The sequence below is a fragment of the Neoarius graeffei genome, chromosome 2, assembly GCF_027579695.1.
Source record: "Neoarius graeffei isolate fNeoGra1 chromosome 2, fNeoGra1.pri, whole genome shotgun sequence".
Classification (NCBI taxonomy): domain Eukaryota; kingdom Metazoa; phylum Chordata; class Actinopteri; order Siluriformes; family Ariidae; genus Neoarius; species Neoarius graeffei.
In genome coordinates this window covers 120419327-120491415 of record NC_083570.1, presented here as the reverse complement: position 1 = coordinate 120491415, position 72089 = coordinate 120419327, and the positions used below count along the sequence as shown (strand labels likewise).

General features: G+C 43.2%; 1 long non-coding RNA gene and 3 gene segments (V, D, J or C); 1 reads left to right on the top strand and 3 right to left on the bottom strand.

Annotated features, from left to right (window-relative positions):
• Positions 1 to 22351: 22351 nt before the first annotated feature.
• Positions 22352 to 24658, bottom strand: LOC132882197 (immunoglobulin kappa variable 3-15-like). The segment is given in 2 exon segments: positions 22352 to 24259; positions 24387 to 24658. Coding segments are annotated over 2 exon segments (429 nt in total).
• A 4737-nt stretch (positions 24659 to 29395) lies between these two features.
• On the bottom strand, positions 29396 to 30170 carry LOC132882195 (immunoglobulin kappa variable 3-15-like). The segment is given in 2 exon segments: positions 29396 to 29867; positions 29974 to 30170. Coding segments are annotated over 2 exon segments (408 nt in total).
• On the top strand, positions 29546 to 31682 carry LOC132882196 (uncharacterized). The gene is made up of 2 exons (XR_009654130.1): positions 29546 to 30320; positions 31207 to 31682. It is a non-coding gene; the product is annotated as an uncharacterized LOC132882196 (long non-coding RNA).
• Positions 31683 to 46262: 14580 nt separating this feature from the next.
• Positions 46263 to 47068, bottom strand: LOC132882194 (immunoglobulin kappa variable 3-15-like). The segment is given in 2 exon segments: positions 46263 to 46774; positions 46881 to 47068. Coding segments are annotated over 2 exon segments (408 nt in total).
• Between the last annotated feature and the right edge of the window lie 25021 nt (positions 47069 to 72089).

Genomic DNA, 72089 nt, shown 5'->3' with positions numbered 1-72089 from the left:
ACCAGAGAAAGGTCAAACAGGATTCAGGATTAAACTCATGAACTCTTAACATTAGAATCATAAGGTCTTAACAACCCTAAATTATATTCTGTAATTATAAAACTAACTTAAAACTATAAAACTAACTTAAATCAGTGAATGCATCTTAGATCTAACAATTAAATTTAAATCACTGCCATAGTATATGCAATAATCCAAAAATATAAAGTCTTAACTCTTTGTTCAGCAATAAGGCTACCATTACATCCAACATTAAAGTGTGTGTGGGTCGATCTGACATCAAAACAGACCTTGGCGTCGTTCAGACATCTCTGATCAAAAATACACATTTCATATCAAAATAAACAAAATGTTCCCAAACAATGTCCAGCCGAGACAGAAGGTCATTTTAACTGAACCGAAGTTAATCCTTAATTTTGTCTTACTAACTTACTGCCTTCTTGGTCAAGAATAATACTTATATAAACCTAACAGCGACCAGGACGAAAACCGCATTGTTCCTCCTGGATCCGAGGTTCGACTATTGGTCGAATTCTCCTCTCCAGTACCCTAGAGTAAACTTTCCCCGGGAGGCTGAGAAGTGTGATTCCCCTATAATTGGAGCACACTCTCCGGTCCCCTTTCTTAAAAAGAGGGACCACCACCCCAGTCTGCCACTCCAGAGGCACTGTCCCCGACCGCCATGCGATGTTGCAGAGGCGTGTCAACCAAGACAGCCCCACAACATCCAGAGACTTGAGATACTCAGGGCAGATCTCATCCACCCCCGGTGCCTTGCCACCGAGGAGCTTGCAAACCACCTCAGTGACTTCGGCTTGGGTAATGGATGAGTCCACCTCTGAGTCATCAGCCTCAGTCTCCTCAATGGAAGACATGATGGTGGGATTGAGGAGATCCTCAAAGTATTCCTTCCACCTCCCGACAATGTCCCCAGTCCAGGTCAACAGCTCCCCACCCGCACTGTAAACAGTGTTGGCAGAGTACTGCTTCCCCCTCCTGAGGCGCCGGATGGTTTGCCAGAATTTCTTCGAGGCCGACCGATAGTCCTTCTCCATGGCCTCCCTGAACTCCTCCCAGTTCCGAGTTTTTGCCTCCGCAACTGCCCGAGCTGCAGCACGCCTGGCCTGCCGATACCCGTCAGCTGCCTCAGGGGTCCCGGAGGTCAACATGGCCCGATAGGACTCCTTCTTCAGCTTGACGGCATCCCTTACTTCCGGTGTCCACCACCGGGTTCGGGGATTGCCGCCATGACAGGCACCGGAGACCTTGCGGCCACAGCTCCGAACAGCTGTGTCCACAATGGAGGTAGAGAACATGGTCCACTCAGACTCAATGTCCCCTGCCTCCCTTGGAAGCTGGGAAAAGCTCTCCCGGAGGTGGGAGTTAAAGACCTCCCCAACAGAGTGCTTGGCCAGACATTCCCAGCAGACCCTCACCATACGTTTGGGCCTGCCAGGTCTGTCCAGCTTCCTCCTCTGCCAGCGGATCCAACTCACCACCAGGTGGTGATCAGTTGACAGTTCAGCCCCTCTCTTCACCCGAGTGCCCAAGACATAGGGCCGGAGATCAGATGAAACGACAACAAAGTCTATCATCGTCCTCCGACCTGAGGTGTCCTGGTGCCACATGCACTTATGGACACCCCTATGCTCGAACATGGTGTTCATTATGGACAAACCATGACTAGCACAGAAGTCCAATAACAAAACACCACTCGGGTTCAGATCGGGGAGGCCGTTCCTCCCAACCACGCCCCTCCAGGTGTCACTGTCGTCGCCCACGTGAGCATTGAAGTCCCCCAGTAACACAATGGAGTCCCCAGTCTGAGCACCCCTCAGTACCTCTCCCAGGGACTCCAAGAAGGCCGGATACTCTATACTGCCATTCGGCCCGTAGGCACAAACAACAGCAAGAGCCCTCTCCCCAATCCGAAGGCACAGAGAGGCGACTCTCTCGTTCACTGGGGTAAACTCCAACACATGTCGGCTGAGCTGGGGAGCTATAAGCAAGCCCACACCAGCCCGCCGCCACTCACCATGGGCGACTCCAGAGAAGTGGAGAGTCCAGCCCCTCTCAAGGAGCTGGGTTCCAGAGCCCAAGCTGTGTGTGGAGGTGAGCCCGACTATCTCTAGCCGGTACTTCTCAACCTCCCGCACAAGCTCAGGCTCCTTCCCCCCCAGCAAAGTGACATTCCATGTCCCCACAGCTAGCCGCTGTGTCCGGGGATCAGGTCGTTGAGGACCCTGCCTTCGACTGCCACCCAATCCACACTGCACCAGTCCCCTACTGCTACCTCTGTGGGTGGTGAACCCACAGGAGGTCGGGCCCACGTCACCTCTTCGGGCTGAGCCCGGCCGGGCCCCATGGGCAAAGGCCCGGCCACCAAGCGCTTGCATACGAGCCCCAACCCCAGGCCTGGCTCCAGGGTGGGGCCCCGGCTGCGCCATACCGGGCGACGTCATGGTCCTTGTTGGTTTCTCCATAAGTGTTTTGGTGAACTGCTCTTGGTCTGGCCTGTCACCTAGGACCTGTCTGCCTTGGGAAACCCTAACAGGGGCATAATGCCCCGGACAACATAGCTCCTAGGATCATTCAAGCACACAAACCCCTCCACCACAATAAGGTGGCAGTTCTAGGAGGGGAGCCATGCAATTAGTCACACCTAATCAGGAACACGGATAGAAACGGAGTTTAGCGAGTCACCTTACATTCAATTGTCTCACGTGAGGAGGAAATGCAGGTAGATTAGTTTAGCCTGTAACACAGGCCCATTTTTTTTGTCTGAAACCGACCAGCGCAGTGGTTAGAGCACTGTTGGCGTGCAGCGTTTGCCGGCAGTGATATAACATAGAGCGGGTAAGGGAAACATCTTTTAACACAGTTTATGCTACGTTAATCAACATAGAACGCTGGTTTACTCGTATTTATCTACCTCGCAGTATTTAAGTAAGTCCGGCTGTTTTCCTGGCTTGTGATAGCAGTCCCTAGTAACAACACAGCACCAAAGGTATCAAAACATGTCCATTGCTGCTCATAATACTTGGTGGAGCTCATTTGTTAATCACAAGCATTGTAACTTGTAGTTCCCTGACCCACACGACGTCTAAGTGAAAGGATAGTCGACTGGTATGTGTAGTGGGGATTGTAAGAAGGTAAAGGTTATTTCTTAATAAAGTCTAACTATTTGAATAGAAATGGGAAATGTATGAATGTCACAGTAGTGAACATGCAATTGTTGTTTTGTAGTTAATCGTGCCAAAGACTGTTCCTGCCTGTATGGTATGACGCCAGCGCAACAGTAACAGGTAGCTTAATGTTTATATGGGTTTTATGTATATTAACATGTCTAAATGCATTCTGTGAATGTTGTCCTGATGAACAGGTGATTAATTGAGATCTTTTGTTAATTGCAGGAGCCTATTGTAGCCACTGTTTTTCCCATTGTAAAGTTTACTTTAAAAGCTAATGTGGGCCTGTTTAATGCCCTTTAGGGTAGTGTAATCGCCATCAGCATATGGCCCACAGTGAAATGCCTTGTTATAGTGTGTTGTAAGCGTGTGTAAAACCACCTCCACTTTTGTTTAGTTTATTTGTTTATTTCCTTATTCGTATATTTATCCGGTGAGGTCTATTCCCTTTCCCCACTTTTGTCAGCCGGGGTGGGGAAGCACAAGGGGCGGTGAGGGCTTATTCCTAGCTTATGCCATTCAGGCTTGGCGAGTGTGCTGGTCATACAAGCCTGTGTGGTGTGGTGCTATGAAGTTCTGTGTGTGTGTAGTGGATTCCAACTGACTATAGACCTTTTTCAGTCATGTGACCTTCGTAAACGCGACCACCATTTTGGACATGTAGCGGACTTTGGCTCGAATTGGTTTGAATGTGAGGAAGGCAACAAATGGAGAACATACAAGAAAAAGGAGCGAGATGCAGAAAACACCTTCGCTATCCAGCGACGTAGGGCATTTACAGGGTGAGCAGAGGGAGAAATAACAGTAACGACACATTAGCAACGACATACAGAAATAACGGTTTATGGCACAGACCCTTTCGGTTCTCGCTCATCTAGCTGCTACAATGACTGCTTAGACTGCAACAATAATACCTAACACACATTTAAGTATCCATCGTAAAGACGTGAAACTCGTCGAGTGACGAGTGTGTTCATTGATAAGCTAACACAATCTAAAAGTAGACATACCATCACACTGCCCTGGCGCTGTGTACAGTTTACCTTCTATGGTTTGTGCACTCACTATTTGCCATTACTTTCTCCAACCGTTGTTACAGATTACAGGGAACGGCCTGGATTTAAGAGACAAATACATGTTCCTCTTGTTTTGAACACTTATTTGTAGGCAGTGCTTAATTTGTAAAGTGGGAGGTCCCGGAGCGCAGAGGATGAGCGGCTCCGGTGCGGAAAAAAGAGGGGGCGAGGGGGGCGCGGCACTGCGCTGCACTTCTGGGCATGTTTTGTAATAACACTGCAAATTAAGTTCATCTGCAGATATTTTGTGGATGTCGTTTCATGAGAGAAATCACCAACAAGACAGATATCAAAATCAGACATTAACACTAAATAAACTTGCATTTTTTTATTTAATTATTTGTTTGTTTGTTTTGTTACATAGTCAAAAGAGGTGTCGGATCACCGGATCCAGTGTAAATAGCTGCCGGAGCCAATGCCCGAGGTTCCGGAGCGCGCTCCGGCTTGCTCCCCCTCAAATTAAGCGCTGTTTGTAGGACACTGCCTCTGATCTGTCCTATAGTCTACCAACAGCAAAGGAACACAACGCTAGCTAATGTCTACTACAGAAGAACAAAGAGGTTACAATGAGTTATTTTAGCCTATTTGGTTACACACTCGCCGCCACAGAATGTTAACAGCAATGTAATGCCTTTTCTGGCTAATTTTATTCGTCTTACCTCCAACAAAGTGGTCACTGCACAAGCGCTGGTATGCCGAGGGCTGCCAATCTTTCCTGTTTATGGCCGCTATCCATCTTCTCCGTCGGTCAGCATCTACCGGGATCCGATAAAATGATAACCCTTGCCTTGTTTGTTGATGGTTACTACATCCAGGTGCACAACAATATAGTGGCATGATGGAAGTCTTGCTGAAAATAAACACTTTCTTTGCTGCCGTTCCTCAATGCTGGCTGTGGTAAACTACTGGTAGTACATGTCCAAAATGGCGGCCGCGTTTGTCGTGACGTCACGTGAAAAGGGTCCATAGCATTGAAGTGATATAATATACCTGTTGTCTGAGTGTGGTGCATAGCTGCTTTAGTCATAGTGCTTCCTGGTGTCGTACATTTGCTGCCTGAGTGTGGTGTATTGCTGAGCTGAGTACAGTAGTTTAGCAGTGTAGTGTATGATCTTGCTGCGCCCCTGTGGGCTTTCTTCTCCGGCTGGCTCCTTTTGTCTTTTACCCCCTCGCCCCTTATAGCCTATTGTGTGTGCCCTTGTTAGTGGTGATTCTTTTTGTTTTGGATTTGTGTATTTGAATTTCTTGTTTTTTTTTTAAGGTAATTCACATTAATAGTGGGGCTTTGACCTGTTGCAGTGTTTTTGATAACATCCTGTGGCTCATTGCTTAACTAAAGAAAAGATATTAATCATTAAAGTGTTTTATTTTTGTACACGGCCTCTTGCTTTATTCATTCAGTTGAATAGCCATAGTGGGGGGATAGTGAGTCTTTGTACTCATTGGTTCAATTGATTCTGACCTAGGATAGACGTAAGGTTGTTCAGGTTTCATTTTTATATATTTTTAAAGCATGCAAGTGAAATAGAAACACACTAATAAAAAAATGCAATAAATATAAAAACAAAATATAATGACCAGGCCATGATATACAACAAGGCTGAAGTCGTTCAACATCTCATCTGGACTCACGTCGGTTCACAGCCTCTTTGCCACAGTCATATGCTTCTGGGCAACGTGTTTGTTGGTGTACAGTGGTGCTTGAAAGTTTGTGAACCCTTTAGAATTTTCTATATTTCTGCATAAATATGACCTAAAACATCATCAGATTTTCACACAAGTCCTAAAAGTAGAAAAGAGAACCCAGTTAAACAAATGAGACAAAAATACAACCCTGATTCCAAAAAAGTTGGGACAAAGTACAAATTGTAAATAAAAACGGAATGCAATGATGTGGAAGTTTCAAAATTCCATATTTTATTCAGAATAGAACATAGATGACATATCAAATGTTTAAACTGAGAAAATGTATCATTTAAAGAGAAAAATTAGGTGATTTTAAATTTCATGACAACAACACATCTCAAAAAAGTTGGGACAAGGCCATGTTTACCACTGTGAGACATCCCCTTTTCTCTTTACAACAGTCTGTAAATGTCTGGGGACTGAGGAGACAAGTTGCTCAAGTTTAGGGATAGGAATGTTCACCCATTCTTGTCTAATGTAGGATTCTAGTTGCTCAACTGTCTTGGGTCTTTTTTGTCGTCTCTTCCGTTTTATGATGCGCCAAATGTTTTCTATGGGTGAAAGATCTGGACTGCAGGTTGGACAGTTCAGTACCCGGACCCTTCTTCTACGCAGCCATGATGCTGTAATTGATGCAGTATGTGGTTTGGCATTGTCATGTTGGAAAATGCAAGGTCTTCCCTGAAAGAGATGTCGTCTGGATGGGAGCATATGTTGCTCTAGAACCTGGATATACCTTTCAGCATTGATGGTGTCTTTTCAGATGTGTAGGCTGCCCATGCCACACTCACTAATGCAACCCCATACCATCAGAGATGCAGGCTTCTGAACTGAGTGCTGATAACAACTTGGGTCGTCCTTCTCCTCTTTAGTCCAAACGACACGGCGTCCCTGATTTCCATAAAGAACTTCAAATTTTGATTCGTCTGACCACAGAACAGTTTTCCACTTTGCCACAGTCCATTTTAAATGAGCCTTGGCCCAGAGAAGACGTCTGCGCTTCTGGATCATGTTTAGATACGGCTTCTTCTTTGAACTATAGAGTTTTAGCTGGTAACGGCGGATGGCACGGTGAATTGTGTTCACGGATAATGTTCTCTGGAAATATTCCTGAGCCCATTTTGTGATTTCCAATACAGAAGCATGCCTATATGTGATGCAGTGCCGTCTAAGGGCCCGAAGATCACGGGCACCCAGTATGGTTTTCCGGCCTTGACCCTTACGCACAGAGATTCTTCCAGATTCTCTGAATCTTCTGATGATATTATGCACTGTAGATGATGATATGTTCAAACTCTTTGCAATTTTACACTGTCGAACTCCTTTCTGATATTGCTCCACTATTTGTCGGTGCAGAATTAGGGGGATTGGTGATCCTCTTCCCATCTTTACTTCTGAGAGCCGCTGCCACTCCAAGATGCTCTTTTTATACCCAGTCATGTTAATGACCTATTGCCAATTGACCTAATGAGTTGCAATTTGGTCCTCCAGCTGTTCCATTTTTGTACCTTTAACTTTTCCAGCCTCTTATTGCCCCTGTCCCAACTTTTTTGAGATGTGCTGCTGTCATCAAATTTCAAATGAGCCAATATTTGGCATGAAATTTCAAAATGTCTCACTTTCGACATTTGATATGTTGTCTATGTTCTACTGTGAATACAATATCAGTTTTTGAGATTTGCAAATTATTGCATTCTGTTTTTATTTACAATTTGTACTTTGTCCCAACTTTTTTGGAATCGGGGTTGTATTATACTTGGCCATTTATTTATTGAGGAAAATGAGTTTATCAATTTAGGGTCAAATCCGACATGTAGAAAAGCATATAAGTTAAACTACCATTATTTTGGAGAATATTTAAACTCCACAGAGATTCCTTTGTGTGTGTTTTTGTTTAGGTTGTTGGAAAATCCACATAATTTCCCCCAAAAAACAGCTCACTCACACACAATGCACTCCAATGGGACGGGCACTGCTGAGCCCCTGGGCGATGCCCACATGGCTGTAGATTTTATTGCAGTTACAAAAACACAACTCAAACTTGATTCACAGACAGTGCACAACTCTGACAATCACACACTCAGATAACAACAAGGAATATTCAGGAAACTAGTCTTATCTAGGAGAAAGCAGTCTCTAATATATCAACATACTCAACATTAAAACCATGCGACATAACCAGATCCAGCGTGTGACCTTTATCATGTGTGGGACCCTTAATATGCCAGGCATGCAAACTGGTCAGGGGTGAAAAAGGTGAGAAGGGTGCACGGACACACGGCACGCGCACAAAAGTACATTTCGTAGTCTACGTTACAAAAAAAATTGCAACCAGTGACATCTTGAATTTAATACAGTACAAAATAACTTTCCATAAACATGTCTTTATTGGACAACAATTCAATTCAAGTGGACGCTTTCTTTACAACCATTTTTTTTTTCTTTTTGGCCTGCACCAGGAGTTCACAGGCCCTCTTCCTGTGTTTAGCTGCGTGCCTCAGCCTGGCCTGCTTCTCCTGTGTGTGGATGCAATGATTTCCATCTTCTTCTTATGTATTTCTGTTTGGACGTGAGCCATCAAAGCATGGCTGCCCTTTTTCGCATAGTTTATGTCCTTGTGGCAGAGGACACACCTGGCCAATCCCTGTCTGTCAATTTTCTTAAAGACATCACCTATGTGAAATGACACCTCTTGTCCCTTCACTGATACCTTGCCCTCCAGTTTAAGCCAGGCCCACTTCCAGCTGCATTTTATTTCAGCATCCAGCGTTTTAACAGCTGCAGCGTCCTCCTCCCCTAACACACTCATTCTGCAAGAATAATGTTTGTATTAGTGTAAGTGGTACATCAGTACTATTAACTGTAAACCACTCTACTACAGAGATCACAGAAGCTAAAGCTGTACAACAGCCAAAAGTAACTGACTTTGAATGGTGACGAGCAACAAAAGCTACAGCAACGACTAAACAACAATGGCAACAAAGCAACTTTACACTACAGCTTTAGTAGCTTCTGGTCTAAATACACGACAAGCCTTTCCTGACGTCTCCTCTCACGCTGAAAAAAAATTGCGCCGAGTCAATGGATGAAGGCAGAACAGTGTACAACACGAGACGGGCCAGTTTTCGCTATTTTTAGATGGCTTAGAACCATTACGTTTCAATGAATCAATAAATAACAATCCTGGCGACCAGTGTTTCTGTTACTTAACATTGACAACACAAGTTTGACGCTAATTTCATTAAAATATCTAGCAAACAGGAGCAAATAATTTTCCACCGGAGCTTTACTAGCTCTCGCGGTGTTCAACGCAAGTTGTAGCGAACGGTAACTAAACCCATGTCAAGAGTTCCCCAGTAACTTCGATACTACCAGAAAATATAAAAATAATTGGAACCATTACTTGTGCTTGTACATTGCTTGCGCTCTACAGCCAGAGCAAGCTAGAACAAGCGGTTGTCATGGGGATTTGAAAAGACGCTTGGTGCTTATTTTTAGGAGAAAAACACCCTGTCGGCTTTTTAGCTCTCGAAAAAAACCCTGTATTTGAAAACCATCCATTGTGAAGAGGGAATTTCTCTATACCACGCCACTGAGCTGATCATGTGTTCATTTTCATATCTCTCACATCTGGCGACAGTAAGCTATAGCAGCTGGTATTTACATCTGTAGCCGTCTTATGGAACTAGCTAACGTGTTATGTCTTAAACTTGATTTCAGCCCGTATGTTAAAACATATTAGACATAGTTACATTTATGTACACATTTCTGGCACTGTAAAAGACTTACTTCAACACGTAACAGCAACAAAATCCAACGGCTTTTCCAGTTATTCACCCCCGAGCGCGCTGGAAACTGTTCCATTGGTATGTTCAGACCCCTTCGCATGTTTGTAAACAAACCGACCGTTGCCAGGATGCGCGCGCAGCCTGGACTCAGAAACAATGGCGCTGCCCATAGACCGGCATTATGAGCTGTCAGATTCTCATCTCATCTCATTATCTCTAGCCGCTTTATCCTTCTACAGGGTCGCAGGCAAGCTGGAGCCTATCCCAGCTGACTACGGGCGAAAGGCAGGGTACACCCTGGACAAGTCGCCAGGTCATCACAGGGCAGCTGTCAGATTATGCAAAACAATTGTCGTTACAAGATCGAGAATGCTACATAAATAAGTTAACTCTAACAAGTGGACATCGCCTACCAGATCTGCATTTAATTAAAGAGTGGACGGACAATGTTAGTAAGTTCCCTGGTATACAATGGCCAGATATATACTCGTACCTTATTGACAAGACTTCAGTGTACACCCACGAAAAACTTCGTGCCTACATCATCCAACATATCCACAATGATAGTGTAAAGAGTGCAGCTAAGAGAAATCAGAGCTGCGTAAAAAGCGAGAGGCAGAGAGCAGAAATGAAACTGAACGGGGCGGGAGCTAGGTTAGAGCAGTCAACGCAAGTTGGCATTTAGAGTGAGGGCACACAATTTTACCTTTCCATCCTTGCTTTAAAATTGTGATTTTCGGCATACACAAATAATGATGGCACAAAATCTGGACTGCTTGAGTCAAGTGAGACCTCTCCTACAAACAACACTGCATGCAAAGCTAAGTTAACATGCTAACAATATTCATTACATTGTGTAACTATGACCCAGCTAATCAGACAAACGTTACCAAAGTATTTTGCTACATCAATAAAAGAAGACTAGAAAGAATAAAAAAGAAAGATTTAATAAATAGCCTGATCTTACCTGTGATGAAGTGGGCGCTGCAAACCCGCGCATTTTTGATGGTGCTTTCATCCCAGTCTACACGTTTGATGGCTTGTAGCCATAGACGTCGGCAATTTTTTTGGAATGGGTGAGATCCTGCTGGAATTCTGAACATTTTAACCCCATCACTGCTACGATTCTGACACCCGACAACACAACAACTAGGCATTTCTTCCAAATCTTTCTTCTCATCTCCACCGTCGCCAAAAGTCAGTCTGACCGTCGCTGAGTCTTTTTTGAGTCCAGGCTGCACGCACAATTTCCTCTTACGTATGAATGACGTTTACTGTGAGGGGGTCTGTTCAGATCCAGTCGCGAGATGAGGTTGCCAGATCCCTCTATAAAAAGGTGACTTTGCGGTCTGAATCTGTGGAATATTCGTAAGCGAGGACTGGCAACCAGCAGTGGGTTGCGCACCAGCTGATCAGAACTCCAATGGAAAAGAAGCACGTGTTACTGTTTATCTCGATTGGCTGTAACCTTGTAAGTGAAATGTTTGGCAACAATAGTGTTGTAGCCTGCCTACCCCCCCCCCAAAAAAAAAAACCCCAAACTCTTCGGATCGACACGATTCACACAAGTGACCTATTCTGGGACCAAAATGGTGAATTTCGCCGAAAGGTGAGGAGTTTGCATCTGTGTATGCTGAATAAAATCAAAGGATTCCAGGACATTATTAAATTCATTGACCATAGGCTTATCAGGACAGCAGATGTGTATATTAAAGTCTCCCAGGATCAGAATGCGATCATACTGCACAGTTACTAATGACAGCAGGTCAGCAAACTGCTTTATGAAGTCTTTATTCATTTTGGGTGGCCTGTAGATAAGAATACAGAGCAACGGATCTGTAGACTCAACACGGAAAGCAAGGGATTCGAAACTGTTGTATAGATCGGTTTGAATGACAGACATCCATTTTTGAAAACTACAGCAATCCCTCCACCTCTTCCAGACGTTCGTGGTGAGTTTAAGAAGCTGCAGTTTGTAGGACACAGATCCAAGAACGCGCTCAAGTCATTCACTCGACGCCACGTCTCCAGCAGGAATAAAAAGTCCAGATCTTTTGAAATAAAAAAGTCATTTAAAATAAAGGCCTTATTTGTGACTGACCTTACATTTGCCAAGGCCATTTTTCTCATTGCGACAAAATGTTCAGGTATCCAGTATCGGTGTATAGATGGCTCGGATTGTGATGTCCGATGCCTCTTCTCCTTGGTGTAAACACCCTCCGCCGCTCTGAATAAACAGGAAGATCCGCCGGTGGACCCGGGCAAAGAAACACCAAGTGAGTGTGATTTTGATCGCGACAAAGTCGAAACATCCTCACTTTTACACCAGCTCGCCTTCCCAGCTTTCTCTGGCACTTCTGCGTGGAGCAGCAGGGCAAGACCCAAACACAAGCCAGGTCTCTGGGGAGACGCTGATGGTAGCCTCGGTCGCCACTGGATTTGTGAGCATAATCCACAGCGGCTCGAATAGATAACAGTGCCTCACGATCGTATTGCAGTGCTGATACTGTTAGAAATTCCTGGATAAACAGGCATGCATACACGTACACGCAGAGGACAGGTAAAGACAGGACAGGTAGAAAATGACGGCTCACTGACAGATATACTGGCGCCATCGTGTCAAAAGCTCGACTGAGTTTCTTCTGTCGCTCGTGAAGTGAATAATCTTTTGCATATTTTCTGGGTTTTTTTCTTTTAGTGCATGACTTGTTCTTAATAAAATAATCAAAAACTAAACAATGTTTTGAAGTTTATTATTATTATTATTATTATTATTATTATTATTATTCATGTTGTTTTAAGGGTACCATGCATTACTCTGTAAACCTTGGTTACATCTCCTTGTCCTTCCTCTTCCTCTTCCACCTCCTCTCCTTGTCCTCTTCCTCTACCCTCGACAAGTGAACTGACCCCTGGCCTTTTGATCTGTCGGATTGGTGTGTGAACAATTTTGACTCTTGGTGTTTCCACCTGGGGAATTGTGTGATAACTGAGTTGGAGCTGTGATCACTTGTGTTAATGATACTGAATGCCAGTGCTTTGTAAATGAGCTCATGGTGCAGCCAGTGAGATACGAAGGGATTTGTGTGAAGAGTTTTTCAGAAAAAGTTCAGCAAATCTGAATCATGTGTGAAAACAGGGGAATCGAGTTTATCGCTTTGGGAAATAGCGCTATCTTTTGGTAGCTGGGGTCATGGATTTGGATGTTTAGTTAATAGGCCCAGTTACAGTGTGTCAGCGATCCAGAAAAACTGTAAACACACGTGACATCATGTGAATAATATGTGATAAATCAAACATAATCTGGTCATTTACTGTATATTTGGATTTCTGTTCATCTCCATGATTTATAATAATCCTCTCAGTGTTCTGGAAACCTAAACCTAGAGTTAACTCATTTGAAGGAATTTTTCTGAACATAACAAACACAAAATCATTTCCACTAATTGGTATTTCCAGCCCCCAGCAGGGCAGTGACCCCCAGTGATGATGCAGGGACCCAGTATAGGCAAGGCAAGGCAAGTTTATTTATATAGCACATTTCATACACAGTGGCAGTTCAATGTGCTTTACAGAAGTAAAAGCAAAACAGTAAACAATAGAAAATAAAATTACATTAAATAAATGGGGAAGAAAAATAATAAGAATTAAACAATAGTAGAAATAAAATAATAAAATGAAGTAAAAGTTCAGTAAAAAAAACAGCAGAATAATATAGATAAGAGTTAAGTAAAATTTAAAACATGCAGAGACTGTAAAAGTTAAGAGTTTAAAACATGTAGAGATGACAATCTTATTAATTTAGCAGAAAGCATCTGAGAACAGCTTGGTCTTTAACCTAGATTTGAAGCTGCCAACAGCAGGAGCATTTTTGATGTCCTCTGGCGGTTGGTTCCATAGCTGTACTGCATAGTAGCTAAAAGCTGCTTCACCACACTTTGTTTTAACAACAGGTTTTACCAGTAAATTTTGTTGCTGCGATCTGGTAGATCTGATTGGGTTAGGCCACTGTAACATATCAGAGAGGTAATTGGGCCCTGTACCATTTAGAGATTTGTACACCAGCAGCAATGCTTTAAAGTCAATTCTGTAGCTTACTGGAAGCCAGTGAAGGGACCTTAGAATTGGAGTAATGTGCTCTGTTCTTTTTGTTCGTGTGAGAACCCTCGCCGCTGCATTTTGAACCAGCTGAAGTCGTTTAATGGTCTTTTTTGGCAGGCCTGTGAAAAGGCTATTGCAGTAATCAACCCTATTAGAGATGAAGGCATGTATAAGTTTTTCCAGATCATTTTTTGACATAAGTCCTCTTAGTTTGGAAATGTTTTTTAGGTGATAAAATGCCGTTTTAGTGATTGCTTTCATGTGACTGTCAAAGTTTAGCTCGCTGTCAATGAAAACACCAAGATTTTTAACCATTTCTTTTGTTTTAATCCCCTTTGTGTCAAGAATAGTGGTAATCCTGAGTCTTTCATCTTTTTTCCCAAATAGAGTTACTTCTGTTTTATCTGTGTTCAGCTGAAGAAAATTTTGTGACATCCAGTTGTTGATTTGATCGATACACTGTTAGAGACATTCAAGGGGGGTATAATCATTAGGTGATAGAGCAAAATAAATTTGGGTGTCATCTGCATAGCAGTGATACAAAATTGAGTTGTTCTTGATAATTTGCCCAAGTGGGAGCATATAAAGGTTGAATAGTAATGGTCCAAGACTCGACCCCTGGGGGACACCACAGGTCAAGGACATTGATGTTGAGGTACAATTTCCCATGGTAACAAAGAAGCTTCTATCTTTTAAGTATGATTTTAACCAATTGATAACTTTACCAGTCAACCCAACCCAGTGTTCAAGTCGATATAGCAGTATGTTGTGATCAACAGTATCAAAAGCTGCACTGAGGTCCAGTAACACCAGGACCGATGTTTTGCCTGCATCAGTATTAAGACGTATGTCATTTATAACTTTAATCAGCGCTGTTTCAGTGCTATGATTGGCACGAAATCCTGACTGAAAGTTATCAAAACAGCTGTTTGATATCAAGAAGGCAGTTAATTGATTGAAGACAATTTTTTCAAGGATTTTCCCGATGAATGGTAGATTTGATATTAGCCTGTAGTTGTTTAATACTGAAGCATCCAGATTATTCTTTTTAAGTAGGGGCTTTACAACGGCTTTTTTCAGGGACACAGGAAAAATGCCAGTCTCTAGGGATGTATTTATGATCTGAAGCACATCTGTAATTATGAGGTGAAGAACAGACTTAAAAAAGTTGGTGGGCAGAATGTCCAATTCAGATGTTGAGGAAGTGAGATTTTGTACAGTTTTTTCAAGAGTCTCATAATCAATTAAACAAAATTCTGACATTGTGTTGAAGTTATCTGTCTGTGTCACTGGTGATTGCAGTTTTTCAATTATTTGCAACTGAGATATATTATGAGCAATATTCTGCCATATTTTATCAATTTTACCTTTGAAGAAGGATGCAAACTCATTGCATTTATTAACTGAGAGAAGTTCAGGTGCTAATTGTGGTGGGGGATTAGTTAGCTTCTCTACTGTTGAAAATAGCACACGGGCATTGTTCATATTCCTGTTGATGATGTTGGAGAAGAAAGACTGTCTTGCTTTACGAATTTCATAATTATATTTACAAAGCATCTCTTTATGGATTTGATAATGGATATGAAGTTTAGATTTGCGCCATTTTCTTTCAGTCTTTCTACATTCTCTCTTTAGCAATTTAACAGCTGGGTATTGCTTCCATGGTGCTTTCTGCTTGTCATTGACTCTTTTGATTTTGAATGGAGCAATATCATCCATAATTTGGATCATATTTAAATTAAAAATTTCCAGTAAATCATCTACAGAGTCTGACATTTTGGTTGAGATCCGAGAGAGAGCTTGCTCAAAGAGAACACATGTGTTGTCGTTTATGACTCTCCTACCCATAGTCGTTGAGCTGTTCTGAATGTGAGGAGACATAGAAACATCAGAGAAAACACAAAAATGATCAGATAAGGCCAGGTCAACAACAGTAGTAGAAACAGTAAGACCCTTTGTGATGACGAGGTCAAGGGTATAACCATGAGAGTGGGTCGGCCCCTGTACATGTTGTACTAGGTTGAAGTTGTCAATAAGTGCAAGTAGTTCTCTGGCATAAGTGTTTTCAGAATTATCTACATGCAAGTTAAAATCCCCAGATATAATAAGACAGTCAAACTCTAAGCAAATGACTGACAACAGTTCACCAAACTCTTCCAGAAAAACTTTGGCTGAATGTCTCGGAGGCCTGTAAATAGTTAATAACAATATGTTAGGAGAGCATGTAACAAGTGCACATAAGTGTTCAAAGGATGTAAAATCACCAAGTGAGGATTGTTTACATTGAAAAGAGACTTTGAATATATTTGCGATCCCTCCACCTTTCCCCTGTCGGGTAACATTCATAAAATTAAAATTTGGGGGAGTTGCTTCAATAAGGGTGGTAGCACTATTTGCTTGATCCAGCCAAGTTTCAGTTAGAAGCAAAAAATCAAGATTATATTTGCAGATAAGATCATTAATTAAAAATGACTTGTTTGAAAGTGATCTAACGTTCAGAAGAGCTAGCTTTACAGAAAGTCTAGAAGTAATATCCGCTTGGGCACTCTGATGTTGTTTTGAAACAGGAAGGAGACTAGACTGGTTTACCCCCTGGGTTAAATATGCTCTATGTTTTCTATTTCTTATCAACACAGGAATAGAGAATGGCATAGGCATACTGGGTCCCAGCTTGTTTTCAAAACTACACCCAATGCAGGGACCCACAGCACATCATACAAGACTCTCTGTATGTTCCATTTGGTTTGAGGGTGGAAAGATTGGAGATGTCATGTATCTTTTAGATGGTGAAAAAGATTGGTAGCCAGCTGAAAGTCCTGGGCGAACACAGTTCAGTCTGTTGGTTGATTTTTGATGAACTGGGTACACTGCTTGTTGCGACAGATTTGGGCTGGAAAAAGAGAGTGTAGCCATTGGCAGCAGTCTCTGCATACTATTAGGGAAATCCATGCAGGGGGGAGACGGAGATGGTACAATAAAATCAGAAGAGCGAGACTTTGGTGAGGTCTTTGTAAGTGTTTCCATGACTGTCTCTGTGGTGACTGTCTCCCTGATAGTCTCTGTGATACTTGCATGGGGTCGAGATGTGGGTGATGCAGCCTTGACATGATTATCTTTGGTCAGGTCCTCAATCTGGATGGAATCGCATGATGGAATCGCATGCTCACATTCTCCGTGTGATTGTTGATGTCCTTGGCAGTCTGCCCCAGATGGTTCTTGGCAGTCTGCCCCAGATGGCTGTGTGTCCTTGGTGAAGACTTGCATAGATGATTGTTTTGGCTTTGCAGAGCTATTGTTGATATTTGTAACTAGGTCAGTCTGTGACATCTTATCAACTGTTTTCCTCAATGTTGGCTGAGAGAAAATTGCATGTTGTAGAGCAAGTCTATAATGATCCGCTAAGACTTTGGTCCCAATCCAGCTGAGTTCAGTGCAATTTGGCTTGAAGAATTCTCTGCGATTCCAGAAAAGGTTAAAATTGTCTATGAAGTTCATACCAGATGAAAAACAAGTTTTTCCAAGCCAGGTGTTAAGACTGAAGAGTCAAGTAAATGCAAAGCTTCCCCTTGCAGGGAGTGGGCCACTGATAAAAGATTGTATTCCAGTCTTATAGAGATTAGAAAAAAGCTTTCTGAAATCATCTTGGACAAACAGCTGTTCTCTGAAAACATCATTTGCTCCCACATGCACAACAATACGTTTGATAGTTTTATGCTCAGACATGAGTTTCAAAATGCTGTCTTTGGTGTCAGAGATGGATGCATTTGGAAGGCAGCAAATAATCATCCCATGTCCTTTTAAATGTCTTACAGTGGAATCACCTGTTAGGACTGGGACTGTTTTGGCCTCTAGAGGCCGCTGTTATTTCCTGTTTTTTGTCTATGTTTGTTTTGGCCTCTAGAGGTCACCACTGTGTCCTGTGTTTTGTGTTGGTGTTGATTGCCTGTTTTCATTAGTGTCACCTGTTTCCAATTTATTTTGTGTATTTATACCCCCTGAGTTCAGTCCTCTTGTCACGGAGTCTTTGTGCTGTTATGTTTAGCTCCAGTTACCTCTGTTCTGTGTTCCTTGCCGTTGTCTCTTTGGTTTTGCACTTTGCTTTTCTTTTTGGACTTTTTGGACTTTGTGTTTACTGTTTTTTTGACCTTCTGAGCATTGGTATTTTGCCTTTTCTTTTCTAGTTTTTTGCTTTTGTATTTAACTTTGAACTTTTGGATATTTTATTTTTCCCTTCATCTTCTGAGCGTTTTTTGGATTATATTTTTGTTTGGACTGTAAATATTGTAAATAAACTTTTTGATACTTTTCTACCTCCGCCTCACGCCTCTGCACTTGAGTCATCCCCCTGGTGGCCTAGTGGGGGTTTGCTGGATTATCACACCAATGAACCAGGTTCGAATCCCAGCAAAACCCAAACAGAAAGACTCTGTCATGACCGACTCAGCAGAGGCTGCTTCAACTGTCTACCCGGCCAACCTTCAGGGAATTATGGCAGCTTTGACATGCTTCGGAGTGACCATGGACGAATGCTCACCAGCCAACGTGAGGCCCTTGCTCGCCACGAGGAACTGCTTCAGCAAATTGGGAAAACCCTGGCACAGCTGACACCTCTGCCTGCATCTCCTGATCCAGCTCCTGCTCCAGTGCCTCCCGCCACACTGTCTCCTTCACCTCGTGAACCCAGCCTTCCTGCACCACAGAGGTATGACAGCAAGCACGGTGAGTGCCGGGAGTTCCTTACCCAGTGCCAACTCACCTTTGAGCTCCAGCCTACCATCTACACTACGGATCGCCGCAAGATCGCCTTAGTGATAACCTTGTTAGCTGGTAAGGCACGAGCTTGGGCAACAGCTATCTGGCAGAGACAGGGACCTGAGTGCTCTGATTTTGAACTATTTACTGAAGAGATGCTTCGGTCTTCGACCAGGCGGACATCAGTACCAACGCAGCCAGAAAGCTCATGTCCATCCGGCAAGAAGGAAGCGTCGCAGATTACGCCATCTTGTTCTGGATGCTCGCAGCAGTAAGTGGATGGAATGAGACTGCCCTGGTGTCAGCCTTCCACCATGGTCTGCCTGACCCCATCAAGGACGGCCTGGCCTCTATTGGATGCCCAAGTGACCTCGAAACTCTCATCTCACATTCTACTCGTCTGGACAACAGGATGAGAGAACGCCGCCAAGTCCTGAGCCCCCCCAGCCTCCCTACCTCTACCTGGAGCCCGTCTACCTCCTCCAGTGACTGTCCAGAACCCATGCAAGTGGGTCGTACTCGCCTCTCCGCATCTGAGAGGGAGCGCAGAAGGAGGGACAAGTGCTGCATCTACTGTGACAAGCCTGGTCACTTCCGAGCATCATGTCCCGAACTCTTGGGAAAAGGACCGCCCCGTCCAGCTGAGGGAGGGTTGTGACGGGGCCTACCCTCTCTCTCGGACTCCCTGGCCAAGGAATCTACATCCCGGTCTCCATCTCCTGGGGTGAGTCTGTCCACTCTTGTCAAGCTTTGTTAGACTCAGGGGTGGCTGGGAACTTTATGGATATTCACTTCGCCCAAAGTATCAATGTCCCGACTGCACCTCTTGAAGTCCCACTGTCTGTGTCTGCCCTCGATGGCCAAGTGTTAGGTGATGGAAGAGTCACCCAAGTTACTTCTCCAGTCTTCCTCCAGTCTCAAGGTCACAAGGAAGAAATATCCCTGCACCTGATTCCCTCACCTGAGTTCCCAGTTATTCTAGGCCTTCCTTGGCTTACTCGCCACAACCCTCACACAGGCTGGGTAACTAGCCAGGTTGTGGAATGGGGCCCTGCATGCCATGCCTCTTGTCTGCTCTCTAGCTCTCCTGTGTCTCCTGCCGAGCCCCCTGATCTCACCGAGTTATCTCAAGTTCCCACAGAGTACTGGGATCTCAAGGAGGTATTCAGCAAGAGCAGGGCCGCCGTTCTTCCTCCGCACCGGGCCTACGACTGTGCCATTGACTTGCTCCCTGGGACTACCCGTCCTTGTGGCAGACTGTTTTCCCTCTCTCAGCCAGAACGCAAGGCCATGGAGGAATACCTCAAAGATGCCCTGGTCTCTGGGTTCATTCGACCCTCCACCTCACCTGCTGGTGCCGCCTTCTTCTTTGTCGGCAAGAAGGATGGGGGGCTCTGACCATGTATTGACTACAGGGGCCTGAACAAGATCACTGTGTGCAACCGATATCCCCTTCCGCTGATGTCCACAGCTTTCGACCTGTTCCAAGGCGCCACCATCTTCACCAAGTTGGACCTACAGAACGCATACCACATCCGTATCCGACAGGGAGACGAGTGGAAGACTGCCTTTAACACCCCGTCTGGGCACTACGAATACCAGGTGATGCCCTTCGGACTCACCAACGCACCAGCTGTTTTTCAGGCCCTAATCAACGACTTCTTGAGGGACATGATTAACCTGTACGTTTTTGTCTACCTCGACGACATCCTTATCTTTTCCAAGACCGTGCAGGAGCACCGCCACCATGTACGCCAGGTTCTCCAGAGGCTGCTACAGAACAATCTGTTCGCCAAGGCCCAGAAATGCGAATTTCATGTTCCCGAGGTCTCCTTTCTGGGTTTTATTGTATGGACAGGCCAACTCCAAATGGACCCAGCCAAGACCCTGGCCGTCCGAGACTGGCCCACTCCCAAGTCCGTCAAAGAGGTTCAGCGGTTCTTAGGATTTGCTAACTTCTACCGCAAGTTTATCAGGAACTTTAGTTCTGTAGCAGCACCCATGACGGACCTCACCAAAGGGACAGGTGGATCTTATGTCTGGTCTCCTCAGGCGGAAAAGGCGTTCAAAGACCTCAAGGACCGCTTCTGTATGGCACCCATTCTGGTCCTCCCGGACACCTCCCAACCATTCATCGTGGAGGTGGACACCTCGGACAGTGGTGTCGGCGCGGTGCTCTCTCAACTTTCGGAAGGAAAGCTGCACCCCTGCGCTTACTTCTCCCACCGCCTGAGTCCTGCGGAGTCCCGGTAAGATGTGGGGGATCGAGAACTGCTAGCGGTCAAATTGGCCCTTGAGGAGTGGAGGCACTGGCTGGAGGGAGCGCAACATCCATTCCTGGTTTGGACTGACCACAAGAACCTGGAGTATCTCCAGCAAGCCAAGAGACTGAACCCTCGACAGGCTAGGTGGGCCCTGTTTTTCAGTCGGTTTGACTTCACCCTCTCGTACCGCCCCGGCTCCAAGAACACCAAACCTGACGCACTGTCCAGGCTGTTCTCTGCCACTAACAGGGAGATTGAAGTCGGGCCTATTATCCCTGTGTCCCGGATTGTGGCCCCTGTCTGCTGGGGTATTGAGGAGGCCGTCCAATGAGCCCAACGCCAGGACCCCGGTCCTGGGACGGGGCCACCGGGCCTCTTGTACGTCCCACATCAAGCCCGGGCCAAGGTTCTCCAGTGGGGTCACTCTTCCCCTCTCACCGCCCACCCGGGAGCTCGGAGGACCCTGGACTTCCTGAAAAGACGCTTCTGGTGGCCTAACATGGAGAAGGAAGTAAGGTCATTTGTCCTGTCCTGTGAGGTCTGCACCAGAACCAAGAACCCGCGACAGCGTCCCCAGGGTCTCCTGCATCCTCTGACCATTCCCCGGCGTCCCTGGTCCCACGTGGCAGTCGACTTCATCACAGGTCTCCCTGAGTCTCAAGGTAACACTGTCATTTTGGTTATAGTCGACAGATTCTCGAAGGCCTGTCACTTCATACCACTGTGCAAACTCCCTTCTGCTCTTGAAACAGCCAAACTTATTTTTAATCACGTTTTCCGAGTCTTTGGTCTCCCACAGGACATCGTCTCAGATCGAGGACCCCAGTTCTCCTCCCGAGTGTGGCACGGGTTCTGCAAGGTCATCGGAGCCACTGCCAGCCTCTCCTCTGGGTTTCACCCACAGTCCAATGGTCAGACGGAGAGGCTCAACCAGGACCTGGAAACCACCCTGCGAGGCCTGGCTATGGATAACCCGACATCGTGGAGCACCTGGCTGCCATGGGCAGAGTACACCCACAACACCCTGCAGTCATCGGCCACCAAGCTGTCACCATTCCAGTGCCAATTCGGGTTCCAGCCACCTCTGTTCCCGGACCAGGAGGAGGACGCGGGGGTGCCGTCGGTCAACCAATATGTGAGATGGTGTCGCAAGACCTGGAGCAAGGTCAGGAAGACCCTCATCCAGACCTCCAGAACCAACCAGACTCAGGCCAACCGCCATAGAAGACCTGCCCACGCTTTCCGCCCTGGGCAGCGGGTTTGGCTGTCCACTAAGGACCTTCCGCTGCGGGTGGACAACCGCAAGCTTGCTCCTCACTACATTGGCCCCTTCAAGGTGGTGCGCAGGGTGAACCCTGTCTCCTACCGGCTCCAGTTGCCCCGGACTCTGAGGATCAACCCCACATTCCATGTTTCCCTGTTGCGGCCCCTACTGACGTCCACATATGCCCCTGCCCCTAGGAACCCCCCCCCCGCATCTTCCAGGGTCAGACTGTGTTCACCGTGCATCACCTGCTTGACTCCCGCTGGGTCCGCGGCGGGCTGCAATATCTTGTGGACTGGGAGGGCTATGGTACTGAGGAGCGCTGCTGGGTTCCCGCTCGGGACGTCTTAGATAAAGAACTGTGTCGGGACTTCCATTCGGCCCATCCAGATAGCCCTGGGAATGTCAGGAGATGCTCCTGGGGGGGGGGGGGGTGTCCTGTAAGGACTTGGACTGTTTTGGCCTCTAGAGGCCGCTGTTATTTCCTGATTTTTGTCTATGTTTGTTTTGGCCTCTAGAGGTCGCCACTGTGTCCTGTGTTTTGTGTTGGTGTTGATTGCCTGTTTTCATTAGTGTCACCTGTTTCCAATTTATTTTGTGTATTTATACCCCCTGAGTTCAGTCCTCTTGTCACGGAGTCTTTGTGCTGTTATGTTTAGCTCCAGTTACCTCTGTTCTGTGTTTCTTGCCATTGTCTCTTTGGTTTTGCACTTTGCTTTGCTTTTTGGACTTTGTGTTTACTGTTTTTTGATCTTCTGAGCGTTGGTATTTTGCCTTTTCTTTTCTGGTTTTTTGCTTTTGTATTTAACTTTGACCTTTTGGATATTTTATTTTTCCCTTCATCTTCTGAGCATTTTTTTGGATTATATTTTTGTTTGGACTGTAAATATTGTAAATAAACTTTTTGATACTTTTCTACTTCCGCCTCACGCCTCTGCACTTGTGTCATCCCCCTGGTGGCCTAGTGGGAGTTTGCTGGATTATCACACCAATGAACCAGGTTTGAATCCCAGCAAAACCCTAACGTCACCAAGAACAAGGGTTATGGGATCAGGTGGTGTTGCGAGCTGCTTTTTGCCTCTTCCCACAGCTCTTCGGTTATGGTGCGATCTCTTTCTACGATGTGTTTGTCCGCCTGAAAATTCCGCTTCCACATCCTTGAGGCATTTGTATAGGATGCAAACCAATGAAAACCTGATAGTTAATGATCATGCAGCTGGAATAAAAGGACATGTTGATGAGAGTTAAAGAGCATTATTGTGTAATATTAGCTGCTGTGAGATCAAATCAGTGCAGAACTTTCACTTTTCTAAGCTTTGTGTTGCAACATGAAGATCAGTGAGATTTGGAGCTGATAGAGTTTTGCTCATATTCATGTGAAACGCTTGATAATCACCACCTCATTTTATTTACAATGAGATTGATTCACCCTCTGATCTCACAGAACTCCATAAAGTGACTGAATGTTTGGAGTTAACGTTCCACTCCGTGTTCGATCATGGAGCTCCATTTACAACTAAACTCTTTGTAGTTCAGCAGATAAACTCGGAATCACATCCATGAAATGTCTCAGTCAGTATTTCGGCCTCATCACAGGACTGAGACAGCTCTGTTCTACACACACTGCTTTCTTCCCTGTACATGCGACCTCTGGGGAAAATGATTCATGAACATGCTGTTAGCTTCCACTGCTACACTGTGTGTGTGTGTGTGTGTGTGTGCTGGATCACATCGTCCCCCTCAGCACCTGCAGTAGGTCCCAGCTGCAGCAGTCACACACACCCAGGTTTTTGTACGACGCTCTAACACTGTGTGAACACCTCGCTACTACTGATCTCATGGTAACTCTGACAGTAATAATCTCCAGCATCTTCAGTCTGGACTCCACTGATAGTCAGAGTGAAATCAGATCCAGATCCACTGCCACTGAAACGAGCTGGAATACCTGATTCTCTTTCATCAGCAGAATAGATCAGGAGTTTAGGAGCTTCTCCAGCTTTCTGCTGATACCAGGACAAATAATAATAATCACCACTATTGTAAACAGCAGGACTGGTTTTACAGCTGATGGTGAGTGTGTCTCCTGGAGAAACAGATTTCACTGCAGGACTCTGAGTCACAGTCACCTGACCTCTGGATCCTGAAAAAAATAAGAAGAATAAATCTGTTCCCTTCATTAATAATGATGTTGAGGTTGAAGTTCATCTAGTCGGCTGACTTCCCATGGATTTGTCAGCTGAACAGTAGAAGATAAAGCATTGTGTTACCTCGAGCGCAGAGGGCCAGTGTGCAGATGAAGACGCTGATCAAACTCATGGTTGCTGTGGGTGAAGTCGCTGAGCAGCAGCTCTCAGTCATGAAGTGTTAAAGTCACAGGACTATAAACACTCGCAGAGCGCTGAAGCATGAGCTGATAATGCAAAGTGGATCCTCTCTCGATGGAAACATCTGGTGAAAGTTCTGCTCTATTCTGGGAGAAAGAGAACCACTCAGCCATCTTCATGTAAATCTCTCTCTCATGTCACTGATCTCTCTCTCTCTCTCTCTCTCTCTCTCTCTCTCTCTCTCACTGCTTTAGTGTGCTTTTATTCAGGATGGTGGGTTGAGGGACATTTTACTGCTCGACATAGAAACCTGTCCAACAAAGATATTTTCGCTCTGATCAGAACATCCCTGTGTCCTGCTCTGTAGAAGCAAAGCCTGCTGTGCCCAAAGCTCCAAGACTGAAGGGACAAAATCAGCCCATTATTAGCTGTAACAGATTCCGTCTCTGCTTTGAACTGAACTCCACTGAATTCTGAGGTGAGTGGGTCAGTGGAATGAAAGTCCTTCACCAAGTTTATGAATTGTTTTGATTTGATCGTGGGGTCGTCCTGGTTCTCCACTCTTCACCTTCACAGCAGATACTGGCAGGTATCTATTGGCCTGCTCACATATAACATGGCCGACTGTACATGTGCAATCTTCTCAGAGCCACTTGCTTCAGGAAGGAAGCTGAGCAAGAAGACTCTTCTCTTCTGAGTCCTTAAAATAAAGTCCAGATCTCATTATCTCTAGCCGCTTTATCCTGTTCTACAGGGTATAAAGTCCAGAGTTCAGTCAGAAAATCAGAACAGCAAAATGTTTAAGAAACTGACATTCACAATAACAGTACCAGATTCCTTCCGTCCTCACTGAGGTCATCATATAATTGCCATAGATTACTGCACTTTTATATATGTTGTATACCTCGTACAACATCCAAACACTTCTCAAATCAGTCACTTTCCTACAATCTGATCCTCCTGAACCTACAGACTGAGATCTCCAGTCTCCAGGTTCGAACTGAATTCTTTCACAGGTGCTAAAGATTATGGAGCACATCGCCCACTTTGCAGACTCTGCAGTATACAGTCGGATTTAAGGATTTGCAATGACGTACGGTTGTTTTAAAGGTATGAAATGTTTATGTTGTTTCTACAAATGAGTTAATTAGTGCTGATTTCACTTGATAAAGCTCAGCATGTTTTATTTTCTTCCTCAGTGTATTTATCTTTTATCACCCCAGTGCTCTGACAGGAGCTGATCGTCTGATCTTTTAGCTCAGAATATAATCAGAGTAAAGGAAGCAAGAGCTTCACAGGCACAGATGTTTTAAATTCTTCATGTTTAATATTACACACCTTACCATATTTATCTCCAGGGATGGAGTCCATATCTGCTGGGGTGGAGTGGGTTAGCCACCAGTCTGCCTCTGCTTTGTGAAATGTGCAGAGAGAATGTACTGGCGAATATTGTAATGACTGTGACACCATAAATACAGTCATTACACCATCACGTTGACCTGCATCAAACTGGCTCCACATTTAGCTTCAGTCTGATGAAGATTTGTGTTCAACTGTAGTGATTTTTTCCTTCACCAGGATCTCAGGTCATGAATGTTTAAGGGATTCACTTCCATTCTGTTTTACTGTATTGGCCCGAATATAAGACGACCCCGAATATAAGACGACCCCCCCTTTCCAGGCTCATGTTTTGGGAAAAAAAATGACACCAAATTTCATATAGAAAACTTATTTATTTGAAAATCAATCAGTTTTGTCTGTTTATAATTCATTGAGGTAGAGGATTTATTTTTCACATTTACCACAAGATATTGCACAGTAGCCATAGTATGAACACTTTGCTTAAATGCCAAAAAACACTTTGAGGCTGAACTACAGCAAGCTTTAATTAAAACAGAATATTGCTACCATCTCCTATTCAGTTCATCAGATTTAGGCCTAAATGGATCCCATGCCAATGGAGCAAAACATTGCCCAAGAAAGCAGCAAAAAATACAAAGAAGAATGAACTATTGCTTAAAACAGCAAAACATGAAAACAAACAGCCACTAAGCACAAAGATCTTCTGCATCGCTATCACTCTCACTATCGTCGTCACTTTGATGTTGCTGCACCAGTCCCTCCCAAAGGATGTTGTCATCGGATCCATCTAATACATTCGATATGCAGCACTTCTTGAACCCATGAGCAATGCTCTCTGGCGAAATGGCATGCCATGCCTGCAGGATCCACTCACAAAGCAGGCGCACCGCAGGCTTCTGAATTTTCCCCGTTGGTGTGAGTGCGTGGTTACCTGACAGGAGCCACTCCGTGTACTTCTTGCGTAGATTATCTTTAAAGGGCTTGTTGACGACAACATCCAGCACCTGCAGTTGGCTCGTCATTCCGCCTGGGATGATCACAAGATCCCCGTTCATTTTCTGCACTTGCGCTTTCACTTGCTCCGTTAGGTGGCCACGGAAAGCATCCAGAACGAGCATGTTCCACTTTTTTGAAAGCGCACCAAGTCGCCTACCCCACACAACTTTCAGTCAGTCTACCACCAGCTCAGTGTCCATCCAGCCCCTCTCCTGTGCATGCACAATAATGCCAGCTGGCATGGCCTCCTTAGGGATAGTCTTTCGCTTCAAAATCAGGTAGGGAGGAAGTTTAGTGCCGTCCGCAAGACATGTCAACATGACAGTGACCCTGCTTTTTTCATTTCCCGTCGAGCGCACAAGGACTGATTTGTCACCTTGCTTTGCCACGGTCACTGAAGATGGCATATCAAAAAAATCAGGGGTCTGATCAGCATTGCCATTTTGGTCGAGGGGATAGGAGTGCGTTTTCCTTAATTTAATGATATGCCGCTGAAAACTCAGCAGCTTGTCCTCGAAGTCTGAGGGCAGGCGCTGGGCCAGGCTTGTTCGGCGCCTCAGTGATAGTCCGTTGTGCTTCATCATTCTTTTGACCCACCCCAGGCTCGCCTTGAACTCAGCTATGGGGATATTCAGCTCCTTGGCTATCTCCAAAGCCTTAAGCTGTATTATTGCTCGGGTTATGGGCATTCCGTCTTGACATTTTTCCGTCACATATTGACAGACTCGTCTGTCAATTTCCTCGAAACAACCGCTTTGAGGTCCATGGAAAGCTTTTCTTTGACTGTTAGCATTCCGAAGACGGTCTTTTTGTGCTCGCCACCGACGAACATTGCACTCCGTGACCCCAAATTTTCTGGCAGCCTGACAATTATTGGACGATTCCGCCACATTCACTACCATCATTTTAAAATTGGCGTCATAATTCCATCTAAGCATTTGATTAATTTGTCCTGACTTTGAACCACTTCGTTCAAGACAGTCTCGTGTCTTCTCCATTTTTATTTTTTGTTGTGATAATGAATGAGGGACGGTGGCCGATTCATTGTGTGTTGTTATTACAAGTCAAAACACTCGTTGTAAAATGTTGTTTTCGATGGCATTTTGTCTAGTCCGCGAATGTAAGACGACCCCCCCCCCCCTTTTTAGATCTATTTTTAGAGCAAAAAACCTCGTCTTATATTCGGGCCAATATGTTTAAGGTATTCAATTCCATTCTGTTTTATTTATCTGGGGGAGAAAAGGAGTCTGTTTGGTGGTGAAACTTTACAGATGATGAGAAAATGAAGACTGAAATGTAGAATAATATAGAAATGAATGTTGACTCTTATTGAAAGATCCTGCAGTACAGTGTGTGTTACAGTAGTGTGTAGGAGACACTGCTCCTCTTAGCACAAGGAGGAAATCATCAGACACCATCAGACACATCAGCTGATTTTTCATCACAGGAGGAACAACTGATTAAGAGCGTTCTGATTTTCAGGAATGATTATTTTTTAAACATGTCGACTTTATGGAAGGCATTGATGGATGTTGTAAGAATTTTCTTGGCTTCTACAGAGGACCAAACTCCACTGAGTGCACTTTAACATTCACATCATTCTGCCATTAAACAGAATTCGAGTTAATGTGATTCAATGTGATGGAATTCTCAATTTATTTTCATGTTTCTATGAATTCCTACATGATACAGCAAATCTGAAATTATTTTTCTGCACAAATTGACAGTGTCCATAATAATCTCAAATAATTTTTCACAAAACAACATTTTGAAAACATTTATTGTCGGTGAGTGGATTAGTATTCTCATGAACTCGAGCTGATGAAATGTAAATGTTTGTAATTTTTATGAAAACTTCATCTCCATGTTCATTGTGAATTTTAAAAAATGAAACTGCTTCCTGGATTTTTCTCATCTCATCTCATTATCTCTAGCCGCTTTATCCTGTTCTACAGGGTCGCAGGCAAGCTGGAGCCTATCCCAGCTGACTATGGGCGAAAGGCGGGGTACACCCTGGACAAGTCGCCAGGTCATCACAGGGCTGACACATAGACACAGACAACCATTCACACTCACACCTACGGTCAATTTAGAGTCACTAGTTAATCTAACCTGCATGTCTTTGGACTGTGGGGGAAACCAGAGCACCCGGAGGAAACCCATGTGGACACGGGGAGAACATGCAAACTCCACACAGAAAGGCCCTCGCCGGGCACGGGGCTCGAACCCAGGACCTTCTTGCTGTGAGGCGACAGTGCTAACCACTACACCACCGTGCCGCCCTCCTGGATTTTTATATTTTGAAAATCATTAGTGAATTTTCAGACATTAATAAATAATAAATAAAGGCTAGATGTTCGCTTTATGTGACATTTTCTGGAGAAGACTAAATAATAATAATAATAATAATAATAATAATAATAATAATAATAAATGAGCAGCAAGTCAATATTTTTCCATAATAATTAATATCATTAACCGAGATGATGATAATAACTCTCATGATGCCTTACTTCATGAATATAACATTTATCTTATGATGAAGAAACTATTAGATCATGTTTAATAAATTAACTATTGAATGTAAATTATTAAAGCACTAATAATGATGAAAGTGCTCAGTGCTGTAGTGGGTTTGAGTTGATGATGTTCAGTGGAGTGCAGCTTTAGCAGCTCTGCAGCTGTTCTCAGATCAGTGTGTGTTTCTGAGTCAGAGCACTTCCTCTACAGCTGAGGGAGGTTTTTGTACGGCGCTATAACACTGTGTGTACGGAGTTGTTTCATACTGCTGACAGTAATAATCTCCTGCATCTTCAGACTGAACTCCGGAGATTTTTAGATTAAATTGTGAACCATAACCACTGCCACTGAAACGACCTGGAATCCCAGACTGACGAGTAGTTGCATCATAGATCAGGAGTTTAGGAGCTTCTCCAGGTTTCTGCAGGTACCAGGCGAGGTAACTGTAAACACTCTGACTGGCTGTACAGGTGAGAGTAACAGATTGTCCTGGAGAAACAGACTGAGATCCTGGAGACTGAGTCAGGACGATTTCCCCAAAGGACTCTAAAGAAAAGGATGCAGAGTTAAAAGAATGGAAACAAATGTAGTAGTGAGTGTGAGAGTGATGTGATGATTTGTCTGAATAATAAAAGTAAAGAGAGTGTCTCACGGTGAGCGAGGAGTCCCAGTGTCCCCAGCAGTAGAATCAGTACCATCATCATTGTGCTGCGTGTCAGTGGCTCTGAAAGGACTGAACACACTCTGATCAGCACTACAGCTCTTAAAGTGTGTGCAGCAGTGACACAGCACACACATGCAAACACCACAACTCTGTGTCTCTGTGTGTGTGTGTGTGTGTGTGTGTGTGTGTGTGTGTGTGTGTGTGTGTGTGTGTGTGTGTGCGTGTGTGTGTGTGTGTGTGTGGTCACTGGAGTGTAACAGAGGTTTTTGTACGACGGCTTCATTAGAATGTATCACTGTGGTGGACTTTCGGTGGAGGAACCAAACTCATCATCAGTAAGTTTCTCTTCTTTATTTAAAATTCTGTCATAATTTTAATTTTCATTATTCATCAGAATATTGAATAAAGTTTAGACAAATAGAAAATCACTGACTGATTTTTTTTGTGATGCTGAACTCATTTATTGAGACAGTAAATAATTTAGGAATCATTATTTCTTTATTTGTTTGTTTGTATTTCTACTTTAGAGATAATGAATGTCGTGTATTTTCTGATACTGAAACCCAGTTGCAGTGAAATAAAAATAATCTAAAAGAAAGCAGAAGTCAGGAGTTGAGTGTGAGCTGAATAAGTGCGCAGTGTGTTCCTCAGTAAACAGAGCACTTTTACATTCACAGCTTCTTCAGTTCATATTGTGTGCTGTGAAGGACATGGGATAAAACTTCATCCTGTGCCTGTTAGCCTTCCATCATTGTACTGATGTCCTGATTCTGAATCTCCACCCAAAGATAAACAGTGTGTAGAAAGGTGGATGTGGTGTGATGGGGTTATTTCCATCACTGAACTGATTTCTCAGCCTTTTTGCCAGATGTGTGATTTGTAATCGAGTAAATCTTGTTCTCAGGAAACTCAAAGGGAAGGTGTGATGTTGCATTTTCCAGCCCTGATTCTGTGGAATATCAGTGGATTTACATCAGCAGTGTATTTATTTTTCTGTAGGACTCCATGTAAAAGTAACACAACAGCTTAGTGGGACTGGAACCCACTCCCAGAATAAAGCTGATCAAAGCCCGAGTCGCTCCACAATATAAGGAGTAACGAGTAAATGTTCTCCTGCTGAGTCGTTCTACTGAACTGCAGTAATGTGAAGAAGCAGTAATGAGTAAATGTTGTGTAAGCGTGTGTAAATGTGTGTGTTTATTGTGTGTTTGTGGTCTCCAGCCGGTCCCACGGTGAAGCCCTCCGTGTCTCTGCTCCCTCCCTCCTCTCTGCAGCTGTCTGAGGGATCGGCCTTGCTGCTCTGCCTGCTGTCTGCCTACTCTCCACAGGGGGCGCTGGTGAGCTGGACAGTGGACGGCTCAGAGGTGAAGAACGGGGTTCTGACCAGCGCAGAAGAACACAAGAAGGACGGTTACACACGCAGCAGCACCCTGACCCTCAGCAAAGCACTCTGGGAAAAGGGGGAGGAGTTTGTCTGTACGGTCTCCCATGACGGCGTCAATCATCCGGTCACGTTCAGAAAGAGCCAGTGTGAAGGCTAACAGCTCCAAGATAGAATTTAACACTCAGCTGCTTACACATCCATCTACAATAGAGTTTCAATTCTACACAATGCTGACATTTCTGTCTTTACTCTCTTCACTGTCCTGTTGCTCTTCCTGTAGTTTTGCTCTGCTGAAATAAAGCTTCATTTTGGACATTGTGTGTTCTTTTATTGGAGTTAATAGTCATTATCAGTGTGAGGAGAGAGTGTGTTTAGCTGGAGATTCAGTGCTGTGTGTTGTGCTTCAGTGAGTTTGGCTGAAGGAAGTTGAACATCTGGTGAAAGTGCTGCTCTATTCTGGGAGAAAGAGGATCACTCAGCCGTCTCCATGTAAATCTCTCTCTCACTTCACTCATCTTTCAGTTTTACTGGTTAAAACCGACTCCTTCTCTTTCGCTTTATTGAACTCAATTTGCTATCAGAACTGGACCCAGAACTCGACCTGCTCTGGTTCTAGGTACAACTCTTATTTTGTTTGTTTAAGTACCGATTTTCACAAGTGTTTTAAATCTATGGGACATTCAGGTACAGATTTAAAGTCACCTAAATCGTATCCATGTGACAGTCTCCATCTTGTCTCTCGAGGTCCATTCAGATCACACACTGTCCCAGTTAAACAGGGCGTCCACACGCATCCATTACTGACCCACTTCATTTTAGCAGATGATACACAAATTAATATTTCCACTAAACCACATGTGAATCTGTTCTCTGATTGCAAGAGTTTATCAAATCAGGGTCAAATCCTGCATGAAGGAAAACATGTGAATTAAACTCCTCTTATTTTGGAGAATATTTAAACTCCACAGAGATTCCTGTGTGTATGTTTTTGTTTAGTTTGTTGGAAAATCCACATAATTTCCCCCAAAAAACAGCTCACTCACACACAATGCACTCCAATGGGACGGGCACTGCTGAGCCCCTGGGCGATGCCCACATGGCTGGAGATTTTATTGCAGTTACAAAAACACAACTCAAACTTGATTCACAGACAGTGCACAACTCTGACAATCACACACTCAGATAACAACAAGGAATATTCAGGAAACTAGTCTTATCTAGGAGAAAAGAACACAATGCGCCCAAGATGGTAGCTGTGTACAGTAGATCAGACATGTTTGGTCTAACTCCATCAGGAAAGCTGGAGCTCATGTTGTAATACAGTGGTTCACAAAGTGGGGGGCGCACCCCCCAGGGGGTGCGCAGAGCCATTGCAGGGGGGCGGGTGTGGGGCGCGGATAAAATGAATGAATGAATGAATGAATGAATTCCACTGCTAGCATAACATGGGGAAGTTTTTGGCGGGGGGCGCGGGGCTCCCACGTTAACGCAAATCAGAGGATGAAGCATCGCCAAATGTGCTTCCAAAAGTTCATTCCAAGGCAAAGACAAGAAAATATGACGACACATATCTTGTCTTTGGCTTCACCTGTACAACGGTGGGTAATAAGGAGAGACCGCAGTGTGTTGTCTGTCTTAAAGTGCTAGCTTGTGACAGCTTGAAGCCGAACTAGCTAAGACGCCACTTTGAGACAAAACATCCAGAGCACAAAGACAAGCCAATTGAGTTTTTCAGACAAAAACTCGTAAACTGCTGTGCTCAACAGTCCCTATTTACTAAAGCTGCATCTGTGCCGGCAAATGCTCAACTCTCCTCATATAAAGTTGCCTACCGAGTGGCACAGTGGAAAAAGCCGCAAACAATAGTGGAGGAATTAGTACTTCCCTGTGCTATGGACATGGTATCAACTATGCTTGATGACACTGCAGCCAGGAAACTAAGAGCTATTCCTCTGTCCAACAACACCATCGGCAGGCGCATTTATGACATGTCAAAGGACATAGAGGAGCAGCTTAATGACAAAGTGCGTGACAGCCACTTTTTTCTGTAGATGGATGAAGCCACTGACAGTAACAAAGACTGTTTATTAATTACTTACGTCAGATTCATAGATGGAGATGACATGAGGGAGGAATTGCTTTTCTGCAAAAAAGTTACTGGCAGAGCCACAGCAGAAGAACTGTTTAAAATATTTGACTCTTACTTGAAAGAGGCCAACCTGAAATGGGAGGACTGTGTGGGGATCTGCACTGACGGGGCACAGGCTATGGCTGGGAAACGGGCAGGGCTGCAAGCGCTCATCAAGTGCGTCTCCACCCAATGTGCAGTGGACACACTGCATGATACACCGCGAAGCACTGGCATCTAAACAGCTGAGTCCCGAGCTGAATGATGTAATGACCGACGATATTGCCACCGTCAACTACATCAAAACACGACCTGTCAAAGCCCGGATTTTTTCGGCACTGTGCGAGGAAATGGGCTCCGACCACACAGCTGTTCTGTTTCACAGCGAGTCCCGATGGCTGTCACGTGGGAAGGTGCTGTCCAGGGTCTTTGAACTTCGAGATGAAATCTGCATCTTTTTGAAGGAAGAGGGCAATGATCTTGCCCACAAATTTTACTGTAACAAGTTCCTCATGAAACTTGCATACCTCAGTGACATGTTTCTGAAACTCAATGAAGTGAATTTGCAGTTGCAGGGCACAAATACACACCTCCCACATCTGGCAGATAAAATCACATCATTCACCAGAAAACTTGAGATGTGGCTGCAGCGAGTGAAGGTTGGAAATATGGACTCATTTGAGAGCCTGAAATCATTCATTGAAGACAACAAACTGCAGAACACAGTGATCCCATGCATGAAAGCACACATCTCTGCCCTTCAGAACCATTTCCAGAAATATTTCCTGATGCAGGATCCCAAAGAATATGACTGGATCCGTGACCCCTTCAGTGCAACACCACCTGCCGACTCCAGCACATCAGAGGAGGAACAGTTCATTGATGTCACCTCTGATTCAACAATAAGCCTGCAGTTTCAGTCAAAGACACTGGCTGCATTTTGGATTGGAGTGGAGAAAGATTACCCACTGCTAGGTAAGAGAGCCCTGGCCATACTTCTTCCTTTTGCCACATCCTACCTATGTGAGAGAGGTTTTTCTGCTGTGGCCTCAATCAAGACAAAATACAGATCAAAGCTGGACATTGAAAATGAACTCAGAGTGGCAATCTCAAAACTGCAACCCAGATTTGAGAAGATCTGCAGCATGAAGCAGGCCCACACCAGTCACTGAAAAGATGCGAGGATTAAAGGTGTCATTTTTGCACAACAAATCTTTAGGTTTTTGGTTTTTTTTCTTCTCAGGGAGTTGGTTGTGTTTTAAAACCCATTTTTGCAGAGAGGCAATGTTTGAAAACTGCATTGATAACAATGTTGAATATTAAAAAAAGAAACCTGTTACACAGTAAAGGTGCTTGAAAACAGTTATACTTGTAATTATATTGCAACCTGTAGTTTATGGCAGTTTACTTTTATTTGTTCAAAAAGGTTGAGGTTTGTATTAATAAACTGCAATGGAGTCTGAAAACAAAATGTGTATGTGTGTCCTGTTTATCTTTTTTTTTCTCTTTTTGTCTGGGGGGGGGCACAAAATATTCTTATCTACCAAAGGGGGGCCCAGCAGAGAAAGTTTGGGAACCACTGTAGTAATACAAGCAGCAATCTTAGTTTATTATTGGGGGGGTACTGATGTAGTACTCGAGTCCAGTCTCAGACTCGAGACCGGTCTTGAGACCGATTTCTGCTTTCTCGGACTCATCTCGGACTTGTTCCTTCAAAGACTCGGTCTTGACTTGGTTTCAGACCACAGTGGGAGGAGAAGGACTTGTAATTTCAGACCGAGTCCTCGAGACCAACGCATTTTTTCTGTTCATATAAAAAAAAAAACACATAACAATAATAATAAAATGCAATGCTGACGGGAATTATTTGAAAATGACATCCCATGGTGCAATGGAAAGATTCTGCCGGCGAGTGTCAGTAGGTCAATGTCAGTGACTTCACTTCAGTCGCTGCCTGGTGTGATCACAGAGCAGCGGCAAGATGAGCAACGAGTCTGCCATCATCAAATTCGCCTTTCAGAACCATAAAACGTTTACCGGTAAAGATTTGAAGAAAAAGCACACTGCGCGGTGCAAATTCTGCAACACATCGATAACTGAAACCTATGGCACAACTTCTAACTTCCATCACCATGTTAGAAGAAATCATCCTGACAAGTGCGTGCCGTAATGTATTTGTTGAGCTATGCTATGCTCGCTAACATATTCGTGCTTCACCTAACCTTGCCTGAGTAGAAAGTGTGTTTGACATAAAGCTGTTAGTTTTAGTTTTACATTATAATGGCATAGAATAGATGGTATTTTGAGTTGCTAAAAAAAAAAAACCATGAGCCACCCACCACTGGTGTCTTTTTCTGCCGCCCGGAGCTATCATAGCTACGGTATCTACTTGACCAAATAGTCCAACTTGAGAGCAGAGATGTGAACTGTAAGTTGTCTCATTCACACATTAGTCAGTTAGGAGAAAGGCTTAAGCAGGAGAATACCATCAACAAATTTCTCTTAGATGGTGTCAGGGACATTCTATTTTATCAGTGTGAAGTGTTGAATGTTTAATGTCAAGTGCCCATTTAGCTACTCAATTAGTTCGTTTGTGAATGCTAACCATTAGCATCTATATGGATTGCTCCATAGACATTAGCTTTAGAGGTTACAATATTTTTTGAATATTAATAATAGGCTGTCCTTGGTCATTTTCTTTCACATCAGGAATGTGGAAACGACCTTGCATGTATTAGGCCTAGGCTATTTTGGATTAGAAAAGAAGGTGACCTAGTTCCAACAGACAGTAAGAGAGCTTACGCCTTTAAAACTCATCAATGATCTCAAAGTATATCATTTTGCAATAAATAGTTTATATTAGAGAACATTATGAAGTTTAAAACATACTGATGTATAATAATTTGTGGATGTTCCCTCTCTCTTACAGGTTCCTGGAGTACAAGGCAGCACAAGACCAAACTGACGTTGCACAACCATCAGTGTCTGCGTGCTTCTCCAATGTTTCAGTCTACAGTTCTAAATCCCCTCGGCAGCAAACAATCAATGCATCCATCATTAAGGACTTGGTAATTGGCTGTGCACTGCCTCTGGCTTTGGTGAAGAATTGCTACTTTCGAAAATTTCTGAAAGTCATGGACTCAAAATACACCCCCATCTCGAGAAGTACTATCTCTGAGAAAAGAATCCCAGTAGTGGTGAACCAAGTGAAGCAGACTATTGTTGAAAGATTCCAGGAGTCAACCATCGGTCTCTGTAACCATTGATATCTGGTCTGACCGCAGACTGCGGTCCTTTCTTGGCGTCACTGCGCATGCAGTACACTGCTCTAATGGATCCTGTGTGCTTGAACCGTACCTGCTTGAATGCCGACGGTTTACAGGACGGCACAGTGGTGAGAGGATTTCTGCAGCTTTTGAGGAAATACTTGAAGGACATGGCATCACACAAAAAATTTGTTATATTATAACAGACAATGCTGCCAATATGCACTTTCAAAGTGCAAATGCCCCTGCAGCAAGCCTCTGACACAGAAAGCGAGGATGATCTTGATGATGAGGAGTTATGGGAAGACACTGATGAGGACACAGAACTTGGGCTATCAGGGGAGAGGCTTTCTTGTTTTGCCCATTCTCTTCAGTTAGTTGTCTCACATGGAATGAAAGAGGTTAAATCAATTAGTCTTGCCATTGCTAAAGCATCTCGCTTTTCTACTCTCTTACACACCAGCTCAGCTTTCAAAGACACTTTCAAAGACACTTTCAAAGACACTTTCAAAGGCACTTTCAAAGGCACTACAGGGATCACTGAAAAAATGCTTCCAGGGGATTTTTGAACAGCACATGTGGAACAACAAAAACTGTACCTGCAGCGAACAACACCAGATGAAATAGTACATTTAAACAACTACAAGCACTGACTTCTCTGGATCACAAAACATTCAGTGCGTTTACATGCACATAGAGAGAATCGAATTTCTGCCGTTGCTCGACTGAAATCGAAGTTCAAAATGCCATGTATACACCTTAATTCGGCTGAAATTGAACCGAACTTGATTTCTCGGAATCGAGCTACACGACCTAGATTATGCGATTTCTGCCGAGCTACTTAGTGCATGTAAACCCTATTGAGCTACGTATTCGAGCTACTTACTTCAGCACTGCCCCTTCCGGAAGTGACGAGTGACGAGACCACAAGGGAAACACAACAGCCTCGGTCGGCATGACAACGGCATAAATCTTTTCTTTTTGTGGCATTGTTTGCACTGTTAAAATTTAGCTCACTTACTGTATCACCAAATACATCTGTACAGCTGTTGCATAGCTGTGAATTGTGTACATAAACAAGTCATTGTATTTGTGTGTGTGTGTATATACACACACAAATATATGTCCAACATCTGAAGAATGTCAATAAAAACAAAACAATTGAACTTTTTGTGTGTGTATTAAGACATAAGTTAAATTGTAAGCAAAAAAAAATATTTTTGTAAGCAAAAAATGGACTTTAGAAAAATATTATTGTGCAAAATAAGTTGTCTTACAAAACAGTGGTCTGCGCCAGACAGTTTGTAGCCATACAGTCTGTTACTGCCAGTGTTGCCAGATAAGTGCATTTTAGCGGATTTGAACATGTTTTGGGCTGGAATACGTCAGCAGTATCTGGCAACACTATAGCTCTTCTTCATGACGACAACCGGAAGTGTACCAACACGATGGGGCGTGTAGCGCCACGTGTGGCTCGGGTGCACAATGCACCTTGCACAATAGCCCGATTTCACTTGTGCATGTAGGACTGGATTTCTCTGGCACCCCTGCTGGGACTCTTTGCTCGATTACCGACAGTAGCTCGATTTGGACGTGCATGTAAACATACTGATTGACTGAAATGTGCCTTAACGACTTTTCAGATGTTGTTTTCACGCCACATGAGTGGAACCAACTCAGAGACTTAACCTCAATTCTTACTCCTTTTGCTGAGGCTACTGACTTAACAGAGGGGGAAAAAGTCGTAACTATCAGCATCATTGTGCTGACTGTTCTTGACCTGAATACCCATTTAATAAAATGTGAAACAACTCATATCCTGTGTAGACCCATCGCAAGGGCACTACAGGGATTGCTGAAAAAACGCTTCCAGGGGATTTTTGAACAGTTTGACATGGCTGGGAAAACTGGAAAGGAGGAGCCATTCAACAACAAAATCTACACCCTTGCCACAATGCTGGACCCACAATTTGGCCTAAATTGGGTGGATCTCGATGTGATGTGCAAGCAGGGTGCAGCATACCAGAGGCGATACAGAGAGGACCTGAAAAAAATCACTGAAAGGTTAGTACATAAACTGATGTATGAAAACTTAAATTGGTATCATATTTGCACACCAGAACATATTAAACTGGGTGTGGTACATTTTACCACAGAGTGCAAGGGTAATAACATACAACAGTGATGTTATTCCAGGAAAAACTCCTTTATTACATTTAACATGTTTAACATAACAGAGCGTGATCATAATCTCTAGTCTACATAACATTTTATATGACATGCTCATGAACTCATGTCTCACAGAAACACTGGTTGCAGAGGTTGAGAAATGTGCTGAGAGTGAGAGATACGGAGGAGAACAAGATGACTTGGACGCCACATTGGAAGAGGATGATGACTCCCCACCAAAGAAATGTAGTCGCATGCTGTCTAGGTACAAATCCCTCAAAAAGCACAGCACAGGGCAGCAAACATGTGTTGCCATGCAGGTTGCAAAATACTTTGAGACTATTGAAGACACAGACATTGAGAATGCTCTTCACTTTTGGGCCAAACACCAAGAGCGTTTTCCTCAAATCCACATGCTGGCCATGCAACTGCCGGCATCTTCAGTGCCCGTTGCACTCATTTTTAGCTGAGGTGGATTCATTATGAGACCACATCAGTCCCGTCTCAGGCACAGTTTGCTCTCGTCTCTAGTTGTAACTTGTAACTGCATGCTGTTCATGTGTTAAGAACTGTGTGTTTAAAAAATATATATGTTCATGTGCTGGGGACTTGGGGGGGGGGGGTTAATAGCACATACATAGAACATAGTTGTTAACAGCAGTGTGAGGTAGTGTGATTTACACTGTGTGTGTGTATTTGGGGGTGTGTATTTGTGGAAGGGGAGGGGGGTGTAAAAGAGTCAGTATCTTCGTCATTAACTGCATTACACAGTGCAATTGTGTTTATGTAATGTTTGTGTGTGTTATGGGGGAATAAAGTTTTAAAAGAAACTGAATTCTAGTGTATTGTCAAAATGATTAAAATTGGGAACTATTGGAAAATGTTATTAAGTAGCTAAGCCTAGTAATTTAGACATACCACTAGAAATTTTGAATTTGCTCTGCATGTCCTAACTATGATTCAAAGTCAGGGTGGGCTTAATATGTTGATGACAGAGCAGCACTGTTGAAGCAGTTTAGAAAAAAAGGCAGAAGATGATGCATGTGGTAGGGATTTTTTTTAATGATAGTAAAAGCATAGTCCATATTAAGACGTCAAGACTGCTCCTATAAACAATTGCCAATTTAGCTTAGTCTGTAGGCCTAACTGTTGATTATTAACTGGGGCGATATTAAATCATGAATATGAAAACTGACATGTTTTTATGGTCTTGGTCTCGACTTGGTCTCACCTCCTAAAGGACTCGGTCTCGACTCGGACTTGCTTCCTCAAAGACTCGGTCTTGACTCGGACTCGACTGTATTTGAAAACCAATGGACTTGGTCTCGACTCGGTCTCGACCCTTCAAAGACTCAGTCTTGACTCGGACTCGGCATAGGCGGTCTCATCCCCATCACTGGGGGGGGGACCTCATGACAAAGAAGAAATTGGAAATTGTCTTCTTTCTGTTCTGTCTATGGGCAGAAAGAAGAAAAAACAATCTGTTGCCTCATCTATCCTAAAAGGGCATATTCTGGACCAATTTTGTGTTTTTTTTAGATGAAAGTATGTCCTTTTACGCACTCATCCAGAAGGGTAATTTTGCACAAGGCCATCTGTCTACAGCAGAAAAAAATAAAATAACAAAATGTGTCTGGAAAAATCCCAAGGGAGTCTGGAGCCAGATTTGTGACGTCACCTGCGGAAGCGCCAGCAGGCTGTGCAAGCTTGCACGGTTTCAGTGCACAGCCTGTGTAGACCGAGCACTCCCATTTCTCTCTCATCGTCCGGGCTTTTGGGAAACGATGAGTACTAATCCCATCATGATTGGTGTTGCGACACCCTCCAACAATATATCTGTTAACCATTTTAATAATTACATGATAACGTTGAAGAAATTTGCAGAAAACCACCAGGTCATTTTCTCATCAACAAACCAGTGCTGACGTAGGATTCAGAAGGAGGCGTCCCACACGTGACGTCACGAAAATCAATGTTTCCCGGGAAATCCAAATGCAAAGGTTTTTCAGAGGCGGACCAATTCGCCTCAAAAGGCTTGATTTCAACTGAATTTTTCTGGTATTGCGCAAGGTAAAAAAATTGCAGAGAATGCAGAATGTTACAAATATTTGACCAAAGTTTAATATAAAATAGGAGAATTACATTGATCTTGCTCCTGAATTTACTCGTGATATGCACTTTAAAACTGCTCACAACTACAGTTGGTAATTAATGACCATGCTATTGTAGCAACTTCTCTGGAGCGATATGGGAGTGAGTTACTGACTCGCATTAACTGGTTCCAGTAACAACCGAGTCAAAACTCAGCCCATTGCCACTCAGAGACTGTGCCCTTCCCTCATAGATAGAGAAATCATATGTCTATTGGCCCTTTTCCACTACCCTTTTTCAGCTCACTTCAGCTCGCTTCAGCTCACTTCAGCCCGACACGGCTCGCGTTTCGACTACCAAAGAACAGCACGACTCGGCTCGCTTCAGCCCTGCTTAGCCCTTAAAACTCGCACGGTTTTGGAGTGGGGCTGAAGCGAGCCAAACCGAGCCGAGTGAGGCTGGGGGCGTGAGCAGACACTCCCCTGTGCACTGATTGGTGAGGAGGAGTGTCCTCACATGCCCACACACGCCCCGCGAGCACGTAAACACCGTAAACCCGGAAGAAGAAGAATTACGAATTTCTGAAGCCTTATGCGCCTCGCCTCATCTATACGCTCTTGCCAGTATCTGTTGGCGTTGTCGGTGACAACAAGCCACAGCACCAAGACCAGCAACACTAACGACTCCATGTCCTCCATGTTTATTGTTTACTATTCAGGTCGTGAGACTACCGCTTAAAAGCTCACTGCTGTCACTGTTTGCGCTGCTTAACAACATCACGTGACGTCCACCCACTTTCGCTAACTCCACCCAATGTGTCCACCCACTTCCAGCCAGCACGGTTCAGCGCGGTTGTAGTCGAAATGCAACTCCAACAGCCCCGCTCAGCTCAACTCAGCACGGCACGGCTCAGCCGCGTTTGTAGTGGAAAAGCGGCATATGTGGCCCCGCCATCCAGCAACTAAAACATGGGCCATACTTAAGATTAAATGATCAAATTTAGACATGTAGAAACTGACCATGCCACCTAGGAATTTGCAGAGCCGAGGACTCTGGAAAGGCTTCCAGGTTCTTAAAACAATCAGGGGAGCAGAGTTAAAAAAAAACAACAGGGGAGCAGAACCAAATTTAAAATTAAGTTTATTACACAATAAGAAAATAACCCAGCATTTAATCCTTAAATTAAGACCAACTATAGACTGCTAAAAAATAAAAATAAATAAAATGCTAAGCAGGTCTGAAAAAAAAAAACACTAAAAATGGTTTGCAGGAGAATAAAAAACATTAAAAGTTCAAGTCCATTTCAACGGCTCCTCCCATGTCCACACTTCTTCTCTCTGTCACTCAACGCCCTTCTTGCACGCCTCTCAGGCTGACCCGAAGCCATCAGATGGTTTTCCTGGGTGGCAGATATCTCTGTGCCAACCCAGGCCTGAGTGAAACAGCATTGGCGGACACCGGCTGCTGCCCGTCTCCCCACTGCGACTCCTCACAGTTCAGCGCCGGCTACTAACACCCGGGAGGACTGCTTCTCCGATGACTGTTCTCTCCAGCGTCTGCCCCACCCGCGCCTCACTCTCTCTTTTTCAGTCCCAATAAAAATCTACCTAGATTGTGTGGCGCATCCCCCCGCACCTGTCACTCATCAAGTAATTAAGTTAGTGCACAGGGTGTGGGTGTAGCACTCCCAAGGTCATCACACTTCGTTTCAATGCACTCCACAACAAACTAAAAACATCAAGCAATTAAAATAAAAAGGGAATAAAAAAACACTGCAAGCAAATTAAAAAATATATATATATATATATATATATATATATATATATCATTATCTCATCTCATTATCTGTAGCTGCTTTATCCTTCTACAGGGTCGCAGGCAAGCTGGAGCCTATCCCCAGCTGACTACGGGCGAAAGGCGGGGTACACCCTGGACAAGTCGCCAGGTCATCACAGGGCTGACACATAGACACAGACAACCATTCACACTCACATTCACACCTACGCTCAATTTAGAGTCACCAGTTAACCTAACCTGCATGTCTTTGGACTGTGGGGGAAACCAGAGCACCCGGAGGAAACCCACGCGGACACGGGGAGAACATGCAAACTCCACACAGAAAGGCCCTCGCCGGCCCCGGGGCTCGAACCCAGGACCTTCTTGCTGTGAGGCGACAGCGCTAACCACTACACCACAGTGCCGCCCATATATATATATATACAGTACTTCTCGAAGTTAAATCAACATCAATGCAATTATTCCACTATTGAGAAGGAAGCGTTGGCTTTACTGCTGGCCTTGCAACACTTTGATATGTATATATCTACAAGCTGTGAGCCTACTCTTGTGTACTCGGATCATAATCCACTGACTTTTGTTCAAAAGATGGAGTGTAAAAATCAAAGACTCTTGAGATGGAGTTTGATTTTACAAGAGTATAATTTGGATATCAAACATATCAAAGGTAAAGACAATGTGTTAGCAGATACTTTGTCAAGAATGTAATTAATTATCCCATCGTAATGCATTTTGGATACATGATATACAGTTATGTCAATGTATGTATACATAATAGCATTGTTGTACTTAAGACTAATTTAACTTGAATGTAGTTACATAGTATATATATATATATTTATTTATTTATATGTATAAATTGGGAAAAGTTGTCGATTCAAGACCCCCAACTTTTTGCTAGGAGGAGGGGTTTGTTACGCGGAGTGCACGCGGCTTTTTGGTGTCTCCTTCTTCTTCTACATCGTGATCTCGCGAGCGAGCAAAACACAAATTAATTTCAGCCAGACGCCTTCAGAATACACGGTTTTATCAAGTTGATCTGTGGCCTCGCGCTGCCGCTACTCATCTCTTGTTCCTGTAGTTCACGCACATGGCCGGTGACCATTTTAGGAGCTGATGCAACATGCATTTCATCATTACGCAATCGGCTGTAGGAGTTACACATCCTGATACACGTCAGGAATAATCCCTCTGGATTACATCGTGGATTCACCTTATCATCATCTCTCTGGACTCACCAACTGACTCGAGTCAGGCAGCTAAGGACATTATAACACTCACCAGGCCTGTTGATGTCTTACTAGTTGATAATTATAGCACATAATTATAAACATTTGTATATATTGTAATTTGCAAATATTGTTATAGTTAACTTTGTATAATATATATGTTATTTTTTGTAAATTTGTTCAAAATATATTGTTTTGCAAATATTACATCTTAGTAAAAAATCACAGCTTAGTAACAGAAAGAATTTGGTAACCAACAGACATATAACTATTACTACGAAAAGCTTAAATAATTACATTGTACGTAACAGAAATTGGGGGCTCGTCCGGGATTTGAAATTTGTTAATTACATTGTATTATTCTAACTTTTTTTCCAAATTTTGCTAAATTTACATATATTGCAAATTGTCAAAATCAATAACCAACAGACATGGCGGAATTCAATGCAGCTGAATTATATACATTGTTTACTGAGGATCCAAAGCTTGAGAGTTTAGATAACCTTAAAAAGTCTAGCTTGTTAGCTTTAGGCAAGCATCTTGACCTTGAGGTCAGGAATGCCATGAGAAAGGATGAGATTAAAGAGATTATTGTCTATCATTTAGTTGATGATCAGGTTTTACCTCCAGCTGCTTTGGAAAAACTAGAACAAGAGTCAGTGGGTACAGGTGCTTCAACTGTAGAAATCGAAAAATTGAGATTGGAGGCTGAAATTAAAGAAAAGGAATTGGAGGCTGAAATTAAGAAAAAAAGAGCTAGAAGCTGAACTAAGACAAGCTGAGCTGCAGCTAAGACAAGCTGAGCTGCAGCATGAAAAGGAAATGCAGCAGATAGAATTGGAGAAACTCAAAGCTACTAATGCTAATAGTGCTATGCACCAGCCTGATGGGTCATTTTCCAGATTTGACATTGCCAGAGGTTTGTTACCTATATTTTTATTATAAACAGACAATTTCATATTATTTGCAGTGTGTCATTGTGTAATCTGTGTATGTATAGTTGTTTTGTTTAGTATTTATTAGATATGATAGAGTTAAACACTAGGGGGCAGTTGTAGTAGAGTTAGAAAAAAGACTGTTTTCCTGTTGGACATGGAGTGCACGCGGCTTTTTGGTGTCTCCTTCTTCTTCTACATCGTGGTCTCGCGAGCGAGCAAAACACAAATTAATTTCAGCCAGACGCCTTCAGAATACACGGTTTTATCAAGTTGATCTGTGGCCTCGCGCTGCCGCTACTCATCTCTTGTTCCTGTAGTTCACGCGCATGGCCGGTGACCATTTTAGGAGCTGATGCAACATGCATTTCGTCATTACGCAATCGGCTGTAGGAGTTACACATCCTGATACACGTCAGGAATAATCCCTCTGGATTACATCATGGATTCACCTTATCATCATCTCTCTGGACTCACCAACTGACTCGAGTCAGGCAGCTAAGGACATTATAACACTCACCAGGCCTGTTGATGTCTTACTAGTTGATAATTATAGCACATAATTATAAACATTAGTATATATTGTAATTTGCAAATACTGTTATAGTTAACTTTATATATATATTTATTTATTATTTTTTGTAAATTTGTTCAAAATATATTGTTTTGCAAATATTACATATTGTTTTGTTATATGTCTGTTGGTTACCAAATTCTTTCTGTTACTAAGCTGTGATTTTCCTATTACTACAAAAAGCTTAAATAATTACATTGCACGTTACAGTCAGGGACATTGCCCCTGGAGTGGCAGACTGGGGTGGTGGTCCTTCTTTTTAAGAAAGGGGACCGGAGAGTGTGCTCCAGTTATAGGGGAATCACACTTCTCAGCCTCCCAGGGAAGGTTTACTCCAGGGTACTGGAGAGGAGAATTTGGCCAATAGTCGAACCTCGGAACCAGAAGGAACAATACAGTTTTCGTCCTGGTTGCGGAACACTGGACCAGCTCTATACCCTTCATAGGGTACTCGAGGTTTCATGGGAGTTTGCCCAACCAGCCCACATGTGCTTTGTGGATTTGGAGAAGGCATTTGACCATGTCCCTCATGGTAATCCATGGGCGGGGCTTCGGGAGTATGGGGTTCGGAGCTTTTGAATGAATGAATGAAAGCAGCAAGTCATTATTTTTAACATTATAAATAATACCATTATAGAATATGATAATAACACTCATGATGAGTTACTTTAGTAATTATAACATTTATGATGAATAAACTATCAGATCATGTTTAATAAATTAACTATTGATTGTAAATTATTAAAGCGCTAATAATGATGAAAGTGCTCAGTGCTGTAGTGGGTTTGAGTTGATGATGTTCAGTGGAGTGCAGCTTTAGCAGCTCTGCAGCTGTTCTCAGATCAGTGTGTGTTTCTGAGTCAGAGCACTTCCTCTACAGCTGAGGGAGGTTTTTGTACGGCGCTATAACACTGTGTGTACGGAGTGGTGTCATCCTGCTGACAGTAATAATCTCCTGCATCTTCAGACTGAACTCCAGAGATTTTTAGATTAAATACTCGATCATATCCACTGCCACTGAAACGATCTGGAATCCCAGACTGACGAGTAGTTGCAGCATAGATCAGGAGTTTAGGAGCTTCTCCAGGCTTCTGCAGGTACCACTGGAGGTCATCATCAATATCCTGACTGGCTGTACAGGTGAGAGTAACAGATTGTCCTGGAGAAACAGACTGAGATCCTGGAGACTGAGTCAGGACGATTTCCCCAAAGGACTCTAAAGAAAAGGATGCAGAGTTAAAAGAATGGAAACAAATGTAGTAGTGAGTGTGAGAGTGATGTGATGATTTGTATGAATAATAAAAGTAAAGAGAGTGTCTCACGGTGAGCGAGGAGTCCCAGTGTCCCCAGCAGTAGAATCAGTACCATCATCATTGTGCTGCGTGTCAGTGGCTCTGAAAGGACTGAACACACTCTGATCAGCACTACAGCTCTTAAAGTGTGTGCAGCAGTGACACAGCACACACATGCAAACACCACAACTCTGTGTCTCTGTGTGTGTGTGTGTGTGTGTGTGTGTGTGTGTGTGTGTGTGTGTGTGGGGTCACTGGAGTGTAACAGAAGTTTTTGTACGACGGCTTCATTAGAATGTATCACTGTGGTACACTTTCGGTGGAGGAACCAAACTCATCATCAAAAGTAAGTGATTTTAATTTTTCCTTAAACTCTAAAATGCAATTTCTTTTCTCCATCAGTTTCACTGATAACATTAGATGTAAAGTTAAATATAATTTCTGTCATCACTGACATTTCTATAAAGCAGTCTGTGTAAATTGTGTTGATGGGTAAAGCAATGTTCTCTTTGTTTGTTCGTGGACCTGAAGCCAAATGACTTTAAGCCTAAAGCTTTTAGACTTTAGTGAGTTTTAGATTTAGGAACTGTTTTTATGTCTATGGGTAGAGTTTATAGATGCTGCTGAAGGTCATAGAAGTTTCCAGAAGTTTCTCCTGAAATGCAGTAATGTGAGAACAGTGTGGATCACTGCACTGATTACTGAACACACATGAATGTCTCCAGTCTGGACTCTTAATCAGCAGTAATGAGTAAATGTTGTATAAGCGATGTTAATGATTATATTTTACTGTTAAAAGTGAAAGAATAAATCCAGATGTTTGTGCTGTTTAAAGTCCCCCTGAGGTCAGTGTCTAGTGTTTCATTTTCATTGAGTATCAACACCAGAATAAAGCTGATCAAAGTTCTCGTCGGTCCACGATGTAAAGAGTAACTAGTAAATGTTCTCCTGCTGCTGGAACTCATTTGTGCTGCTGCAAAGTTTCCAGTTTTGTCTCGACTGGAGTTCAGAGCATTTACAGAATCCACTCACTGAGTGTTTCAGTGCTGGAATACAGTGTGACTATTGGATGCAGTTACTGAATAGAACTGAGTGAACACTCAATCAGAAAGAAGATGGATTATGGTGTGGAGTTAAAGCTGATGGCTTCCACATGTTCTCTTTGTTTGTTAGTCGACTTTAAACCAAATTGACTGATGTTTCTCCACTGAACCTTCTCCCAACCTGAAGCCCCCCATGTGTCTCTGTTCATTTAGAGTTAGGAACTGTTTTTATGTCTATGGGTAGAGTTTATAGATGCTGCTGAAGGTCATAGAAGTTTCCAGAAGTTTCTCCTGAACTGCAGTAATGTGAGAACAGTGTGGATCACTGCACTGATTACTGAACCCACATGAATGTCTCCAGTCTGGACTCTTAATCAGCAGTAATGAGTAAATGTTGTGTAAGCGTGTGTAAATGTGTGTGTTTATTGTGTGTTTGTGGTCTCCAGCCGGTCCCACGGTGAAGCCCTCCGTGTCTCTGCTCCCTCCCTCCTCTCTGCAGCTGTCTGAGGGATCGGCCTCGCTGCTCTGCCTGCTGTCTGCCTACTCTCCACAGGGGGCGCTGGTGAGCTGGACAGTGGACGGCTCAGAGGTGAAGAATGGGGTTCTGACCAGCGCAGAAGAACACAAGAAGGACGGTTACACACGCAGCAGCACCCTGACCCTCAGCAAAGCACTCTGGGAAAAGGGGGAGGAGTTTGGCTGTACGGTCTCCCATGACGGCGTCAATCATCCGGTCACGTTCAGAAAGAGCCAGTGTGAAGGCTAACAGCTCCAAGATAGAATTTAACACTCAGCTGCTTACACATCCATCTACAATAGAGTTTCAATTCTACACAATGCTGACATTTCTGTCTTTACTCTCTTCACTGTCCTGTTGCTCTTCCTGTAGTTTTGCTCTGCTGAAATAAAGCTTCATTTTGGACATTGTGTGTTCTTTTATTGGAGTTAATAGTCATTATCAGTGTGAGGAGAGAGTGTGTTTAGCTGGAGATTCAGTGCTGTGTGTTGTGCTTCAGTGAGTTTGGCTGAAGGAAGTTGAACATCTGGTGAAAGTGCTGCTCTATTCTGGGAGAAAGAGGATCACTCAGCCGTCTCCATGTAAATCTCTCTCTCACTTCACTCATCTTTCAGTTTTACTGGTTAAAACTGACTCCTTCTGTTTCGCTTTATTGAACTCAATTTGCTATCAGAACTGGACCCAGAACTCAACCTGCTCTGGTTCTAGCTACAACTCTTATTTTGTTTGATGAAGTACCGATTTTCACAAGTGTTTTAAATCTATGGGACATTCAGGTACAGATTTAAAGTCACCTAAATCGTATCCATGTGACAGTCTCCATCTTGTCTCTCGAGGTCCATTCAGATCACACACTGTCCCAGTTAAACAGGGCGTCCACACGCATCCATTACTGACCCACTTCATTTTAGCAGATGATACACAAATTAATATTTCCACTAAACCACATGTGAATCTGTTCTCTGATTGCAAGAGTTTATCGAATCAGGGTCAAATCCTGCATGAAGGAAAACATGTGAATTAAACTCCTCTTATTTTGGAAAATGTTTAAACTCCACAGAGATTCCTGTGTGTATGTTTTTGTTTAGTTTGTTGGAAAATCCACATAATTTCCCCAAAAAACAGCTCACTCACACACAATGCACTCCAATGGGACGGGCACTGCTGAGCCCCTGGGCGATGCCCACATGGTTGTAGATTTTATTGCAGTTACAAAAACACAACTCAAACTTGATTCACAGACAGAGCACAACTCTGACAATCACACACTCAGATAACAACAAGGAATATTCAGGAAACTCGTCTTATCTAGGAGAAAAGAACACAATGCGCCCAAAATGGTAGCTGTGTAGATCAGACATGTTTGGTCTAACTCCATCAGGAACGCTGGAGCTCATGTGGTAATACAAGCAGCAATCTCAGTTTATTATTTGTGGGGGGGGGGACCTCATGACAAAGAAGAAACTGGAAACTGTCTTCTTTCTGTTCTGTCTATGGGTACAAAGAATAAAAAGCAATCTGTTGCCTCATCTATCCTTAAAGGGCATATTCTGGACCAATTTCGTTTTTTTTTTTTTTAGAGGAAAGTATGTCTCTTTACACACTCATCCAGAAGGGTAATTTTGCACAAGGCCATCTGTCTACAGCAGGAAAAAAAAAAACGCGTCTGGAAAAATCCCAATGGAGTCTGGAGCCAGATTTGTGACGTCACCTGCGGAAGCGCTAGCAGGCAGTGAGAGCTTTGCACGGTTTCAGTGCACAGTCTGTGTAGACCAAGCGCTCCCATTTCTCTCTCATTGTCCGGTCTTTTGGGAAATAATGAGTACTAATCCCATCATGATTGGTGTTGCTACACCCTCCTATGCTACATCTGTTAATCATTTTAATAATTACATGATAACGTTGAAGAAATTTGCAGAAAACCACCAGGTCGTTTTCTCATCAACAAACCAGCGCTGATGTTGGATTCAGAGGGAGGCGTCCCACAGATGACGTCACGAAAATCAATGTTTCCCGGGAAAATCAAATGCAAAGTTTTTTTCAGAGGCGGACCAATTCGCCTCAAAAGGCTTGATTTCAACTGAATTTTTCTGGTATTGCTCAAGGTAAAAAAAATTGCAGAAAATGCAGAATGTTACAGATATTTGACCAAAGTTTAATATAAAATAGGAGAATTACATTGATCTTGCTCCTGAATTTGCCCGTGATATGCACTTTAAAACTGCTCATAACTACAGTTGGTAATTAATGACCATGCTATTGTAGCAACTTCTCTGGAGCGATATGGGAGTGAGTTACTGACTCGCATTAACTGGTTTCAGTAACAACCGAGTCAAAACTCAGCCCATTGCCACTCAGAGACTGTGCCCTTCCCTCACAGATAGAGAAAGCATATGTCTATGTGGCCCCGCCGTCCAGAAACAAAAACATGGGCCATACTTAAGATTAAATAATCAAATTTAGACATGTACAGTGCCTTGCAAAAGTATTCATACCCCTTGAACTTTTTCACATTTTTCCACCTTACAACCATGAACTTAAAAGTTTTTTATTGAGATTTTATGTGATAGACCAGCACAGAGTAGCACATAATTGTGAAGTGAAATGAAAATGATAAATGGTCTTCAAAATTTTAAACAAAAAAATCTGAAAAATGTGATGTGCATTAGTATTCAGCCCCCCTGCGTCAATACTTTGCAGAGCCACCTTTTGCTGCAATTACAGCTGCAAGTCTTTTGTGGTATATTTCTACCAGCTTTGCACATCTAGACACTGAAACTTTTGCCCATTCTTCTTTGCAAAATAGCTCAAGCTCAGCCAGATTGGATGGAGAGCGTCTGTGAACAGCAATTTTCAAGTCTTGCCACAGATGCTCAATGGAATTTTGGTCTGGACTTTGACTGGGCCATTCTAACACATGAATATTCTTTGATCTAAACCATTCCATTGTAGCTCTGGCTGTATGGTTAGGGTCATTGTCTTGCTGGAAGGTGAATCTCCTTCCCAGTCTCAAGTGTTTTGCAGCCTCCAACAGGTTTTCTTCCAGGATTGCCCTGTATTTAGCTCCATCCATCTTCCCATCAACTCTGACCAGGTTCCCTGTTCCTGCTGAAGAAAAGCATCCCCATAGCATGATGCTGCCACCACCATGTTTCACAGTGGGGATGGTGTGTGCAGGGTGATGAGCAGTGTTAGTTTTCCGCCACACATAGCGCTTTGCATTTAGGCCAAAAAGTTCAACTTTGGTCTCATCTGACCAAAGCACCTTCTTCCACATGTTTGCTGTGTCCCCTACATGGCTTCTGGCAAACTGCAAACAGGACTTCTTATGCCTGTCTTTCAACAATGGCTTTCTTCTTGCCACTCTTCCAAAAGGCCAGATTTGTGGAGTGTACGACTTATAGTTGTCCTGTGCACAGATTCTCCCACCTGAGCTGTGGATTTCTGCAGCTCCTCCAGAGTGATCATGGGCCTCTTGGCTGCTTCTCTGACCAGTGCTCTCCTTGCTCGCTCTGTCAGTTTAGGTGGACGGCCATGTCTTGGTAGGTTTGCAGTTGTGCCATACTTTTTCCATTTTTGAATGATGGATTGAACAGTGCTTCTTGAGATGTTCAGAGCTTGGGATATTTTTTTATCACCTAACCCTGCTTTAAACTTCTCCAGAACATTATCCCTGGCCTGTCTGGTGAGTTATTTGGTCTTCATGATGCTGTTTGTTCTTTAGTGTTCTCTAACAAACCACTGAGGCCTTCACAGAACAAGTGTATTTATGCTGAGAGTAAATTACACACAGTAGGACTCTATTAACTAATTAGACGACTTCTGAAGGCAATTGATTGCACTGGATTGTATTTAGAGGTATCAGAAGACAGGGGGCTGAATACTAATGCACACCACATTTTTCAGATTTTTATTTGTTAAAATTTTGAAGACCATTTATCATTTTCGTTTCACTTCACAATTATGTGCTACTCTGTGTTGGTCCGTCACATAAAATCTCAATAAAAAAACTTTTAAGTTTGTGGTTGTAAGGTGGAAAAATGTGAAAAAGTTCAAGGGGTATGAATACTTTTGCAAGGCACTGTAGAAACTGACCATGCCACCTAGGAATTGGCAGAGCCAAGGACTCTGGAAAGGCTTCCAGGTTCTTAAAACAATCAGGGGAGCAGGACCAAATTTAAAATTAATTTTAATACACAATAAGAACATAACGCAGCATTTAATCCTTAAATTAAGACCAACTATACACTGCTAAAATAAATAAATAAATAAAATGCTGAGCAGGTCTGCAAAAAAAAAACACACAAAAAAATGGTTCGCAGGAGAATAAAAAACACATTAAAAGTTCAAGTCCATCTCAACAGCTCCTCCCATGTCCACACTTCTTCTCTCTGTCACTCAACACCCTCCTTGCACGCCTCTCAGGCTGACCCGAAGCCGTCAGATGGTTTTCCTGGGTGGCAGATATCTCTCTGCCAACCCAGGCCTGAGTGAAACAGCATTGGCGGACACCGGGTGCTGCCCGTCTCCCCACTGCGACTCTTCACAGTTCAGCGCTGGCTACTAACACCCGGGAGGACTGCTTCTCCGATGACTGTTCTCTCCAGCGTCTGCCCCCCCAGCACCTCGCTCTCTCTTTTACAGTCCCAATAAAAAATCTACCTAGATTGTGTGGCGCATCCCCCCGCACCTGTCACTCATCAAGTAATTAAGTCAGTGCGCAGGGTGTGGGTGTAGCACTCCCAAGGTCATCACACTTCGTTTCAGTGCACTCCACAACAAACTAAAAACATCAAGCAATTAAAATAAAAAGGGAATAAAAAAACACTGCAACCAGGTAAAATATATATACTGTGTACGGCATATATATATATATATATATATATATATATATATATATATATATATAATTTTTTAAAGCACGCAAGTGAAATAAGAACACTAATAAAAAAATGCAATAAAAATCTCATCTCTCATCTCATTATCTCTAGCCGCTTTATCCTTCTACAGGGTCGCAGGCAAGCTGAAGCCTATCCCAGCTGACTACAGGCGAAAGGCGGGGTTCACCCTGGACAAGTCACCAGGTCATCACAGGGCTGACACATAGACACAGACAACCATTCACACTCACATTCACACCTACGCTCAATTTAGAGTCACCAGTTAACCTAACCTGCATGTCTTTGGACTGTGGGGGAAACCGGAGCACCCGGAGGAAACCCACGCGGACACGGGGAGAACATGCAAACTCCGCACAGAAAGGCCCTCGCCGGCCACGGGGCTCGAACCCGGACCTTCTTGCTGTGAGGCGACAGCGCTAACCACTACACCACCGTGCCACCCTGCAATAAAAATAAAAACAAAATCTAAAATATATGCACATGCATGTTTGACCCTGTCACACATAACCACTCTGTCTGGCAGCCAGGATGAACTGCTCATCGCCCCATTTTGTGGGTTTGTCCTTCATATAGTGCTTCATCCTCATTCCTGCCTTTGTGGCTTCCATGAGCTCATCCACTGCCAAGTTCTGGTGAGGATGGTTGCAGGCCATGAGGTTGTTCAGCAAAGCCAAAATTTAGAAAAGGACATCAAACCCAGGATGACCATCTTGTTGGTCATTCACCACATCTGGACCTTGGCTGCCCATATGTAAATATGCAGTGATGGCCTCATACCTAATGCCTGGCATGTATGCTGGTCGGAAAGGGAAATCTAAAAAGACAATAAATCTTCCACAGGTTCCTTGCAGATGACACCTTGACCAGGCCATGATACACAACAAGCCTGAAGTCGTTCAGCATCTCATCTGGACTCACGTCGGTTCACAGCCTCTTTGCCACAGTCATATGCTTCTGGGCAACGTGTTTGTTGGTGTACAGTGGTGCTTGAAAGTTTGTGAACCCTTTAGAATTTTCTATATTTCTGCATAAATATGACCTAAAACATGATCAGATTTACACACAAGTCCTAAAAGTAGATAAAGAAACCAGTTAAACAAATGAGACAAAAATATTATACTTGGAAATTTATTTATTGAGGAAAATGAGTTTATCAAGTCAGGGTCAAATCCGACATGTAGAAAAGCATATCAATTAAACTATTATTATTTTTGAGAATATTTAAACTCCAAAAATATTCCTGTGTGTATGTTTTTCTTTAGTTTGTTGGAAAATCCACATAATTTCCAAAAAAAAAACAGCTCACCCACACACAATGCACTCCAATGGGACGGGCATTGCTGAGCCCCTGGGCGATGCCCACATGGCTGTAGATTTTATTGCAGTTACAAAAACCCAACTCAAACTTGATTCACAGACGGTGCACAACTCTGACAATCACACACTCAGATAACAACAAGGAATATTCAGGAAACTAGTCTTATCTAGGAGAAAAGAACACAATGCGCCCAAAATGATCCACATAATTTCCCAAAAAATAACAGCTCACTCACACACAACACACTCCAATGGGATGGGCACTGCTGAGCCTCTGTGCATCCAATTTTTGTGTTTTTGAGCATGACATGCACCTACAACACAGGCAAAGTTTAAAATAATAATAAACAGACCAAAAGAAGAGGGTCCTCCAACCCCTTGGTGTTTGGGCTCCAGTGTAGATTGTGGGTTGAAAGGATGGTACGAGCTGGTGGTAGAAATGAGACTGAATGGAGTTTGAAGGTTGGCTGTAGATTTTATTGCAGTTACAAACACACACCTCACATTTCATTCACAGACTCAAATAACAACAAGGAATATTCAGGAAGCTCGTCTTACGCAGGAGAAAAGAACACAATGGGACCAAAATGGTGGCTGTGTAGATCAGACACGTTTGGTGTGACTCCATCAAGAAAGCTGGATCTTTTGTGGTAATACAGCCAGTAATGTTCGTTTATTATTTGGAAAAACGTATGACAAAGAAGAAACTGGAAACTGATGTCTTCCTGTTCTGTTTATGGGCAGAAAGGAATAAAAACAGGCTGTTGCCTCGTTTACACTGATAGCCACTTATACTGCAGTCAGTCATTAATGACTATGCAAACTTCTCTGGAGACACAAGATGGGTGTGAGTCACCAACGAGCATTAACTGGTTCATGTCAATCACAAATTTTAAGTCAGATATTCTTAATTTTCCACTCCCAGACTCCTTGATGATATCTTTAGTTCAAAAAACAAACAAACAAACAAACAAACAAACAAACAAAAAACCCTAAAACTGTTCACCACCCCAATATTAAAGACATGCAGTTTCATATACCACTGAGTCGTCTTGTGGTCCACTGAGAAGTACTTGATGAGGGTGTCTGAGGGGTCCACCCCCATGTACTTGTTGTACTCCGTGACTGGCTCAGACACAGCAAATGACATCTTGGACCAGGTTCCATCAGGGTTCTGGACACCGTGCTGTACAGACTCCCCACTGCTGGCTTTGTAGACAGCAGCGCACATGGTCACATCCCGCACGTCCTTCGGCTTCACATATAGACCCCTTGCGCATCACATGATAATTTCACCTGGGGGTCAAACAGACACCATCTTTTGTGGAAGTAAGGATTAATCTGTCTTCAATATGGTTCATTTTTCACTGTTTTTGGTTGTTCAAGTCATTCAGATAGAGCGATAGATAAAGGGTATTACTGTCTCCCTGCTATCAAGAAAATGTTAAAGTGCTATTCTTACAAAAATGACATCACCCCTGGAAATTATACCTTAAAAAACTAGACATGTTAAATAGTTTACTGTCTAAATTCTATTTTAATACGAGACCAGGAACATCTATTTAGCCGGTAAAGTTTGTCTCTTTGAGTCTGCCATTACACAAATTTGTTCCTGGTAAGTTGCTGTTAATTCAAAGGAAGTGATGTCATACACGCAATGCTTGAAAGTTCACAGCATTTCTGGCTTTATCTGCTTTGCAAAGTGTAGCACAATTTTAACTTTTTTATTTATTTATTCCACAACAAAACTAAAACCCAAGCATGCCTCCTAAGAGGTTTGTCCTTCAAGGCTTTTCAATTGTAGCTGATAAAAAAAAGTAGAATTTCAATCCATTATAGCCCAAAGTCAGCAGGCCACTTATGGAATGAATGGGGTCGATTTGCACGGACAAAGAGAGGTAACTTCAAGCCGACAGGAATGTTTGGTGTCTGCTCCATACATTTTGAAAGAGATAAATTTGTGAGGCAGATTCACATAGAAGGATTTTTGCGACGTCTGGGACATGGAGCAGTTCCTATGATCTGGAAACAAAAGTCAGAAGTGCCTTCCCAAAGAGCTCACCACACAGTAAGGGTCAAGCTTGTGTTTAGCCTTTTGCTTGAATTTATGAGTTGTCCTTAGTCTTTTATCCTTTTAACTGATAGCATTTCTGAAATTTGATACAAGGCTAAATAATGGCAATAATTAGGCACTTTCACTTTCGATGCCGGCAGGAACAGGTGGCGCATTGTGCCATATGCATTGTCCGCACCGAGCACGCAGGAGCTTCAATTTCCTTTTATTTTCATTGCACAATGCACAATGAATTTCTATTCCTCTAGCGGATCATATAAAAAGAAATAAAAAACATAAATAGGTCATAAAAAACAAAGACATGAAAACATAAAAACACATAAAACTAGAAAAGCACACGGAGAGCGCAGACCTCCGCCAAGAATCCTTTAAAAAAATCCGGGATCCAGAAGGTGATCCGGATCACCGCCAAAATTTAATGGATTGTTACGTGTGCCCAGTCACACCTCTGGAAAAAATTTCAGAGCAATCCGTTCATAACTTTTTCCGTAATGTTGCTAACAGACAAACCAACGCTACCGAAAACATAACCTCCTTGGCAGAGGTAACTATAATAATAATAATAATAATAATAATAATACACCATAAGAGAATAAAAATTGAGGTAAAGCTATAAATAGGGAACAATCACAAGAACAGTAAATAGAGTGCATATTTCACAGGACTGATCATATTGCACACTCCAAAAGATCAGTTCTTAGAGTTTAGTTCTCGAATATCACTTGGATTAAAACTGTTCTTATGTGTGGAGGTGTGAGTTTTTCAGGACCTGAAGCACCTTCCAGAGGGCAACAGAATGAAAAGATGATGACCAGGGTGTGAGACGTCTCGAATGATGTTGGCTGTGCGGTGGAGGCACCGTGTCCTGTAAATGTCCTGTAGTGTTTGTAATGGAGAATGCTTTCAATAGAACAGTGATAGAGTGAAAGAAGCAGCTGATGTGATATGTCCAGTCGTTTCAATGTCTGAAGGAAATACAGTCGCTGCTGTGCTTTCTTCACCAGGGAAGTGATATTTGTAGTCGATGTGAGGTCTTGTGTGATGTATGGGCCCAGAAATTTAAATTAGGACACTCTCAACTGTATCATCCCTAATGTATAGGGGAGCAGGGCCTTTACGTTGTCTCCTGAAATCAATGATCATCTCCTTGGTTTAGGAGATGTTGAGTGCCAGGTTGTCCATAGGGCACCAGTCTGTTAGTCAGTGGACCTCGTCCCTGGATGCAGATTCGTCACCATTATGTATCAGGCCCACTACAGTAGTGTCATCTGCAAATTTAATGATGGTATTTGTGCTATAGGTTGGTATGCAGTCATGTGTATAAAGGGAAACCAGGAGAGGACTCAGCATGCACCTTTGCAGGGCCCCAGTGTGGATTATCAGGGAGGAGTGATAAGTCCCCATCCTGACAACCAGAGAAAGGTTGGTTAAAAAGTCTCTGTTCCAGCTGCACATGTGCTGATTCACACCCAGGTCCACCATTTTGTTCTCCATTCTGCTGGGTATGATCGTGTTAAATGCTGAACTAAAATCCAGAAACAGCATCCTCACATATGTTTTAGGGTGTTCCAGATGGGACAGAATACTTCATAACAGTGGGGGTAAGAGCAACTGGTCTGAAGTCATTTAGGCTGCTAATTATGCCTTCTTAGGTATGGGCACACTAGTGGCAGACTTCAGACATTTCAGGACAGTGCATAGAGACAGGGAGAGATTGAAGATATTACAGAATTTCTCTGCCAGTTGGTCTGCGCAGTCTCTGAGTGCTCTCCCTGGTTTACCATCGGGTCCAGCAGCTTTCCTGGTGTTCACGCCACGGAGCACTCTCCTGACATCATCACTGCTGACATTCAGTGATGGGCTGACTAACGTTGGTATCAGCTTCTTCCTTGTCTCTGCATCATCCACCTCAAATTGAGCAAAGAAATGATTCAGCTCCTGTACAAGAGAATCACTGTTGCATGTTGTTGTATCGTCTCTGCCTTTGGACTTGGTGAGATTCTGAATGCCTTGCCATGTCCACTGTGGCTCTCCATCACTGAAACATCCCCCTGCCCTCTGCCTTGGCCCTCCTGATGGCTCTCTTGAGGTTGGGCCTGGCAGTGCAAAAGAGATCATTGTTCCCAGAACAAAAAGGCATAGTTTTGCTTCAGCAATACATGCTTGACATGCTTTGTCATCCATGGTTTGTTGTTTGGGAAGGTCCTGATATGGTTGTCTACTGCAACACATTAGAGACAGTACTGACTGTAACACAGGGCAGTGGATGTGTAGTCATGACTATCTTGTTGTGCAAACACTTCCCAACATGCACACCCAAAGCAGTCCTGAAGTTGAGATGAAGCCCCGTCTAGCCATGTTTTTTTATGATTCTCACACTCAGTATTGGTGTACTTATGAGAGGTCTGTATACTGGCATGGGAAACAGGGACAGGTGGTCAGACAGGCCTAAGTGGGGGAGAGAGGAGACTTTATATCCATCCCTAACATTGCTGTAGATATGATCCATTGTGTTTGGACCTCTCGTAGGACAGTTCACATGCTGGTACAATTTAGGGAGGCCAGACCTCAGGTTCGCTTGGTTAAAGTCCCCAGCTATTACAACAATCCCATCTGGATGAGGAGTCTGTGATATGCTAATGGAAGTTAGCAGTATGTCCACAGCCAGCACAGTATTGGCGCTCGGTGGTATGTATACAGCCATCATGATAACCACTATAAACTCCCACAGCAGATAAAACGACTGACATCTCAATGTGATGTACTCAACATCTGCTTAACTATATGTATCAGTGATGGTTGCGTTTGGACAACCATCCAAATGGTTGTTGGTGTACATGTTATATTTTCTCAAATTCACTGCTATTCAAAATAATTCTGCAAGAAAGAGTAAAGTGATGTGCAAAAAAACAGTTCTTGACATGCTGTAAAATGTCAGGGGTGGCGAGCTGAAGTGAGGACCCCAGAGCAGACTCAGAAAACAGGCAGTATAAAGAGAAAACTTCTTCAAAGAAGTACATGGCAGAAAGGCAAAGGTACAGTAGGGCTCAGGCAAAAATTGGTAGTCAAAAGACAGGCCAAGAGGTCAAAAACACAGACACGATCAGGGACAAAAAAAAAACAGGACAGAAAAATCTTCACAAAAACTGATGAACACAGGGACAAGGGAAATCCAGGCAGAGGTAGCAAAAGACGCAATTCAAAAGAACAGGCAGGCAAAAAACTGGGACAAAAAAACGGACAGAAAAACTTGACAACAAAACAAGGAGAAATTCAGGCAGGGGGAATCAAGAAGACACAATACCAATGAGCTGTAGTGAGGCAAGAAAAGTCTACAAGGACCAGTCTGGCAAACGGAGTAGCTCTTCTTCTTCTGTTAAGTTTTATGGCAGTTGACAAACATAGTGTATTACCGCCAACTACTGGACTGGGGTGTAATCACGTGGACATTATTTAAAAAAAAAAAAAAAACGATAAGATTAAATGCGACAGCTATCTTAGTGTCTTTAATAAAAGTTGTTACTGCATTAGTGATATGCCTTGATTTAGGCTCCCCCAGTAAGGTCTCTAAAGAGAAAACCTTTTTGGCTGCTTTAACTATTCTCTTAAGACCTTGTCTTTGTCTTGAGTATTTTACACATCTTAATAATACATGCTCCACATCTTCTCTAACTCCACAAAACTCACACATGCCAGTGGGATGCTTATGAATAATATGTATGCTGCTATTTAATCCAGTGTGGCCTATTCTCATGCGTGTGAACCATACCTTTTCTTGTCTTCCTGAGTAACTTGATTTGCTGCTTGATATTTCTTTTTGTATGCTGTACAAATGTCTTCCCTTCTTCTCCTTGTCCCAATCTGCTTGCCAGATTTTATTTACCTTATGTTTGATTAATACCTTGATTTCTGTACGACTAAGTGGAATATTCAGTTGGACTTCTTCATTTTTGACAGCTTCCTTTGCTAGCTTGTCTGCTTCTTCATTGCCCTTCACTCCACTGTGGGCAGGAACCCATACAAGCTGGATGACTATTCTCTGTTGATGTATTACAAATAAGAGGTGATTAATTTCATTCAATAGGTCCTGATGGCATGTATGTATTTGTATGGATACCAGGGATGACATGGAGTCTGAACAAATGACTGCTTTAGGGGGCTTAACATCTATCCATTGCAGAGCAAGTACAATAGCTGACATTTCAGCTGCTAGAATAGACATGTTATCAGAAGTTCTCTTTTTAATGTTAACTTTATATTCTGGTATGTGTATACCTATACCCGTTTTACCTTCTGTGTCTTTTGATGCATCTGTATAAATTTGAGTAGTGTCACAGTACATAATCTCTAGATACTGCTCTACATCCTGATATACTCCACCATTCTTAGCTATTTCTTTTTGTTTCCATTATTACAACAGGTGTACTAAACAACCAAGGAGGAGTTCTAACTAATGGGACAGTTTCACAACATGGAATGGTATCTATTTCCAACTCCTTTGCCTTCTTATTGCCTTCCCAACCAAAACTATGGACAGATCTGCCATACTCCCAACAATCTAACAGAACTTGTTTAGTAGGATGTGACTCCTCATGCCCACCCAAATTAACCCAGTATGCCATGCTTAGTTTAATACGCCTAAGATATAAAGGCATTTCTCCTGTTTCAATTTGTATTGCTGGTATTGAGGAAGTTCTAAATGCCCCACAACATATTCTTAAACTTTTAGCTTGGACTCTATCTAGTTCACTTAATGTCTTACATGCTGACATAACCACAATACATCCATAGTCCAACACTGACCTAATCAAAGCTATATAGATCCTTTTCAAGGAGGACCCTGATGCTCCCCAATTATATCCTGAAATACACTTCAGTATATTAACACCTTTTATGCATTTTCCTACTACTTTCTGTATATGCTCCTTAAAAGTTAACTTAATGTCCAACCACACACCCAAATATCTGATGACATTTACTTGCTTAAGATTTTGACCATATAGTTTAAGCTGAATTGTGGGATTTACCCTTTTCTTTGAAAAACAGATATATTGTGTTTTCTCTATAGACAACCTAAAACCCCACTCATTAGCCCACCTTTCTACTTTGTTTATTGCTGCTTGCATTTTGGTTCTTAAGTTATCTATATTTTGGCCTCTTATCCAAAGAGCTCCATCGTCAGCATATAAAGCTCTGTTAACTCTAATATCTTCTATTGCATTAAAAACATCATTTATCGTAATGTTGAATTAAACAGGACTACACACACTTCCCTGATGTGTTCCATTTTCTACTGAGTAGATACTTGATAGATTTGTCCCAACTCTTACTTCTATAGTTCTATCCTTTAGAAAATCTTTGACCCAGTTAAACATTTTGCCACCAAAGCCCATCCTATTCAGTTTAAGCAGCTGACTTTCTTTCCATAGCATATCATATGCTTTCTCAATATCAAATAAGGTTGCTAATACACATTCTTTGTTGATTTGGGCTTTCCTTATTTCATTCTCCAGACAAATAACAGGATCCATAGTGGTCTGCCCACTGTGAAACCCACTTTGATGGGGTGAGAATAGTCCTCTTTTCTCAACTTCATACACTAGCCTTTTCGTTACCATTCTTTCCATAATCTTGCATAAATTTAACATTAAAGCAATAGGTCTATAACTCTTAACTTCAGTTTTATCTTTCCCTGGTTTACCGATGGGGACCACTACTGAATGTTTCCAGTTCCTAGGTAATTTCCCTTGATTCCATATCTTATTATAAAGTTTTAAGATAACACATTTAGCAACATCAATTTCATGAATCATCTTATAACACACGCCGTCCTTCCCTGGCGAAGTGTTCTTGACTCTATTCAGGGCACTTTTAATCTCACTTAATGTAAACTCCTTATCAATCACACTTTCACCAGTCAATTTCTTTCCCAATATCTCTCTGTTTTCATCTATTACCCTATTCCTCCAGCGCAATTCTTCATCAGATAGATTACCTGAGCTATGAACTTTAACAAAAGCCTTGGCCAGCACTTCTGCTTTTTCTTGATTGGTTACTGCCTCCACATTATTATTTTTAATCACAGGTATAGAAAATTCTCTTCTAATTCCTCCCATCTTTTTGATCATGCTCCATACATCACTAACCTTAATTTCTGGCCCTATCCTACAACAGAAATCTCTCCAGTAATTCCTTTTGGCTTCTTTGATAATTCTTTTAGCTTTTGACTGAGCTCTCTTATAATCAATTAAATTATTGTAAGTATGATTTGACTTAACAACTTTAAAAGCTTTATTCCTGATCTTGACTGCTTCTTTACAGTCATCTGACCACCAGGGAACCATTTTCTTTTTGCCATACCAGAAGACTTTCCAATAACCTCCTCGGCTGTTTCACATAGTATATTTGTAATTACACAATTCAATTCATCTACATCTTCGGTCAAATCAGACAAAATTTCCATAAATTTACCACTTGCCTTCATACTATATAATCCCCAATTAGCCTGTCTCATTTTCCACCTTGGGAACTGATTTTCTTCAAGGCAAATATTTTGGTTTCTAATAGATATCCATATAATATAGTAATCACTACCAAGACAGCACTCATTAATGACCTCCCACTTGCTTACACCCGCTATCTGATCAGATGTTATTGTAAGATCAATTGCTGACTCTGTCCCATGGGCAGCATCAAATCTAGTGTTTCTTCCATCATTCAAACATACCAATTTAAAATCATCCATAAATTCCTCAGTAGTGTTCCCATTCTCATCTACCTTTGTCCCCCTCCCCCCCAAAGTATTATGAGCATTGAAATCACCACAAACAACTAACTTTCCATCCTCCATATTACATATACCCTCTAACGTTTCTCTCAGGATTCTTTTACAGGGGTTATAAAAATTGACTATTTTAAACTTAGTTTTATCAACCCATATTTCATTCAGGACAGCTTCAACATCCTCACTTACTTCCAGAGCCCTATAATTAATCCCCTGCTGTATAAATGTAGCAACTCCCCCTCCAGCAGTATTCCTATCTTTACGCACTGATACATACCCATGTATTATGAAATCTAAAGAAGGTTTTAACCATGTCTCCTGTATACAAATTATGTTAGGTTTAACTGCGTGTTCTTCAATAAAATGCTTTAACTCTTGCCCATTTGCAATTAAACTCCTGGCATTCCATTGTAAGATAGATAGCCCCATCATGAACTAGGTCTACCTGGTGTTTGGCTCTCAGATACCCCTGGCATCACCATGTTATGGATTAAATCTACTGATAAATCCTTGATGTCTAAATACTTCTCTGCTGCTCCTATGATTATTTTAACTCTCTCCATTCTTCTTTCAGTCTGTGCTGAGCAATTAACCACCTCCACCATAAAAGCAATAAACTTTTTCTTATTCACTATAAGAGAATCATCCGTCACTCTGCAACACTTCTGAACTGTTTGGGGTTGGATAGGCCTATGCGGAGCAGTGTCCAAACCAACTGTAACAGCAGACTTCTCTTTGTTTTCCTTGTCAACTCTTTTAATGGCTTCAGCATAAGTGACATTCTCTTTGACTTTAACATTTTGTACTTGAACAGCTCTCTTGTACATCTGGCACCCTTTATAAGCTGCACTTTGCTCTCCTCCGAGAGCAAAGTGCTCTCGGAGGAGATATCCGATATCCGATATCACTTCTCACTCTCTTTGCCTCATCTGATTTAGTTTTCCCTTTACATTTCACTGATTTCCTCTGTGCTACTTGCCATTCACCTGATTCTTCTTGAGAATCCTCATCTGTAGTACTACACTCTTCCTCCTCTTGTTCTAACTCCTCTAAATTGTTTTCAAAAACACTTTGTCCGGTATCACACCCCAGTCCTCCAAACACCAGTTTCACTGGATCTGGCGGTATCGCATTCCCGGAAGCACTCATCGCTTCAACTCAGTGCACTCTCTCTCCCTCCCCAAGCCGGAGTAGCTCCAAACAGTTCTTGAAAAGCCCTGGCTGAGGGGAGAGGAGTGGTAGCAGGTGTGGGAGTGCCGCTTCAGGAAATGGCCTTCAGCAAGGCAGGACTGAATTCCTGTCCTGGATCCGGCCTGGAGCCAGCATGGAAGTCCCAGAATCTAAGGCATGGATGGACTGGACCAGACTGTGACAGTAAAATTACAAAATGATCTCATCTCATTATCTCTAGCCGTTTTATCCTGTTCTACAGGGTTGCAGGCAAGCTGGAGCCTATCCCAGCTGACTACGGGCAAAAGGCAGGGTACACCCTGGACAAGTCACCAGGTCATCACAGGGCTGACACATAGACACAGACAACCATTCACACTCACATTCACACCTACGGTCAATTTAGAGTCACCAGTTAACCTAACCTGCATGTCTTTGCATGGGGAGAACATGCAAACTCCACACAGAAAGGCCCTCGCTGGTGATGGGGCTCGAACCCGGACCTTCTTGCTGTGAGGCGACAGCGCTAACCACTACACCACCGTGCCACCCCATTACAAAATGATTGCAAAGTATAACAAAAGTTCATACATGACAAAAACAACTGCAAGGAAATGAATAATTTATCCCTGGACAATATTTGAGAGCCTTCATTCAACAGTTTCATGTCTCTGGGAGGGGTCAATCCACAAAGACTCATTGTAGATGACCGATAGCAGTGTTTTACCTTGATTATCCTGATTTATACTTTATTTCATGTACTTTTATTTTGACATGCTATCTGCATCTGACTAGTCTTGCAACGTTCATGCGCATAAAAAAAAAAAAACTCAGAAGGAGGCACGATAGAAGACGATAGACATAGCCCAAACTTTAATGCAATCGTCACATTTAAGTGGTCCTTGAAGTTTTATAGCACTTTCCTTCGTTTGCAGCATTCTGTTTGAGGCTGTGCTTTAATTTGCTTAGAAAGCAATAGTTCATGAACTGGTTATTGAAGTTTCTAGCTATCTCTCCATGGAAAGTCAAGTACTGACGGTAGCCTTATCTGGATTACCATCTTTAGCACCCCTTTTGATATGCGGAGCGAGGTATGTAGTTCATTCTAGCATGTAATTTCATCAAATTCATTTCATGTGTGTATGCAAATAGTAATACTGTAATTCATTTCATGAAATGGTTGTTGCCTGCAATCAATGCAGTTGTCAATATGTGATGCTAGCTTGCTAAAGTACATTTGTCAAAGGATTATTTTGTGTCCGGCTAAATTGTCATTGTTATTTTTCTCTTAAGTTTTCACGGTGATGATGCTATGCACACTGGTCAATTAAACACCCGTAAGGAAACACTCCAAGACTGTTTATTCAAAACTGAGGGGCTGCTACAGTGAAAACTCGTCGCTCGACGTGGAGTGGAACTCAACTCGATGTTAGAAGGACTGCCATCCGCCATCCTAACTACTGTCTTCTGTTCAAAGCCCTCACTTCAACTGGCACCCAGGCAACATCGGTCCATTTCGTTGCTGATTGCTGCATAAAGGCATAGGGACTCTCTTTGATTGCGAACATATTCATGTAATGGACTGAAGTCACATTTATATAAGATATATACTGTACATGTTTGATGTTCTGATTTAATTATAAATTTGACTGGTGGATTTAAAGATACAGAAGGGTAATTTCAAAAAAAAAATTGAACTTGTTAAATGTAAAATCATTTATGGGTAAATCTTTATGTTTATTCTTTGGTAAGCTATTTGTGTGTTAGCCCACATTTTGTTGATGACAATCGCCCAGTGCATGTTTGATATTAGCCTACACATTTGTTATTTGTTAACTATAGTTCAGTAGTTCAGTACAACAAAACAGCAACACAACTTCAACAAAATGTCATTTAATGGAGATGAAGTAGATAGCACACATTCATTTGTGTCATCCCATAAAGGAAAAACAGATGGCCCATGTCCAGTCCGGTCTAGTTCACGTGAAAGAACACTTACAGAAAAAGGATTAGAGATGCAGGAACAGGAAACCATTAAACATAAGAAAGCATTCATGAGAGCCTATGGCTCCTGGAAAGAGATGGCAGGGAAAGTTAGGACCGCACTGAAATCATTCTGTTCTCTAGATGAACTAAATAAAATCAGAGAAGATATTCAAATTCGGCACAATGCAGTAAGTGAATGTTATGAGCCCATTCAACGCAACCACAAAGCCACTCCAGACATTGTACCAAAAATGGATGCTTGTATAGCAATCACTACAGAGATCAGAGAAATAGTACAAAAACGGCTGGAAACTGTAGAAGAGGTTTTTAACCCAGAACTTGAGAAACTACGAGTGAGAATGACACTTAAAAAAGATGAGTATGGGTCTATCTTCGGACACACAAAAACAGCAGAAAATTCAACCCACTCAAAGGGCTCAAGCAAATATATAGATGCGGGAGCAGAACTCGCAGTTCAACAAGAAAAGGTTAAAGCAGTGTACCAAATTCAAGCTCAAGAAGAAGTTCTTAGCAAGTTAGAAGAAGAGAAGCAGCTAGTTCTTAAACGGTTGGAAGAAGAAAAACAAGTAGCTCTTAAAAGGATAGAGGCTAACATGTATCAGGAAAGGAAAAGGCTACAGCAAATCCAAGCAGAGTCAGAAGTAAGGATAGCAGAGGCAAGAGTAAATGTATATGAAAGCCTTGAACATGACTCCAGAGACTGGCTAAAAGAGAATGATCTCACAGCTGAAGTCAAGAGCCATCTTAATCCAGAGGCGAAAGCCTACCAGCCTCCACAAGCACATGCTAATGCACTAGCATCTCCTGGGAAAGATGGCCTTACCCAAGCAATTATTACCTCACTCAACATGAATCGCCTGCCTGCTCCGGAGCCACCAAAGTTCTCCGGCGAAGCCCTGAAGTATGTAGACTGGAAGATGTCCTTCATGGCCCTCATAGATCGCCAGCCTCTCCCAGCTCATGAGAAAATGTTCAATTTAAAAAATTATCTGAGTGGAGAAGCACTTAAGGCTGTAGAGGGATTCTTCTATAGAGAGTCAGAGGAAGCATATCAAAGGGCCTTAAAGGTCCTGGAGGAGAGGTATGGAAATCCCTTTATCGTGCAAAGAGCTTTTAGAGACAAGCTTATGAAGTGGCCCAAGGTAGGTAACAGTGACCCTACTGCACTACGAGAGTTTGCCGACTTCCTGCAAGGATGCGTTGAAGCGATGCCTCATGTGAAAGGTTTGGCCATTTTGGATGATTGTGAAGAGAACCATAAGCTGCTGAAGAAATTACCAGACTGGATCACATGAAGATGGAGCAGAATTGTCACGGAAAGGTTGGACAAATCTGGGGATTACCCGAGCTTCTCCTGTTTCACAAAATTCATCCAAAAGGAAGCTCGCATAGCCTGCAACCCTGTTGCCTCTCCACTTCTGATCAAAGCCACGGATGACAGACAGCCCAAGAGAACTAGAGCACTTCACACGAACACTAAAAGAAACAATCCAACAGAAGAGGTTGAAAAAGAGTTGAGCCCCAATTCAAGACCACCTTGTCCTATCTGCAAAGATGAAACGCACAGCATCGCAAAGTGCCCCACTTTTGCAGCAAAATCTATAGAAGACAAGAAAACCTTCATACGGGAAAACAATTTGTGCTATGGATGTTTGAGAAAGGGACATAGCAGTAAGGATTGCAAAACACGGCACACCTGTGGCACATGCAAAAAACGTCACCCCACCTGCCTACATGAAGAGAGAGAGAACCGACCTGTGCAAGGAAAGGAGAAACAGTTCACTTCCACAGACAAAAACACTAGTCAGGAGGAGATCAAAGTGATGTCTCATGCAGTAACACAGCGCGCCTTTGGCACATCAAGCATCGTCCCTGTTTTCATGTCATCTGCAAATGAACCCCAGAAAGAAGTTATAACATATGCTCTTCTAGATACGCAGAGCGATTCGACATTTGTCCTGGAAGACCTTCTTGAAGAGCTTAATGTGGAGACTAAACCAGTACAGCTCAAATTGAGTACCATGACAGCTGTTGACACACCCATAGCAAGTAAAAGTGTCTACGGTCTACAAGTTAGGGGACTACGGTCTGAAAAACAGATTCAGCTACGCCAAGCCTACACTCGTGGCTTCATCCCGGTTGACAAGTCCTACATCCCGACTTCCAAAACAGCGCTACTGTGGCCTCATTTAAAGCATTTAGCAAACAAACTTCCGCTGCTGAAGGACTGTGAGGTAGGACTGTTAATTGGAAGTGACTGCCCATTGGCGTTAGCCCCCCTAGAAGTCGTCATAGGAGGTGAAAATGATCCATTCGCCCAGAGAACGGAGCTCGGCTGGAGCATAGTAGGCTCATCCAACCCACATTTGGATCGCCAGGGAAATCAGAGGTTTGTCCATCGAGTGGCAGTGAAAGAAATACCAGTGCCATTGGCCACTGATGTGCTGAGGGTCTTGGAGTCAGACTTCAATGAAAGGAAGTATGCAGACAAAGACAAATATGTGTCACAAGATGACGTTCGCTTCATTCAGCTCTTGAGCAACAGCATAACTCAAAGGGAAGATAGACACTATGAATTGCCCCTCCCTTTCAAGAGCACGGATCCTCCTCTGCTGCCAGACAAAAAGAAACTGGCTACAGTTCGACTGCAGCACTTAAAGAAAAGATTGAAAAATAACGAGCTGTATAAAGAACAGTACAAGGCCTTCATGAAGGATATGATAAAAAATGGCTATGCAGAGCCTGCCTCTCCTGTGACAGGACAGCAGACTACGTGGTACATACCACACCATGGGGTGTTCCACCCCAAGAAGCCAGAGAAGCTAAGGGTCGTCTTTGACTGCTCGGCGAAGTTCCGTGGTGTCTCACTAAATGATACACTGCTGACAGGTCCTGACCTCATTAACTCCCTCCTCGGAGTGCTCTGTCATTTCAGGAAAGAGGCCATAGCCGTCATATGCAACATCGAGAAAATGTTCCACCAGTTTTATGTTTCTCCTAAACTGCGGAACTACTTACGGTTTCTCTGGTGGGAGGATGGAGACCTTGAAGCAGAGCCTCGAGAGTACCAAATGGCTGTCCACCTATTCGGCGCTGCTTCGTCACCTGGATGTGCCAACTTCGGTCTGAAGTACTTGGCACGCCAGCACAAAGCAGAGTACCCATCAGCATCAGCTTTCGTTGAAAAGAATTTCTATGTTGATAATGGGCTCATCAGCGTCCCTTCTGTAGAAGAAGCAAAGAAGCTGATTGCCGAAGCACGAGAGTTGTGCAGGAGAGGAGGTCTGCATCTGCACAAGTTCAACTCAAACGAAAGGTCAGTTTTGAACTCCGTGGACCCAGCTGAGAAAGCAGTCACATCTGAACCCCTCAATCTCGACCTAAATACAGTCCCAGCAGAACGTGCTCTCGGAATCCAATGGTCTCTTGAACATGACACCTTCAAGTTCCATGTGAACCCACAGACCAAGCCTGCCACACGTTGCAGCATCCTATCCGTCATTGCTTCTTTGTACGATCCAGTCGAATTCGTGGCTCCATTTATACTAACTGGAAAACGCATCCTTCAGGAGCTGTGCCATCGAGGCATCGGATGGGATGATCCACTCCCCGAAGACATAAGCCCACGGTGGGAGAGATGGAAGATCGACCTGCAAAGGCTGAAGGAAATTTCGATATCAAGTTGCTACCAACCACAAGGCTTCTGCAAAACTGTCACCAGGGAACTACATCACTTCTCGGATGCAAGCAATGTATGATATGGTTCATGTTCCTATCTGAGAAGTAAGAACGAAGGTGGTGAAGTTCACTGCTGTCTTGCGATGGCCAAGGCCAGAGTTGCACCTACAAAACTCACAAGCATTCCAAGATTGGAACTTTCAGCAGCAGTGGTTGCTGCAAGATCCAGTGTCATGCTGAGAAACGAGCTTGAAATGCCAATCCATGGAGAGTTTTTTTGGACTGACTCCCGAGTTGTCTTAGCTTATATAAACAATGAAGCAAGAAGGTTTCATGTTTTCGTTGCCAATCGTGTGCAAATGATCAGAGAACACACCAGCCCCGGCCAGTGGCACTACATAGACACAACAGAAAACCCTGCTGATCACACATCGAGAGGTCTCAATGCAGCAGACATCTCCTCAACAAACTGGCTATCAGGACCCAAGTTCCTGTGGGAGCAAGAGATACATCCAGAGTCTTACCTCACTCCAGAGTTGCTCGTCGGTGATCCTGAAGTCAAGTCAACACAGGCGTTTGCGACCAAAGTTGAACCTTCCCAATCAGACGTTCTTACTCATCTGAATCGATTCTCCTCCTGGTCCAAACTCCTGAAAGTTGTTGCAAGAATCAAGAGATTGAATTTGAAGGGAACTCATGCTGGCAAACCTGTGAGTGTGGAAGAACACGAGAGAGCTGCCGAATCAGTGATGAGGCTTGCACAAGAAGAAGCTTTCTCCCAAGAGATGAAGACACTTCAAAGGGGAGAAAGTCTTCAAAGCTCCAGCCCTCTGTTTCGCTTGGATCCCATCTTAGAAGGAGGAGCAATTTGTGTCGGCGGGAGACTGGATAAGTCATCCCTGAGCCTCGAAGTCAAACACCCCTTGATTCTACCCAAAGAGGGACATATTACCAAGCCGATCTTGACCCACTGCCACGAGAAGATCTGTCACCAAGGACGGAATCAAACTCTAACAGAGCTTCGAGCCAATGGGTTTTGGGTCATTGGTGGAAGCAAATCAGTTGCTAAACTGATACACAGATGTGTGAAGTGCAGAAGACTCCGATGGCCAGCAGAAGAACAACGCATGGCTGAGCTTCCTAAAGAGCGTGTAGAAGTCTCTGCTCCTTTCACATACTGCAGCATCGACTGCTTCGGCCCATTCATCACCAAGAAAGCCCGCAAAGAACAAAAGCGGTATGGCTTAATCTTCACTTGCCTCGCTTCTCGATCTGTACACATAGAGATGCTTGAGGACTTATCCACAGATGCATTTATTAACGCCTTAAGATGCTTCATCAGTCTCAGAGGAGCCGTCCGTCAACTCCAGTGCGATCATGGAACCAATTTTGTAGGAGCAAGAAATGAGTTCAAAGAAGCACTGAAGCAATGTGACATCAAAACCATCGAGAGTTTCCTCACAGAAAGGCAATGTGAGTTTATCTTTAATGCTCCCTCAGCAAGTCACGCTGGCGGCGTCTGGGAGTGCCAGATTCGGACAGTTCGTAGTGTCCTAAACGCCACACTCTGTCAATACTCAGGCAGACTCGACGACTCTTCCCTGCGAACTCTGTTCTATGAAGCTATGGCCATTGTAAATAGTCGTCCGTTAACTGTAAACGGGGTGAATGATCCTACCTCACTTGAGCCATTAACTCCAAACCATCTTTTACTGATGAAGTCCAAGATTGCCCTTCCACCACCTGGC